The following is a 72,089-nucleotide window of genomic DNA, read 5'->3' as shown; positions in this document are numbered from 1 at the left end:
TCACTACTTGGAAGGACAGGCAGAGGAAAGAAGGTGAAAATTTTGTGCAAAGAGATCTAATGGTTAGAGATTATGGGTAGAAACTGAAGAGAAACAGGACAAAACAATCTGGAGAGGAACATTTTTTTTTTTATAGAAGGTTATTGGTAACTGATGATTAAGTAAATAATAGGTGTAACTGATAACTCTACTTTTAATCTTTGTAGGGCAATCTTACTGTGTAGAATTGGGAAAATTTTGGGAATTGCCAGTTTTACTGATGAAAATTGTATTTGAAAATTGTACTATGAAAATTGTATTTGAGGCTTTGAGAATTTGGAATTAATTTAAAAAATAGATTTTGATTCAGTGAAAATCATAAAGTTTTCAAAATGTCAAAACAGTATATCTCATGAAACATCTAAAATGTGTTGACATTTCCGGTTAGTTTTCAGATACTGTAATTAAAACCAAGGAAATGATTTCACAAAACCACTGAAAGAATCTCATAATCTGTTTTTTAGGCTGTTGCTGAGCAACCGGGATATTCCCACCACCACCCACCTGTGGGTTTGGAGCTCATACCCTCTTGAAAGGAGCCCATGCAAAATACAGATCCCCTTCCTTCTCCTACACCCCCCCAAAAAAATAAAAAGAGGATGCTTCACCCTTAAAGTGTGCTACACGTATATCTCTAATTCTCTTCTGGGTGGTGTAGTCGCAGGCTGAAGAAGGAATTAAATAACATCTCCTCCTGTGGACAAATGACATAACCTGATGGTAAAGATGTGACCACTAAGCAAGTAGTTGGTCTCTGGCAGCTTTGAACAGAGCTAAGTTCCTTTTATTACAAATTCCTTAAAACAAATTCTCCATTTTTTGTTGAATGAACTACATTATCTACTACATTAAAAGCTATTTTAATGGTGAAAGTTTTTACTGACCAATCAAGATCCTTTCCCTATCAAACTGAAAAACTTATTGCTTGTGCAATTTCATAACTGAAGTCTGTAGTTGTTTTTTTTGTTTGTTTGTTTTTTATTTATTGTATTATGTAACTCAATTGTATATCCTGATGCATGACTCATATTTTTAAAGAAATCATCCTCTTCCATTTATTTTCATTGTTTTTTAATGAGAAATATGTGATGAATTACTGTTATCAATTTGATCTATATATAAAGACAAGTTAAAACAATTAAATCAATATTCTTCTATCAAAATGTTTTAAAGCTCTTATTCAGTTGTTATAGTTTTGCCATTCCTAAACAATTATTATAGTTCATACAAAATAATTTAATTAATATATATTTAATCTGTAGTAACTGGAATTTATTTATAAACCTACATGTATATTTCACTGAGAATTAGGGGAAATAGAGAATATTCAGCTCCTTTCATAAGAAACAAGGAAGTAAGAGATGAAGATTGGAGAATGAGCTTTTCTTCAAAATAGAAAATATTTGTGCTCTTGATTTATATGAATGATAGATAGCCCTGTTGTTTTAGCACAGAACTTGGTAGATTTAGTTATGATGTGTTTGTGCTTAATTTTATTTGGTAAGTAGGAATTATATAGAAAAAAAGCTACCTAATTACCAGAAATTTGTTGTGGGTTTTGTTGATTATTTGTTTATTTGTTTGATGTTGTTTGTTTCTTAGCCTGGATTGGATTATCCAGATATGGCTTAGTTGTGATCTCTGGTCTCATTTCTGAAAAAAATTTACAGACATACGGAGCTGTTAAAGTAGTTATAACTGTAACTCAACTTGCCGTCCTTGATTTTATTTGTTCATCTTTTGTTAGTATTCTGTTTTTAATCTATGGACATCTTGTAGTTATCAGATCAAGTTGTGCTTCTATTCCAGGTAATTTGTTAATATTTTTTACTAGGATCAAGCTCTTAGCAAAATATTATTATTAAAACATTTCTAGGTTCTGTCTTCCATTAAAAATTACAGGATGGTAGAGAAAAAAGGAGCACTAAGATATAGAAAAATTAGAGTTTGTTAGAAAGCATAAATGAAAGATGTGTATACTATAATTATATAATGAAGAATATATGCACATATATTCTTTACCTTATGGCTTTCCTCAAACCTAAGTTTTGTCATTGAGCTGTATTTGTGTGATATTTTTAAATATTCTTTCAGCCAGTACACCCCTCCGTAGAGAGTAGCTGCTGATGAGATTTTGTTTTATCATCTCTGTTTTGTTTTGTTTTGTTTTTCCCATTATAAAGACATCAAATGAATCGTTGCTTCATTCTGTAAGGGTGTTTATGGACAAATACTTCCTGGCAAAGCAACTGTGGAAGAAACTTCTTGCCCTGAATGTCTTTTTACAAGTTTAAGAGTCCTAGGTGAGACTCAATAACTCACTCTGAATTCTGCTAACACATTTTAGCAGTGTTTTACCTGGGTTTTCAGTTAATTGTGACATGGCTGAGAGACACAAGTGACCAAAGGGAGGGGGCCACTTTTAAAACCCTTGCTATGCCCCAAGATAATCCCAGAAAATAGTACAAAATGTACAGGCTTTAGGAAGAGAGTCATGTAAACAACTGGAATAAATCCTGAAGCTTCTCATCAGTTCTGCAAGTTCTGCAGCCTTTTGTTTTTGTTTTTGTTTGTAGAAAGGTCCATGAATAATTTTTGTCAGATTTTCAAAACTAGGTGATAGTAGTGCTTAATTGATCTTGGTGCTGAACACCAAGAAGTGTTCCTCCATTATGATCTCAGTAAGAAAGGCACTCAGACACTATAAGGTGTTATTTAAATGCTATTTTATTAGAGCTATCAACATTTATCCTTAGCCAAAATGTTTTCCTTTGGAGTTAACTGCTATGTAACACGTAGCAATGTTAAAGTTTTTTATTCCAAATAGTCTACAGATTTCAAGGTTAGTGTGAAATGTTGCACACTGTTCCCCCATAAAATTAGAAATAATGCTTCCAGTAAAACCACTGGTATATTTTATCTGCACAACAGAAAAACAACAAACCAAACTGTTTAAAGAGTGAATTGAAGGATAAAATTAATGGAGATTAAGAAGGATGCATTTTACAAATGACAAAGCCTGAAAATTTTGCCAGTGGCTTTTGAAGCACAGGTTTAGCATGAACTGTCTAAAATTATTTCAAATAAGAAATCCCTAGCTGCACCTAAAAAAAAGATCTTCAAAAATTATTTGTTATAAAGGGATCTATGTGATATATTTACAAATGAGAACTCTGAATAACTTACACAATTCAGTGGATAATGCAGCAAACGTTATGGCACACATTTACCCTGCTTTGAAGGGAGAGCTGTACTAGGCAGCTCAACAAACGTAACCATCTATTCCTGACTTTACTGTGGAGAACAAAATGAGCAATTTGTTTAGCTGTCTTATGTTTGGAAAAACACATAACATGAAGAACACCAATGATTTTACATTAACTGGGCATTGGGATTTTCTTAGTGAGTCAGGTCCTTTTTAATATAGTGTTTATTTTTGATGGCTTATGTAGTTTTTGCATCTTTCTGTTGGTTTCACAGTGTTTCCCTACGCATTTAGTCAATTCTTCTCTGCATTATTCTAGTTTTATACTGTTGCAATTCTGAAATTCTTTATCACCAGATTGTCACATGTATTGCTTCAGATTCTGTAATTATGTTGCTTAGAAGAGAATGTTACTGAAATTAAAGGGGATTTGTCTACCAATTTTTTCCCTTCTCAGGTTGTGAAAGTTAATTCCTAGTCTAAATCTATATATTTTCAATTCACAAATTTGATTTAATAATAAGTACAGTCCCAGAAGGAGGGAAAGTAAGCATGTATCATGCTACATGTACTACATATTTCCTGTCTGAAACCTCTGGCTTCCCACTTGATTGCATTATAGGAGAATATTGAAGGATGATTTCATTTTCAGCACTACAGAGTCTGGAAGTCAGTGCAATTTGTACTATTCACTAAGAGTGAAAATACTCAAGAGATGTAAGTGAAGACTGAGTTTTGACATTGAACAGATAGAATGAAATTATTGGCAGAAAATATTAAAAGTTCTGTGTTTGCTGCTCTAGTATATAGTGTGTAATCTCTGGTAAGGTACTGACTTTGGTGGAGAATGCAGTGAATTAAGGTGTTTTTTTGTTTTGTTTTGTGTTTGTTTGTTTGTTTGTTTGTTTCTTTGTTTTGGTTGTTTTTGTGTGTGTCTGGCTTTTAAGTAAAAAGTTACAGTTATGTATAGAAATTTCTGCCAAATATTGCTTCATTAAAGAAATGTTCACAGCAGTTTTATGTATTTTTTATGCATTCATAACAAAAGCTAAAATAACTGGTTTTATTTTTAAAAAAAGGGGGGGGGGGGGGGAGGGAAGAGGGGAAAATAAGAGCAAATAAAGGACTAAATCTGTACTGAAGAAAAAATCCCAAAAAGACAGACATTTGTAAAGACCCTTGTAGCAGACCCCAAATGCAACAGTTCTTTGAAGGATTCTGCCTTGATGCTGTGTATGTAAACAATCTACAAGCTTTCTGTCTCTAACTTTAATCACCTCAGAAAAATGGTAATTTATTGTTAAGACTATATAAACTGTACATAGGAAACTTTCTTCTCTCTAGTTTATCTGCTGACTTCTACCCCACAAAAGAATTTTTGGGAATGCAGTTATCAGAAATGAATAATCGTTGAAATCTACTTCCTCCTGTAGCTTCCTATAGGTAACATGCCTAAGATATGGGAAACTGTTGGATACTCCAGAGTTCCTGAACATCTCCAGCAAACAATTGGAGCATATAGGAATCCTGTTAGACATGGACTTGTTCATATATTTCTTGCCTCAGGATAGGAACCAAAGTATCCTAGTGGACTGAAAAGATAAAAAGAAGCTACCCACGACAGTGCAGGATATGGGATCTGACAACTACAAGCATACAGGTTAATGTTTTTAGTATATGTTTATATATGACTCTTTCCACAGACATTACTATCCCATAGAACTAGGCAGTGGAATATCCTTATGGGGAAAAAAATAAAGAAAATAGCATCTGTTATATGATATGATATCAACTGCGATAGACTTGTATTTACAGAATTCTCTTTACAGAGAGGTTTATGCTGCCCATTCCCCAGGCAGTGAGTGCCACTGTCAGATGCATCTTGTCTGGGTGGTGAAGCATAGACAGAAACGTTGTGCACTAAAGGAACTTACAGTGTGATTTAAAAAACACTAAATTAATGAACAGCTGAAGACCCAGCTGTCAAAATTATACTATCCACAGAAGTCTGTCTTGGAAAGGAAGCAGGGTTTATTGCTAAGTGACAGAAAGTCAGTTTTGTTGCTGTAAGCTGTATCCACTTTATTGCTTTCATATTTATTGTAGACTTTGTACCTCTAATTAGCAAAGTGTACCTGTTGTGGATTTGGTTCAAGGTTGGCTGATGACAGCAGCTGGCGAAGTAGATGTCTTGTTATAAGCAGACTGAGCCAATTGTGTAGGATCACACAGTTCAGCAACAGAGTAGTGCTCCATTTTAAAAACTGTCTGCAAATCATTGATATGGTCTTACTGACCCAAGTTTGGATTCCTGAGTGTATCTGAAAATTGTTACAGCTTTTCATCATAGTTCAGGAGCTGGTAAGGTATACCAAAACACAACTGTTCATAGATTAAGACTTATTAAATGTGAAATTTTAATATCATGACATGTTCTGAGAAACTAATACTATGCCAAGAATGCCTTAAAATTACTTTAAAGAGCATGCATTTATTTTAGGCATAAAAGTATTTTCTTGGTTATTTTTCAAAAAAATCGGTATACTTAGATTTGGTCTATTTGCTCATTCAGAATAGTGCAAGGTTTCCTTCTAGTGGTTAAAAGCCATATAAATTGTGTGAAAACAATGCAGTATCTAGTTTCTTTTCTTCTTCTTTTTTTTTTTTTAATTATTATTCTTATTTAATGACTTCATATTAATATTCACATAATGACTTCACATAATATTCACATAATGACTTCAAAGATTCACAGGAATGTCAGTTCTTAAATAAATATTATTAATTTGTAGATTTAATCAAAGTTTCTTAGCAGACTAAATGAACAGAGAAATACTACAGAGCACACTACAGTTGCACAGTTTAATTTTTTTTCCAAAATCCATGTTTTTTTTTCAATGTTGTTGGCTTGAGTTGTCGTAGTGCAACGTAGGATATATATCCATCCATATCAGAAAATCACAGAATCATCGAGGTTGGAAGAGACCTCCAAGATCATCGAGTCCAACCTCTGACCTAACGCTAACAAGTCCCCCACTAAGCCATACAACTAAGCTCTACATCTAAGCGTCTTTTAAAGACACCCAGGGATGGTGACTCAACCACTTCCCTGGGCAGCCTATTCCAATGCCTAGCAGCCCTTTCAGTAAAGTTCTTCCTAATATCTAACCTAAACATCCCCTGGCACAACTTTAGCCCATTCCCCCTTGTCCTGTCACCAGGCATGTGGGAGAACAGACCAACCCCCACCTCGCTACAGCCTCCTTTAAGGTATCTGTAGAGTGCGATAAGGTCGCCCCTAAGCGTTCTCTTTTCCAGGCTGAACAATCCCAGCTCCCTCAGCCGCTCCTCATAAGACTTGTTCTACAGACGCCTCACCAACTTCACTGCCCTTCTCTGGACTCTAGAACCTCGATGTCCTTCTTGTAGCGAGGGGCCCAAAACTGAACACAGTACTCAAGGTGCAGCCTCACCAGAGCCGAGTACAGGGAGACAATCACTTCCCTAGACCTGCTGGCCACACTGTTCCTTATGCAAGCCAGGATGCTGTTGGCCTTCTTGGCCACCTGAGCACACTGCTGGCTCATATTCAGCCGACTAGCTACCGATACTCCCAGGTCCTTCTCTGCCAGGCAGCTTTCTAACAACTCAGACCACTCAGATAGCTTTTCCAACCATCTTCAAATTTCCAGATCTAGAGGAACACTGGCTGCAGCCTAAAAGCCACATGTACATAAGTTCCTCCAAGCCAGCCAATCTTCTTCCCATATCCTGCCAGGAAACATCAATGTAGGCATGTAACCAGATCAAAGCCCAAACCTTCAGCCCAGTCCTTGACCCAAATAGTGAGTGAGGTACCGGATCCTGGCATTTACACATGATAGCTTATACACAGCCAAAGTAAATAGTGTAGTCAGAGGTCATGGGGCTAGATCTTGAAAAGTCCTATATAAAGAAGAGATCTCAGAAAAGCAGATTTAAATAGCATTAATGTCAAGAAAAGGAATTTTGATTGCTATATTTTTTATCTGTCATAACTAGACAGATGAAAATCTATGGTGGCAAGTTTGCCTTTAAGGCCATTTTCTTTTTTCTTTTATTTCTTTTATTTATTTATCTATTTATTTATTTATTTTAATAGGCTCTGTACTCATTTTTCTCACAGAATGACTAACAGACATACGACCCTTGGGCACCTTTTGTAGTTAATTCTTTAGGTCAACTCTAACCACTAAGCCCCTCATCAGGTCATTTTTATTAGTGATAAGGAACAATTGACCTTAAAATACTGAAGCCAGGTAGATGAGCCTATTCCACAAGGTCTCTTGACTCCAGCCTTGTGAAGTAAAATCTGCCAGCTGGGGGATCGTTTGACCTTTGCTATATAGGAAGCCTGAGGACTTGTGGGAGGAATTGCCTCCCCAGGGGAGTTTGAGGCTCAGGTTATCAAGGGTGTTTTTCTATTGTGGTGAAATGGACTTAGTGTTCCACAGTAGGCTGCTTTTTCTTCATGTTTTCTACCATCCCTGTGACTGTTGTTTTAGGGACACTATGAGCTAATTACGTTGGTGGTGCCTTCTCAGTACAGTAAAACCCTGGTGGTACGACATCACTGCGAAGCAGTTTGGAAGCTGGCAGATAAGTGTTCCTGGGTTCTACGGTTGCTTAACGCTGAGGAGTCTGAGTACTTCCCTCACCTTGTCTGTTTTCAGTGAAATTACTTACGTGGATTCTAAGCTCCCTTTCCAGCCCTTAAAAAGAAAATAATAATAATAAAAAGAAAAAACCACCAGCAACAACTCAGAAGTTCAAGTGCTTACAGGTAAGCCTGACTTTGAAAAATGACCTAAAGTATTTGTTAAGATTGAACAAGAGTCTGTTATTCAAAAGGTGACTTAATGTGAACTCAGATTATGCCTTGTGCTAAATAGAAACAGATTTGGATAGATACTGGTGGCAAGATTGTTACTCTCACTGAGTGGATATTGTGAGACTGCTGTTTGCAAAAGAAATGCTGTATTCACAACATGTAAGTCAAAAGCAGTACAAAGAAAGTCTCATCTTCCCTATGGTCTTGTATCTCGTCAGTAGAGAAACTTTTGGAAGAGGTTCACCAACTGAGAGAATTTATCTTCCTCCCCACCTGTACAAACCAGTGTCTGAGGTTTCAGGGGAAAGCATCCTCTTGTGCAAGGCAGATGGCAGAGCGGGTACACAGGCTGTGGTTTTACTAAGTGGACAACTCAGAGGACATCAGAAACAGGTAAAATCGAAATCGATGCTAGAGGCATGAGTACATGAGTTATAAATAAAAAAACAATAGGGGGAAAAGGGAATCTGTGAGAAACTTGCTACTCCAAATTGCAAAGGGCAGTCCTCAGCGTGGGCTGGTCCTCAGACTTTTTTTTTGCCAGGAACACCTTTTGACAGAGCAGTCAGCACTTTCTTTAGATTGGAGGCTGCTGAAATGGTCCCTGGCTTGTGAAGGACCTCTTCCCAGCCTGTCTCTAGAATCAGTTGCTTAGGGCTAAGATCTGAGTTTCCTTTCTGTTACGTGAACCTCCAGAGAGACTCAGCCTCCCTTCTCAGTTGACTTTGGTGCTGCCTAGTCTTAAGATTTTCAGCACTCAGTTGCGTACCCTAGACTCCCATATTTTGAGAGGGATTGCACTCCCTTTACACTATGTGGGAATCCCGTTTTTCTGACTCAAGGGGGAATGGTGTAAGGCACTTATAAATCATTGCAGATTGTGGTTGTCAATTGCTATGTAAATCAAGGCCATGCAAGTACCTTCTACTCTTTCATGTTCCCTCTTGTTTGTTGTTTACTTAATACTCAATATTACATATTCGGTGAAATGTCCTAAGAAAACATCACTTTTTAGTTTTAACAACTTTTGTTTTTTCTTTCTCTAGGTCTGCCAGTAGCTGACAAGCTAGAAAGATGTGCTTTTATCTTTTGTCCTTGTGAAGTTAGAGGCAGTGCCAATTTAAACTGTGAGGCTCTGCACTGGTGCAAGTCTATTTTACTGCTTCAAATTCAGTGATGCAACCTGAATTTACGTTAATTAACTTTCAAGGATTCAACCAAATTAAAGATTTTGGACAATGGCAATTACTTGAAAACATTCCTATGGTTTTATTTTCTTCATTTTATCTTGTTTGCTGTCTCCATCTCATTCAAAGCAGACAGCACTGGTTTGCTTCCCTTTTCTCTAGAAGTTTGCACTAGGAACCATTGTTAGAATCAGAACCATAACACTTTTTCCTCATTTCGTGATGAAAAATGTTGCACTCCAAGTGGAAAATGGAAGAGGAAAACGTTCATGTATATGTAAGCATTGTACTCAAACAGCTGCTTACACTTCTTTTTACACTTTAACAAATGCTTACAGGTTTTAACTTTAAACCTGAGAAGCAATGGGAAGGTTCTTTGTTTCCCTTGGGGGTAGTGTACTCTTCTGTATTTTGCTTCTATACAAACAGTTCAAAATTTTAAAGTCATGTTGTCAGTCATACAACCAAACAACCTTGCACGGCGTTACATGTTCCCCACCAGATAGATCCAGCCCTGAATGCAAGACCAGGCAAGTAAATAATGCCAACGTGTAAAACTAACTTGTAAATACATTACTTTTTGGCACTTTTATGGGGCTTAACTGTACTTCAGTGAGAAGAATGTCTTTTGGTATGAACTGAAATTATACCTCTATGCCTCAACATTTTTTTTTATTTTTTTTTTGTGGGGTGTGGGGCAGGGTCAAAAGCAGTATGAAGAAGGTCTGCCATCTTCCCTACAGGCCTGGGTCTCAGCTGTGGAGAACTTTCTGAACAGCCCCACCAACTTAAAGAGAATTGATTTTCCTCCCCACCTGTACAAACCGGTGTCTCAGCTATCAGGGGTAAGCGTCCTTCTGTGCAAGGAAGGTAATAGAGTGGGTATACACACCGTGCCACCATATGGTTTTACCTATGTGACCATGGAGAGAGAGGACAGGAGAAAAAGGGAAGAAAAATCTGCCAGGACACTAGATGCACAGGTACATGAGTTGAGAGAGAATAGGAAAAAGGCGTTTTCTGCGATACTTGGTGCTCCAACTTGTAGTGGGTGGTGCTCATACCTTGGATCTTGTCCCCCTTCAGTGGTCTCTAGTTAATCTCACAAGATCCAAAAGGAGAGAGTATGAATCAGAATCAAAGAATGAGAATAGGGCCAAGGATATTAGAACCCTTGATCTGCTATCCTCATCAGTGGCTGACTAAATTCCTACTTCTGAGATTAAAGAATTGTTGCAGTGTAGCATCTACGGAATAAGCAGTTTACAGACATGTTAGGTAAGATCTACCGGAGTTTTGGATTCAATTCCTTTTTTGTAAGGAATTCTGTCTGTGTTCCCTAGGTATATGCCTACCTCTCTTGGTACTTCTGAGTTCTAGAATCTTAAAAACAGAAAGGAGGGGAGAAGTGTACCTTACCCCTCTGCAAGCTCCTAGTTATGCTTGGGCCTCAGTCATTACTGGCCTTTTATTTCTAATTGTGTTGCTAGAGGTGCACTTTCAGGTGTAGACTTCATCACATGAAACTGGCGGGAGTTTCAGTAAGCCCCTGGAGTCTATGCTAGAGTTCGTGGTTGCTTAGGTGTATTCTTCCCCCTGGACCCTTGGCAATGAGAGGTTCGCATTTTCGATTTACCTTCCTCAAAGACAATGTAACCCACAGGCAGGGCAAAACAATTTCTCTTGTTTGCCTGTTTTCTTAGTAAGACACTGTCTGGTATCAGTGGGAAACCATGATTTCCTACAAACACCTTCCCTCAGTTTGTCCTGGATGGTTTTGTAGGTTTTTTTGCCAACATCTTTTTAACCTTTTTTTGGCCTGTTTATCTTACTCTGGTAATGAAACTGTATCCTGCTTAGGTAGGATTTAGTCCTTTTTATTAAATTGTCTCTTACACTTTTTATTTTTCTAAGTTTCTGCTGAAGGTCTATTCCCCACTTCAAATTGACTCCTCATCTCAAACACACTGGTTTTTGCTTTGTTTAGGGTCAGCCAAAATCAGTTGTCCTGGCAATCAGTGATGCAGAAATATTCACTGCTGATGGCTCTCAATTACTCTGTCACAGCTTGCTAAGCACAATCTATGCCATGTCAGGCTGCTGTTACTAAGAGTGCCCTCTGAAAGTCACTTTCAAAAGAAGGTTGAGCTAGAAGGTTGAGGCTCTACCACCACACTGCTGAGGTGTGGTTGGCTCTTGGTGTCAGCCAGATGGTTCAGTAATGGTCTTTTCCTTCAACAAGGACAGCTTGTTTGTTGTTTTTAATATCTAATTCCCTTGTATTGAATCTGCACTGTTTTTGATAGCCAACAGTTTTTTTGATTTTGTTGTTGGTTGGGTTTGGTTTGGTGTTTTTATTTTTTCTTGGAAAAAGACTTTTGCTCCATGTATGTTTCTTGCCTCACAGCCAATACACTGCAATGTGCCTCAGGCGGAGGTATGTTTGGGTCTCATGCAAGAATTTGAGTTGATGCTAAGTGCTTAGCCTTTTTTTGTTTTATATCTCTGCAGCTAGCTTCTATTTGTAACTTATAGCTGAGGTATGAACAGGTTGCCTGAGGCTCCAAAGAAGTATTTTGTGTGTTCCCCAGGTGTTTTCTGTTATTAGATTCCTTAAAGCCAGGGACTGCTTTCTAGTCTCTAGGCACAGAAGCATGCTATAACACCTCCATATGGCTAACCTGTCTTACCCTGCAGACCAGGGAGCTGTGTCCAAGCCACTGGCCAGACATGACCCCTGGCCTGCACTGACCTCCAAATCTTGCCCATGCAGTGCAGGTTGGTGTATCCCAAGACTCAATGTCATGCTAGCAGTATGGCACTGTGAATGACTGTACTCCTGGGTTCAAGAAACTGGCTGCTCTTGGCTTGGACTGGCGCACACTTCGTTGGGTTAGAAACTGGCTGGATAGCCGGGCCCAAAGAGTCGTGGTGAATGGAGCCAACTCCAGTTGGAGGCCAGTCACTAGTGGCGTCCCCCAGGGCTCGGTGCTGGGGCCGGTCCTCTTTAATATCTTCATCGATGATCTGGACGAGGGCATCGAGTGCACCCTCAGTAAGTTCGCAGATGACACCAAGTTAGGTGCGTGTGTCGATCTGCTTGAGGGTAGGAAAGCTCTGCAGGAGGATCTGGATAGGCTGCACCGATGGGCTGAGGTCAACTGCATGAAGTTCAACAAGGCCAAGTGCCAGGTCCTGCACCTGGGGCGCAATAACCCCAAGCAGAGCTATAGGATGGGAGAGGAATGGTTGGAGAGCTGCCAGGCAGAGAAGGACCTGGGAGTGATGGTGGATAGTCAGCTGAATATGAGCCAGCAGTGTGCTCAGGTGGCCAAGAAGGCCAACGGCATCCTGGCTTGTATCAGGAACAGTGTGACCAGCAGGGCTAGGGAGGTGATCGTCCCCCTGTACTCAGCTCTGGTGAGGCCGCACCTCGAGTACTGTGTTCAGTTTTGGGCCCCTCGCTACAAGAAGGACATCGAGGTGCTTGAGCGGGTTCAGAGAAGGGCGACGAAGCTGGTGAGGGGCCTGGAGAACAAGTCCTACGAGGAGCGGCTGAGGGAGCTGGGCTTGTTCAGCCTGGAGAAGAGGAGGCTCAGGGGCGACCTTATCGCTCTCTATGGGTACCTCAAGGGAGGCTGTAGCGAGGTGGGGGTTGGCCTGTTCTCCCACGTGCCTGGTGACAGGACGAGGGGGAATGGGCTTAAGTTGAGCCAGGGGAGTTTTAGGTTAGATGTTAGGAAGAACTTCTTCACTGAAAGGGTTGTGAGGCACTGGAACAGGCTGCCCAGGGAAGTGGTGGAGTCACCATCCCTGGAAGTCTTCAAAAGACGTTTAGATGTAGAGCTTAGGGAAATGGTTTAGTGGGGACTGTTAGTGTTAGGTCAGAGGTTGGACTCGATGACCTTGAGGTCTCTTCCAACCTAGAAAATTCTGTGATTCTGTGAAGTTCTAGCTCTGATTAGTTTATTTGTACAGGTGCAACTCTCATGGCAAGAGGTTGACATCAGCTGAGATTTTGGGGATACTAGCTTGCTGGCTTTTATTTTTCAGAAACTTAAGAGAGTATTGTTCAGTCTTCAGTGGAATGTATTATATATAGGTTGTGCATCTTGCTTTTGTTCTAGCACATTGTATTTCAGGGCAACTGGTCTGGATTTAGAGCAGTGGCTACACATAATCACAGCAAATATATATATTTGCTAATTTAATCAGATTCATGTGAGAAGAAATAATACTTCCATTGAATATTGCTGAAATATTTTTAGGATGCATTTAATATTAATAGAATATTAAATAGGCTTATAGAACACAACCAAAAAATAGAAATTAAGTAATGAATTGTAAAGAGCAGCAGGATATGGGGAGGTTATTTTTATCTTACTGCTGTTGTGAGCTTTCATGTTTTGCTGTTGAAGTGCTGAACTCCATTACAGAGGGAAAAACTTGAGGTCATGGCTGCCTCCTATAGCTCCTGTTGCCTTTCAAGTGATGGCCAGATGGTGACTGTAGGTCATGAAATGAACTGAAGCAACAAACTATCAAATAATTTGTCATTAGTTCAAAAATGAACTAAACAGCTGGATCATGGTCATATAAGTATGCTCTGTTAGGGGCTACATAAAGATTTATGTAGCCCTTTAACTTTTGCTGACTTCTTAAGTGCACTTCATACATTGGGTGTGAAGAAAAAAGGCCTGGGTGCTGACCTCTCACATTTAACTCTTGTAGTTCACTTACCTGTAAATATAGTACTTATCCCCCCCCCCCATGGCTGTTCTCATTTGTGGGAATGCCTGGGCTGCTGGAAGTACAGCGCAGTGCCCAGCCTTGCATGATGGAGCGCTTCATAGGTACGGTGCCAGGGAACAGGCTGTGCCTTCTGTAGGTCAGGCTTAATTTAGCTTTTCCTGTACACAGAAAATGTGTTTGAAAGCCTTTAAGTTCACAGTAATTGAGTTGTAAGAAAATTTCCATTATAATTTCTTCTGTCTGTGCAACAGAAACTTGCAGCTGGATGTGTACATGAGTGCTCCAAGTGATGAAGGACCTGAGTTTTGTGAAGTGCTCATTCATAATATAATATTGCCACTCTCAGCAATATGGGTTTATTTGTGTCATGCCTAAGCCCTCCAAAGTTCATGCCCAAAGAAAAAGCATCTAGAGACAGTCCTTTATTACCGTCTTTATGACAGCTTCATACTCTGTTTACCCTCTGACAGAACACGAATGGACCAGCTGAAGACTGTTGGGAGCCAGGACCTGACTCACCCTTTGGAATACAATAAGAAGCAAGTTCACACACTGCAGAAGGAAAAAGTTATACATAGCAAATTCAAAGGAACAGCTAGAGTCACTGGAGAAAGTGTGAAATCAGAAGAAATACAAGTAAGCTGCCTTCTATGGAATAAAGATGCTGTTCTGTTCAATGAATGATTTTATGTGCAGGCATCTTATGGTAATACCTGAATCCTTCCATTTGTCACAGGTGGATGATTATTCATGCTACTTCTGGAAGATGGCTGTGTGTACAGTAAAGATATTTTTGTGATAATAGGACATTGCTTTGGTTTGTGTTTTAAATGTACATCCTGCTGTCTTTATATAAGAGAAAAAAATATGTTGAAGTGCACAATCTATTTTGTGAAGAGGAGAAGAACGAGGTCCCTCTATTCCTTTCACTTCTTTACACTGGCTTTTCCAGCTCTGAGTTGACTCTTAAAATTTTTCTGTTTTCTGCCATAGCGTGCTTTACGTCTTTTTGATATCAAATGCCATAGTGGTGGTGGCAATTACTCTCCATTCTCACCCCAAGCTGGATTTTTTCATTAAAAAATATTTTATATATATTTTTTATATCTGTATTTTAGATATATATATATATAAATCCTGACCTTTGGTTTTGAGGTTCTTTGTTGATACCTCATAGGGTATCTAACAATCTAATCTATGTAATCACGTACCTGATTCATTTATCGTAGTTTCTTCTAAATTCCCTTAGGAGAATTCCATCTGCTTCAATCCTTTATTTCATCTTCCTAAGTGAAAAGTAACCTCTGAATATCTGTGGCTATTGGCCCTAGCAAAAATAGCTATATATAGTATGACTTTAAGTCATTTTCTAGAAGAATCACTGATAAAGAGAAGAAAAAGATGGTGAGCCCTGTGAGACAGTGATTAAGGGGGTGGAGGCCTCTAAAAGCAATAGAAGATTCCTTATAGAATAAAGCAGTAGGCAATGATCATGCTCAGAAATGTCTGGAACAATATTCTGCTGCAAAAAGATATCTAAACCAAAATGAAGGATATCTAAACAAACTGATGCACTTGACAGGAAAAAAAAAAAAAAAAGGTGATTTTCTTGACCAGGAAAGTTTCTAAACATCAAGAAATCCACCCCAAAATGCATCAAATTTCATCACTTCCATGTGTCTGAACTCAGCTGAATATCCCCTGCTGTTTATAAGGACCATTTAACTAATCGTGTGCCCTTGCCATAACATGAAGTTCTGATGAACTGTTATTCTTACCATTAAAACACACTTTATGTCTTTGCATTTTGGGGGGGAATATAGACATTAAATGGTGTTTCTTTGCATCATTAATTTGCATCTCCTGATTTTCCTTCACACAACAAGGACCTCTCACTGTTACTTTTGTAAAAGTTTGTGTTTTTTTCCTAAATATAGGAGTTCACAATTTTTTAAGATTTTTTTTTCAAATGTGTTGTTTTTGTATTGTAAACCTTCAAACAGAACAGCAGACTTCATGGTTCCTTCTGCATGTGTAATGTGGGAATGCTTAGTCCCGAGCAGGCAATGACATGATACACTTTTTTTCTTCTGGTAGATATTAAAGCAGCAGATTTTAGGACTGCAGGAGGAGTTCAGGAGAAATGAGACCTGCTGGTGCGCTACCTATGGCAAGCTAAGAGACCAGGTTGAGAGGCAGACTAGACAGAACATGGCTTTGAGATGAGCACAGAGTTTCAGAACATCAGAGGCTGAAAGCAGAAACAAAATGAGGAGCTGTGAATCTCATGGACAGAAAATCGGAAAGTCTCTGGTACTGGAAGACACTATGTGTTTAAACTGTCTGAATAATTTAGGTATAACTTTTCTTTTGGCCAGGTATGCATGAATACTGTGACTTCATTCCTGCCGTGCTTAGCCTGAAGGGGGAGAAAAATCACGTCTGCATTAAGCCATGTTTAAACACATTATTTGCATGGTCCTCTTCCATTTAGCCTTAGCCATGAGGAGGGTACCTCTACAAGGCAATTCCAGCAGCCTGTCTGTCACTTACATAAGGGCATTAGTTACCTAGATTCCCTCCCTAGTTAGAGGGAACACGTACATTCAGCATCTAACTCAGACAACTAACGTCTCCTAAAATTAATTCTAGTTTTCACATATGTCACTTATCTTTTTATAAAAACATTTTTTTTTAACCAGATGCAGGCTGGTTTCTAGCGATAAATATGGTGGGAACTTCTAGTAAACCTCATTTCAGTTCTTACTTAGTGCAGTAAACTTTCCGGGAAGTGAACACTGTCAGTGGCCTGCCTCACAAAAGCACAAACTCTGTGCTTTTGATTGGACTCTTGATTGGAAGTTACACTGGGCTGGAGCAGGAAAGACAATCAAGGTAGAAAATGTGACTGGTTAGTGTAAATGTCTGTGCTCATCTCCTGAAATCAAAAATATTTAATCATAGTTTAACAGATTCTGTTGTCCTTTCTTGTTAATATCTCATTTGTTTGATATACTTGTAGGGTTACTTGTTACCTTACTATGTACCTACATAACTTCATTTCAGGGATTTAAAAGAAGAGAGAACAATACCATTACCCCCCTTCCTACACAGGAGACAGCAAGTCCTGGGGAAATTAAAAGGTTCAAACTAGAATCCAGGTTTGAGTGGACCATTTCATTTCCCTGTTGTATTCAAGGAAGACAAAATATGTGCCTTTAAAGAGGGATTAAGTTCATCCTACGTGAGTTGAGGTGACTGGAACAGATACTTATCTTCTAAATAGTGCAGTGGTAAGATGAAACCTACTTTTCCACAGAAAGCCTGCATCTAGGAGAAAATCAAATTTAGCCCTTTTAATCCTAGGTGTTTCCCTAATTTGCAAATCTTATTTCTAGTAATGTATCTTTAAAAGATGTTAGACACAGCAATTAATCTGTCCCTTGCTTTATGGAGTGAAGACATTTTGGTCTCTATTTTTATTTGATTTTAATATACTCATTAATGAGATTTTTCACCTAACACTATTAAGTTCCTTTAAAAATCCCATTTCAAGTCATGTTTCACTTTATTTTTAATTTTCTCAATCATGCATGTTAGTATGACTCATCTTTTTTATAGTTTTTGAGAGTCAGAAAAAAAAAATCAGTTGTGCAGAATGAAAAGATTTAAAAATTGAAATAAAAGTAAGGGTAAGAAAAAGATAATTCACTTCTGTTGCAAGCCATATTTCTATATCATTTCTGCTTTGGAGTATTTGATATTGTAGAACTACTGCTCAAACCTCTGAAGATTTTTATTTTATGAGAACAATATTAGGATGCTGTACATAAAGATGCTAGGATGCTACATATAAAGATTGTTGTATCCAATGTGGGGGAGTTTCAGTCCTTAGCAGAACGAGATGTGGAATTTCATTGATTGTGCTTAAATATGTAGGGCTTAGCTATCAATCCTGAGCCATGCTGGTCCTGGCATTTTCATACTGAGAGACTAACACTCTGCATTAGTAAGTTACCTACTGCTCAAGGATAGCTGAGTAATGGCTACTATTGAACATAGATTACATCATTTTTATTAATTAAAACAGAAAACCTGTTGGTTTGAGAGTTATTTGATTGTACTAGCTGTGACTTGAACTTATAACTATATATGTATAACAAATTCTCTGTTAGGTTGCAGAAGCTATTCTGTGGGAGACAGCACCTTTGTCCAAACAAGAACAAAAATCATGGAGAGATAAACACAAGAGCCCCATCACCTCACGTGTGGGGACAAAGGTAGCTTTGCAGAAACACTTGTTCAGAGATGTGAATAGCGAAGTATTTCTACTGCCAGTAGGCATAGTTCCAGAGCTTCAAGTATTTATTTAAGGCAATGTTCTTTGGAATTGAAATTTGAAAGTGTCTGTATATGCATGTTTGGGTTTTCTTGCAATGGTCTTGTGCTGTGATTCAGCATGATTTTGCTTATGGTTTTGCAGTAGCAAAGCAGCAAGACGCAAATCTTGTTTTTCCTTTTCCAGATCTACTTGAATTGCCTGTTGTTCACGGATATGCTTTGAATTCATTGTACCTGCTACTTCAGAGATTGCTTTTACAGAGAACTGCCATACCTTGCCTCGACAAAGCATAACTCCAGTATTTTGCCAGTTAAGTCCTTGACAATGAGGACCAGTGGCATTCTGCCTGATAAAATCAGTGGGAAAATCACTTAGATTTTTCAAGCTGTGACAAGTTAACTCAGTATGTGAAGTGAAATGTTTGTTTTGTGGCTGATATTTATGAGTACTCTTCCATAGACAGCTTACAACATTGCTTAACACATCACAATGTTTAGAGTATACAGATACCTACATATCATGTTTTTCTTTTTCTTGGTTTCATATTTCATGCATTTCATTATGGACATCTTGATTATTACAAGTCTTTCTTTTGTTAAAATTCAGCTGAAATCTGTGCTTTGTTCAAGTGAACACTTTCTCTGACTTCCCTCATATTTATTGGAAACTAATCTTCTGCTTCCATTGGATAGAGCAAAAATTAGCTCAGATTAGCTGATGCACTGCTCTCTCTACCTATTTATGGACAGAAATGAAATTTAAAATGTCAGGTGAGAAAGGAGGCAAATATTCCACTCTAGTGATAATGACAGTGTGTGGCTTGAAAGTCACCAGATAGTGACTTTAGTGAATCCTGTGTGGTGCCAGACATGAAAAGATTCATGAATCATGAGAAGACTTCTGAACTGAGTATGCTTAAGTGGGCAGAATCAGTTGTGTGACATAGTAACTTCAAATATGACACAGACATTGTGTCTGCATTTAAGGCTGGCCCTATTTCTAAATAATATATGCTACTTATAAGTCACAAGTTGGAGAGTTTAACTGTAGGAAAATGTTTTATTTTTTTTTTCTGTACTGATGTTGGATCTTCCCCAGTCTCTTCTACAGCCAGGATCTCTCCATTGCCTAGTACTGCAGTGGGCAGTTATAAACCAGCCAAGTGCTGTAGGATAGACTATCTGCAGTTATGGTGGGCAGTAAAGTCAAAAAGCTTTGGTAGCTTTCCCTAGAAGCTTTCAAAGTATGAAAGCATATTTTAACTGAACATCTCAAGTGCTCTTGCAAAATGAGTTAAATTCTGAAATGTTTATTTTATACAGGGATTCACTGTGGTCTATTGAGTTTGTTTCTCTCCTGTTTGTTTCTTTCCTTTTTGCACACTCAGCCATGTGCAAAAAGAAAATGGGACTTCAAATGGGGAGAATGGGGAAGCTGACGACAGCAGACTCCTAGGCTTGTCATTATCTGAGCTTTCACCATCCAGCTAACATTGGATCCTATCCAACTGGAATCCAGCACGAGCATGAGCTAGACTGGTGGGCATACTGCCCAGACTTCCTGAGTGAGCTCTGAAATTTCTGACAGACACATGTTCTTTTTCTGATCTGATGGCAGAAGACCTTGCAGTGAACTATGTGAATGAAGAATTGAAGGCTCAGGGAAATGGATGGAGTATTAAACGGAAGCCCCAAATCTGTGGCATAGTGATAGATCTGAACATGGTGACTGCTGTCTTTTTAGCAGATGGATATTTTCAGTGAGAGATCCTGTGAATTTGGACAGCTCTAAATTTTGGATATAGTTGAAACAAACACGCTGTTTTTCCTGTGTAGAATTGAGATACTGTGCATAGGAGAAAATCAAAATAGATAGAATCACCCTGACTAACCGAAGTAGAGATATATGCCACAGATGTGTGGCAAGCTTTGTAAGACATTTAAGGAGAGGCTAGCTAGGGATGGTGAGTTTCCTCAGCTGTAACCGAAAAGGCTAAACAACACTTAACATCTGATGTATTTCTGTCAAAGCTAATAGAATTTAAGGATATGTAAAAAAGCGTTTGGGGAGCAAGTCTGAATAATGATTGGTACAGGTTAAAGAACCAGATTTTGGCATGATATTATGGGGAAAAAAAAAAAAAAAAAAAAAAAAAAAAAAACACGTATCTGAGAGAGAAGTATGCCACTTGCTCTACATCTCAGAAAAGGTATATTCTGTTTGCCTATAATTCTTTTACTAATAGTGACTCCCATTTGTACTGTTATGTGATCTAATTGGTGAAGAAATGGCCACTTCAAGCCAAACTTCAGTGAGACAAGAAAAATATCCATTTTAACTGTATGTCATTAATGATTCTTTCAGAATGAGGCTTGAGTGATGTACAGGTTGGCTAAAGTGGTTAACACTTGGAATTCTCTCTGAATTTCTAAATGCATCACATTAAAAACTTGGCAGAAACAAGTTGCCAGTTTCCTGCCAGACATGCAGCTATAGGTGAATCCTAGTGACTTCTAGGAGAAAGCAGTTATTCATTAACTGCTGAGGGGAGAGTTGTACTGAAAGGCATACCAATATCGCTTTTTAGAGGTCCTGTTGGAAAATTTTCAATTAAGGCCTAATGTGCTTACTTCCAATCCTACTAGATGAACTTGCTGTCTAATTTTGCCATGGATTTAGATTACCTTTGAACATGTTATTTCCTTCTCTATGAATATTCTTCCTGAGAACTGACTAATTATGAAGCAGGGAAGTATGACTTCTGAGAACATGTAGACAGTCTTTTGTGGCTTTTGAGTTTTCATTGCTTTATTCATGAGGATTTGTTGATTTCTCACAGTTTTTTGATCTGTTAGTCAAGGTCTGGGAGTGAAAATTCCACATGACACAAATCACGATATTTGGAGGTTATACAAGATAATTCTTTATGAGATTTGACAGTGAGAGAGTTCTGAGACAATTTGGTTTGTATCACAATGATTAAGAATTCAATGTATTAACAACATCTTGAGGGAAAAACTCATTAGAAAATTTAAAGGATTACTGTTGTGCATGGGGATCCAAGAAAACATACTTTTAAAGTTTGTCTTGTGTACAATGACCACGAGTAACAGCATCTCCTGCTCTCTGCTGCCTTCCTGACAGCATAGATGTATAGGACTAGAACAAACCTCAGGAGATCACCTGGTCCTTCCTTTTGCTGACAGAAGGATCAGTGTCACTGACAGTTATTTAATCTGTGTTTCACCAGCTCCCATGAGAATAATCCAAAATGAGCTGGCATCTTCTGCTGTTTAGCTTTTCTTCAAGTTTGAAAATTCATAACTAAACTCCCATTTCCATTGCTGTCACAGCTGATTAATTTTTATTCTGTTTTCAATAGGAATATGAAACAACTGATGTATTTTGTGTATGCTGGAGGGCTGTTTCCTTCCTCAGTCTCTTCAATCTGTTTGTATCATTTACTGGTGATCCATGTATTTAAAAAGAAAAATGGCATTACTTATTTAGATAATTTGATGATTTTGTTTATAAAAAGTGGTGGAGTTGAGATACTCTTTACCAAGAAACTGATCACAACTACTTGTGTCTCTTAAAGTGTAAAGCTGAATTGCAGTGGTTGCTTGAGTTGTGGTGATTGTTATGATTTATGAAATGTTCTCTGAGATTGATATCCAGCTTTATGAAAAAGACCACAGGTAACTCACTAAGCCTGTCCTGATTCCTCTGATGTTATTGCTTTAAAAATCGGTATGCTAGTGTACACCTTAAAAATCTACAGTCTATGCTTTGCATAAAAAAAAAAAAAAAAGAAATCAACAGTTTTTACAATGGTATACATAGCGATGTGGAGTACTCTTACTAACACTGTTCTGAATGGAAACTCCCTCTACAGAACTGGTTGTTGTTTAGACACCTAGTGAACAAAACTCACCATGTTCATGGAAATACCTATTCCTTCTCTCTAGCTTCATCTCACTGCTTCACTTCTGCAGTCCAATAGTTCATCCTACTTCATGAGCTCATTAGTTCTGTAAGCTTAAAAACAATGAGCAAATGCTGTTTGTATAATATTTTTAAGCCAGAGTCTTCATCCCTTGGCTAAGGGACATCATCCATTGCATTGCACCAGTAAATGTTGAGTTCTGAACAAAGAACACCTTTAAGTAGCTCATGAGGCTTTGTATTCTAAAATAGACTTCCTAGGCAACTCTATGTTAAAATCTTGCCATAAAGTATTTTCTATTTACCGCTCTTATAAAGATAGCGTTTTTTTTCAAAGCTCTAATTACTATAGTCTTTCTATAATACACCACAGCAAAGCAGAGGGAAAAACTGTCTGGCTGAAGCTGATGAAAATTTAAACTGCTGTGACCCTGTTGACGCTTTCTGATGAAGGTGAGATGGCTCAAAACTGATCAGGCAGAAGAAAGCAGCTCTTTTTTTTTTGCCTGACTCTACTTACTGAACCAGCTCAGTCCTACTCTTTGGTTCCTGGTGCAGTACAAGGGAGGGGCTGGAAATGTGCAGCTGGGGATAGAGGGAGAGGAGTGGGACTCAAGCAATTGGGCTGAGGCTGGCTTGAGCTGCTGTGAAACTGCACCCTTGGGTTTTCAAGTTCTGTTCAATCTGTACAAGTTTCAGTCTTAATATTTTTAGCAATAAAATGATGGCTTACAAGATCTTTCCTTCTTGCAGTCTGCAATTTCTGAATTATATCTCTTCATCAAAAATAGCTTTGAAGGTCTTTAGTACTGAAGTCATTTGTCTTGAGCTGAAGGCCCAATCATATTTTGACACTGCCTATTCACTTGTAATTACAATTGTGATTATATCTGGAGAATTCACGCATATTCACAGAATCTGTCTGCAAAAACATCTCCAAATTCAGAATGGAAATCATATTCCTTTAGCAATGAGTTCTATTCATTCCTGTATCTTTTAGCATTGTTGTCTGAAAGAGCTGATCAGTGGCCTATCTCCTGCTCAGTGCCATTTTGTGCTTGGAGGAAAAGCTTTGGCCATTTACAATTCTCCAGCTTTCTGTTGTACAGACAGGTCCTCTTTATTTGTTCTTTCCTTGTAAGTATATCCATTAAATTGTAATGTCATTTATTAATATAAATATGGTGAGATCACCATCCACAACAACAAATTTCCTGGATTTTATTGATCCAATAGAGAAAATTTTGCAGCCTTCATGGAAAAATGGACATAGTGACTGTTTCTGAAGAGGGAATTGTCTCTCTGCAGCTTTGCTAGTGCCACATCCCTTGAACAATCATTCATGGAGTTGGGCAAATTAAGCTGATGGCAAATGTATTTTTTCCATGGACTACTTAACACTGACTTTCCCAAGCAGACACTGTCCAATGTGTGAGACATTTCAAATTGAGAGGCCAGATCTTATCTTGAGGTCTCTTCCAACCTAGAAATTCTGTGATTCTGTGATTCCATGATTCTGTGATAGGCTAAGTCATTGATTTAGATAACTACATGTATTTGATCAGTGTTTGCTTCTTCCCGCATATACATTCTAAACCTCAGCCTGCTCCACATTTCTCTGAATGTTTTTGTGTTTCTGACCATCACTTGCCCACTGCTTTAGTTATTCATTGGCTCAGTATTTCAGAGATTCTTCTACTATCTGTTCTGATAGGCATACACAACTTCCCTTGCCATTCCTGGGACTGCTTTCACAATGTGAACATTGTGATCATACTGTCTCTACTGGCAGGAATCTCTATGTTAGGTGCAGGACTTTCAAAGGTCTGACTTGAGAGTGCAACCTCAGTTTTCCTGTTATGCCAACATAATGCTTACTTTGCAGGTCTTGGCTCCTGGCAGTTGTTCTGTCAATCCAGTATCTCTTATCCTGGTCATGCCAGGAATATTTTGTTTCCTCTGTGATCTGATTTAATGTCTCTGAGAAAAACTGGGGAAGTGATGTTGTGTATTTGTGATCTTCCTGGCCAACTGTCTGCTATCACATGTTTGAAACTCTTGACTTCTCTTTTCCCTTCAGTGGCTTACATCTGTCTTAGGGTCCCACGGGGCTTGCGTCAGCCTTGATTGATGGGGAAATATGAGAGCAAGATTAAAAAGGGTGGCCATCTGGAAAGTAAAAATGAACTCACGCAATTTACTGGATCAGCTCAGTCGTAGTATACCAGGGAAGGATACCCTTGTTTGTGATTGGCAGGGTGTTTGACTGAGGGACAGGAGCCTGAAAGCAGCTGTTGGCTTTGCGATGTGCCAAATGGACTATCATTAACTTGCATCACTGTCCAAGTAGAAAGAACTGTGGGAAGCATGTTAAGAGCCCAAGTAAAGAGTTAGGTATAAAACATGCATGTGTATACCCATATACACAAATACACATTTTCCTAAAAGTTTAAAAATTTAATGAGCCACCTGCTGTAGAAGGATTTTAATGCTATGTTTGTATCAACTTAATGCAAATGTATTTAAATCTTTTAGGCAATAAAAAGCTCTGTGCAAAAGGCTGATCCTTTGAGATTTGTAATAAAGGAACATCAAGAAAAGAAACCATCTAACTCCTCCCTTGGCATAAGCACAACACCAACTGGCAGGAAAACACCTCACCAGGGAAGAATGACATGAATCACAGAATTTCTAGGTTGGAAGAGACCTCAAGATCATCGAGTCCAACCTCTGACCTAACGCTAACAGTCCCCACTAAACCCACTAAACGACACCTTTTGCATCAGAAAAAAAAAAGTCAGTGGCAAGGTCTATTTAGGCAGCCTCTATTTTCTGTTCACAGTATTGTTCAGAAGGTGGATTGGGATCATATTTCTCGCAAAGCTGCTGCCTAGTCTTCTTGCCCTGGTATTGCACCAGTTTTGCCAGAAATAATCTTATGGATTGCTCATACATTGAATTATTTGCACACCTTCGGGCCAGAGTGTGGGTAAACAATTTGAAACCTGTCCCCCTTGCCGTCAGAAAATGTTCATGGCACCAGGCCTCAGGGCACTGTAGGACAGGGTGGCTCCTGGGGCCTAGGGGCTGGGAGCAGCAGGGGCTCCCCATGGAGCCTGGCAGGGCAGGGCCCCAGCTGCCTGGGCCCATCCCACCACCTGAGCCAGGGAGCAGGGCTGGCTGGGGATGGGAGTCAGGGTCAGGCCAGAATCCCAAGTGCAGAAGTCCATAGTGATGAGGCAGGTCATGCTAGGAAGTCAGTCTGCTGGTCAGGGTAGGGGTTTGCAATGATGATGTGCATGGCCAGACACAGGCATGCCTGTGATATGGTGTGCTGTGTTGTGACATGGCAACTCAACGAGCACTAAGAACAAGAGACACAGCTAAAATGCGGCTCCTAAGAGGAGGAGGGAGGGAGCCCTGTATGGGGCCTCTTCCAGCTCTTTCACCTAGGCCATAGGTTCACAGAAGCCTGAACCAAGACCAAACATGGGTATTGTATTGGTGATCTGGTTTATACACAAACAGCTAAACTGCTAAAAAGGAGGAGCGCTCTCCGTCTGTGTCACTGATAGCTCCCAAACACAACCATGTTACTTCAGGTTGTATATCCTCCCTCTCCTACAGGGAGGAGAATGGATAATAGGCAATCACCTGGAGCTGGTTCATGTCTGAGTATCTTTAAGGGGCCTGGCTCATCTTCTTATGTCAAAGGTAAGATCTGTGGGAACTTCCTACCTGCTTACAGTCATCTGCAAATGACTTGATCCCCAACCCTTGGCTAGTAGGCAATATGTTGTCACTAAAATTGTCCTGTGACACATAGAAGTAAAAAAAAAATAAAAATAAAAAAAAAATGTACTTGACAAGAGAGAGAGAACAGATTGCACTGTCTGTGATTACATGCTGAATTTCTTGTCCTGGAAGCCCAGAACGTGGAGAATGGAGGTGGTCTGCCCTTCTCTTTGGTCCAGGACAAAGCACCTTCAGAGAGGATGGGGCAAGCAAATGTCATCAGTATAACAAGCAATATGTTGCAAGAATCTGAGAGCTAGCATATTTCAAAAACAAACAAACAAGAAGCCTTCTGTGGTAGGTGTGGAAACATGATTGGCAATTTTCTTATCCTTTCAATAATCCCTTTTACTTTGCTTTTTCTATAGGAAAACCTTTGTCCATTTCAGGTAGCTCATAAGACATGCCCCTCTCAAGTAAGCACAGCAATAACACTTGCAGCTTTGCACTCTGCAGTAACAGTGAAGAAACAAAGGTATAACCCTAAGAAACTGTATACAATTTATTGTCTGTGATCTCAGTTTTCATATTCTGCATGCTAACTCTGATTTAGCTGGCTACAGTACTCTCCTGGCTTTATTTTCTTGCCTCTACCCATGATGAGCAGAGTCTTTAAAATATTGCAATGACTTACAAATAACATAGTAGATTTCTTTATCAAGATATTCCTGCAAGAACACTTGACACTAATAGATTTATGTTGCTAGTTAACATTTTAATTTGGCTCAGGAAGAAGAGACAATCTTAAAAAGACAGAAGAAATGTTAAAATCTCAGAATAAATTGGCTTTTGTGACCACACAGAGAGAAAGTGGTATAACTGCTTATGACAACAAGGTACCTACAAGCAATTCTGCTTTTCTGGATGATGAAGCAAAGGTTTGAGCAACTAACATTTCTAGCTCTTATATGATCAGCAACTGTCATCTTTCTGTTAGCATTGCTAAGAACCATGTAATTTGTTTAGGAAGAGTGGATCTAACTAATACACAGACCTTTCTTTGCAAATCAGTAACTCAGTATTAAAAGAGAATTCTGTTCTTTGCTCAATTGTTCATTCTCTACACTTCCTATAGTGCAGTTTCCCCAGAATACACTCTTATTTCCTGATTTTTCATCTTTCTGTATGCTATCTTTTGCTTTTCTAACTGAAGTTAATTGGAGCTAATGTGCAGCACTTCTAGTTATGACTAAAAGCTGTTATGACTATGAAAACATCACAGATATTGCCTCCAAAATCAATATTATCTAGAAGGTCAATGTTACATCAAGAAAGAAGAAAAAGTGAGGAAGAGGTGAAGGAAAAAATAGAGTATTGTGAGGGAAAGGTGAGATAAATTACGGTGCTTGGAGAGCTGCAATCAATAGGAATCACAGCTTCAAGTAGCTGCAGAGAATTAAGTCTCAAATTAGGAGTCCTTTCTTGAAAGTAGAGCTCAAGTGTAAAGTTCACATTGCAAATGACAGAAAATACATAAAGCTGACAGGCTGGAAACAAGTAACCAAATTCTCTTCTTATCTACCATCTTGATTTGTTCTGTGACCTTCACTGAGGCCTTTTTGTTTCAGCTGCCTCCTTGAAAATGTGCTAGTGGGGTAGTGATGGTGTTTAGTAATTCAAGATTTAAGGCCATTCCTTTCTTTCCTTGAAAGTGAATCTTATGTCAGTGAGCTGTGCCAGCTGGACACCACTTGGAGGAGAAATCTTTTATTACATGCAGCTGGCCACACCTGGAGTAGCTCTAATGCTGAGATGGGCTCTGTGAAAGCTTCTACCAATCACAGTTCCTTCTCAGAGAAGAAGAAAACACAGTATCAGTTGTTTAGATCCTTGAAAGAAAAATAATTATGAAAAGTTCATTCTGACTTTTTTACAACTGGATTTTATTCTTAAAACTGATGGGTGGACTAGACTTGTGCAACTAGAGAGAAGTCAAAATGGGAACTAAAGCATTCACTCTAATTTAAACTAAGTGGAATTTCTTGTAGCATTGCCTTTTGTTGCAAGTATCTATAAGAACATCTTTCTACTGCTCACTAATAATAAATAATTTAAATAACGTTTAAATAAAATTATTTCTAAAAACCTAAAATCTTGCCCTCAGTAGTCATTACAATGCCTGCTTGGGGCAATACTGCATTTCTCTTGACCCAAGGATTTTTATTCCTTTTTGTTTTACAGGGAGGTGTTTTCTTTATGTGAAAAGTCGATGATAACATTGGAACCATACAGCAAAGCTGTAATGCACCTTCTGGTTGTCTTGTTTTTGAAATTCAGCAAATGAACTAAACTGTGAAATTTGACATATGCCGAACAGAAATAGCTACTGTAGTCATTCCAAGAAACCTGATTAACTAGAGGCCATGCTAGGTAGGCCTCTTTGACCAACATATTTGTTTGTACAACACCATACTGATGACATTGCTGCCACCCATTGACAAGTCTTGATCAATTTTGTAGGGGATCTCCGCATGCAGTCACATTTAACTCTAGTACTGGTTGTCAGTACTGGTTGTCTATATGGGCTTGTGTTACTTGGAATAAAATGGTTGTTAATGTATGTCAGCTGTCTGTATTCATACACCAAGTTCAATCATTTTGGTTCACACAATTCAGAACCTGTGTCTCCTGGGTGACTCATGTGGGATGTGTACTAGCGTATGTGAAATTGGTAGAGACAGTAAGTAACTGAGGTGAGGTGAGGAGCAACTTACATGGCTCCACTATTGCCACATGGCTGTATGCCTTGTCTTGCTTAACAGAAATGAAGGTGGTGAGTTGGGGATTTGATCCAAGTGATTGAAATTAGATCCTTTTGTAAAAATATAATGTCTGACTTTGGATTTCTTTTACGCATAAATGAGGCAAAAAATGTACCTGTCCTGCAGAGAGAGCTTCTGAAATATAAAGGCATAGAGTGGGTTCACTGAGTTACTTCAAGCTCCAATTTCATTGGAAGGCAGGGCGGTGTTATCCATTCCCTTTGGCTTCATTTACATTAGATACTCTCTGTTTTTGAAGGTAGAAGAGGGGCTCACTTTCCGCAATGGTACTAAAAAAGAGATCAGTGCTGATAAAAGGATGACCATTATTAGTTTTTTCAACTGAGATGTAAATAAGATCATGCCAGATCAGAGAGTGGTGAGTAGCATTTGTTTTTCTTTAAGGAAAAATAAGCGATTAAGTGCCTTTTTTCAAACAAGTTTGTATCATTTATCTTGATATATCATTTCTGGGAGAAATTGGTGAGGAAGGGAGTTGGGTTCATAGCCCTGAGCAAAAAGGCTGCTCCACCTACAAGGCCAAGAATGGAAAGCGGTAAAGAATGGAAAGAGGTGGAGGTAATAGTCATAAAGGGACAATAGGGGAGTTGGCCAAGCAGATCAAAGGAAACTGAAAGAAGGCAAAGTGCAGGGGCAGCCTTCTGAAGAAAGGACTGTTTTTCATACACAGGGGCACAGGGGGTTCTTCACTCTTGGCATTATGTAAATATAAATAGCTAATAAGTGTGAGATAGAGTGGATATGAGTAAGGCCTTGGCAGGAATGTGAATATTTTAAATTAATAGTGTGTGGAAAGGAGTTAGAGCTCCCATCCATGGGGAGGTGGGAGGATCACTCTCATGTATGCACTGTCTTGCTCTGTGCTACAGAAGAAAGTAGCAATATTTAGACAGAGACAAAAGGAGGGGGGAGAATAAGAGGAAAGAATTGAAAAGCAAAGAGAGCTATTTATATGTATGGTAGATATGGAAAATAACCTTGAAATGACTTTTTCAAGTTGGCTTATTTATAAGCACATTGTTATGGTTGAATCTGCTTATGCAAATATTGTGAGCGCGCTGCAAACAGTTTGCAATTCTTCCAGATTTATTATTATGCAGATGCACAGGCAACTCACACTGCTTATCCAGGTGGCCTGGAGGTGCTGCAGTTCCCTAATAATCAGATAGGTATGCAAAAGCTCATAAATGTGAACTATATGTACAGGAACATTTTTATTATGAAAGTGGTGTATGAGTCCAACTCCAGAAGATTGTTGTTTGTTTTTTTTTTTTCTTAATTTGCTTTGCCTTTGCATTTGGCTTTCAATATGGTCCATCACTTTACTCTCTCTTTCCTCCAACAAAGAAAGATAATAATAAAGTGTAAATGCATCTCTTCTATTTTTTACCATCTGATTATTTGATTTTTAAATTTCTTTAGCAGTATCATTTCTAAATATCTAAATACATTCCAATGTCTAAAGAAAATTGGATCTAGTTCTGTGTAAAGCATTTTGAAAGAATTCTAAACAGATTTTTTACATCTTGTTTTCAACAGAAAAACATTATCCCGATGGCACACAAGAAATCATTTTCCCAGATCACACAGTGAAATGCCTCTATAGTGATGGATCTGAGGAAACTTATTTCCCACATAGGACAGTACTAAAAGTAGAAAAGTAAGTCTCCTGTTAAAGACAAGAACTATGCACTGGGCATGGGTTCAATGATACCGACGTAAAACTGGTTAATTCTGCATGACTGGTAAATTCACAGGTGAAAGGAGAAGGGATTTGGAAGATAACAAGGGTTTTGTTACAATGAGGAACTGAAAATTGTTCACTTCCACCTTGAATCACAGGTGACCTTTATCGTTGGCAAAATGACTGAAATATTCCTCATTTAGTTCCATGTAACTTTACATTTAGTCTGTATATCTGGCCAGGGCTGCAGAGTAACTTGCAAGAAAAATGAGAGCCAGTTGTCTGTGTGAACAGTGTAGGTATTGAAGGACTCGGGATGAGGACTCCTGGGCTCTATTCCTAGATTTTTGGCTCACTTTATGTTCATGGGCAAGATATTTCAAATGTTGTCTCTCTATTCCTTGTTGTAAAATAAAGACAAATAACAGTAGGACAGGCTAACACATGCCTCTTCCATGTTTAGTGAACATACTGTTGTAAAAGGGGTTTCCTGTTTGCAAAATGGCTTGAGATCCCTGCATGAAAAATTCATATAAAATGCAGATCCCGTCATCCATAGGGTGGATAATACCATTAGGTATTATCCTATGTACAAAAGCACCTTTGTATTGAAATCATATTGTGATACTTGATCTGTAATGATACCCCATGTAAACTCTGAAGTGAATTATAACCTGTGGAAGTTTCCACTTTTATTGTGTCATATTAGACAGCAGCTTAGTAACATAGGTTAATAACAGACAATGCCTTCTGATCAATTTACTATTGCTTTCAGGAATGGAGATAAAAGAGTTGTATTCAGTAATGGCCAGAAGGAGATTCACACTGCAGTTCAAGAGGAGGGAGTACCCAGGTGGAACTGTAAAGACCGTGTACTGCAATGGCAGACAGTAAACCAAGTACTCCTCTGGACGGGTTCGAATCAAAGATGAGGAGGGTAATATCATCGCAGATAAGAAGTGATTCCTCCCCTTTAAGGGCTGCATTGTACGTAAGTGATTCAACCCATTTTCTCTGGGGTATTTAATCTTTCTCCTCTAAACACGTTTGTCAGTTTATAAGACTCTTTCCTTACGCCTCTGACGCTTTTCTGTTCCTGTTAATTAAGATTAGAACACGTGCAATAGTGAAAACCACTATTTCTATTGAAATAAACTAAGGATAGTACTCCTAATTGTGTTCTATACAAATTATTATCATATGCCACCAATAAAAATATATAAATAGTTTAACAGATGGAGACTAACTTATCTCTGTGTCCTGGGGTTATGGAGGAAGAGGGAGGATTAAAAGGGCCATGACAATGATCAGGGACTAAAGTACCTGCAATATCAGGAGAGACAAGAGAGCTGGGGCTCTCAGACCTAGAGAAGGCTCAGTGGGTCTTATCAATATGTATACATACCTGATGGGACGGAATAAAGATGGAGATCCTCAGCAATTCTGTGATTAAAAGGCTGAATATCAGGTTATTGTGCCTAGATATAAGGCTTGTGAAAATGTGTGGAATCTGTACAGCTGAAATTTACTTCAGTTCAGTGACTGGTGCTTATTTTGGAAATAACCTTACTTGGATGAAATGTCTCCTGAGCGAGACTTGAAAGAAATGCAGTTATGCTGTCTTTCTACAACATTAAAATAAATGCCCATAGTACCTCTCATCAAAGTGTTTATTTCATAATACTGATCACATTTTCCCTTGATTTCCTCTTAGTTACAGAAGTGACATCAAACAGGGATCACAGCATAAGAACCTCTGCTACAAAGCTTCTTTGGAGTAAAACATTCCAGCATGCATCAAACCTTAGCAGGAGCTGTGTGTTAGGCCAAAACCTGAGCAGTTGAGTGAACAGTAACCCCTCTAGATCTCCCTCCCAACCCAAATTATTGAGTAATGATACGATTTTAATCTAAGAATTCTGCCTAGTACACTTGAAAACAAACTGTAATGTTTATTCCATCCTGGTCATTATTCCAGATGAAACAGATGCTGCTTCTTTCTCCAGAAGTCTTTCCTCAGACCTCCTTTGTGTTGCTTTGTTTTTTAATTAACCTCTCCCACTACTGCCTCTATTCTTCCAGTAGAGTAAAAATATTTCTGGTCAGTGAATCTCTACAGCTTCAAGGCTCTTTGGATTGCATTTAATTCCTAGGGGGATTAATCATTTATCAGATGCTACTTTCAACTGCCTTCCCAGTAGACTGCCTGTCCATCATCTGTCTTGAATTCTTCCAAAGCACTGAAGCATTTCCCCTGTAGAGCTCAGCTCATTACCTGCCCAGTGACTGAGAAGACCAATTATCTCCTCATGCCCTTCAGATTCCTGCAGCAACAAACACACTTTCAAAGCATGCTGGTTTAGCTTCTTCTCATACCTATAGTGCAAAATAATTGCAAGATTATGGAATTGCTCTTTCTTTTCTTCGGTTTTCAGTGGACCAGACTACCAACAAATCACCATTCAAACTACAGATCATCTTTGGAAGAAATAGATTGAATAGAGAAGGCAGTATTGTTAATATTGGTTATAAACATGATGAAGTTTAGGAATTATTATGTTCTAAACATCCATGTAGTTTGATGTCAGCTGGTGTTATAATAAAATTTCAGTTTTTCCTTTGTTCCTTTATAACAAAGGAACAATTTATAAACTTGTGCTTTTTACTACTGCAACGTTCATTTTGTGTTTTGTAAAAGGAAAAATTAAAAAAAAAAAAAATCCAAGAGATCATTCTTCTCTGTGTTTCATTAAGAATTTTAGTTAAGTGCTGCTTTATTCTAACTAAAATAAATCTATGTTTTTGTGTTTTGCTTTTTTTTTTTTTTTTCTCAATCATCATAAAAACAGTCAATGCGATTAATGTATTCAGGTTTTCAGATTGGTTGGGAAAATAGATGTTTCTAAAGGTCAAGTGCTTTTATTCCCAGGAATTTATCCCTTTTGACAAAAGGTCCCTGTTCTTCAGTTAATATTGCTGACATCCTCTTTGTTTCTACAGTAGTACACAAACTTGCCTTGATATTTGCCTACTGTTGTTTGTTTTACACTTGTGTACTTCACAAAAGCCAGCTTACTATGATTTTTGTTCTGGAAGGTGTATAGTGAGCACACTTCTGTGAACCTTCAGGAAGACAGAATATGGTCGGGAAACCACACTTTTCTCCATAGGCTTTCTGTCATTAGATGAAGCATGCTATTGCCACTATTTAGCCTCAATTTTGAGACAAATTTATAATGTACTGTAGATAACTTCTGAACAGTTACTTCCCTGTCAGACAGCTGGGGGCAGCAAAGGTGTACAATGGAAGCACAGTAATTTGACGATCTCAAATGCTTCAGTTCAGCGTTAGTATTTTTCCATGCTCAGTTGATCAGTTTTATTGCAAGCAAAACAAAGCAGACTAACTGCTGTACTCCTCAAGTGGCTAATTCAGAGTCTGTGAGACAGAGATTTGATCCAGTCTTCTAACCAGGATACTTGCAGTTTATATCCTGCCCTCCATTATCAAATTGCTCTTGTACCTTGGGAAGCCTATTTTTTTCTTACTCATGCAGTCTACAAGGCCTTGTTTATCAAGAGTTTATCTGAAAAAAATACTGGAGCAGTATATATATATTTAAACTTACTTTCCATAAGAATTTCTACAGAGTCCTACAGGTCATAAAATGAAAGTTGTTTCATACTGTTGTTTCATACAATGCAAAATTAACCTGTAAAAATGAATGTCAGGAAGCTCACTGGGTTGTTCAAAAATGAGATAGTTTTGTGTCATTCATATCATGTGCACCTTTGTAAACTGAAGGCATGCTGAATGACCCCCCGGTGTAAACTGATCAGCTTTTTCAAATCATAAGGCCCTCTTAGTCAAGAAAAGAAAAGAAGCAAAGATCTGTGATATAATAATAAACAAAGACTGGCATCTCTGAGGATGTTTTGAGAAATGTAATTCTCTGTTTTTATTTGTGGATTACTTTAAAGAATTATTCAGTGCTTTCATTTTCAAAAATAATCTCTGATGGTAATTGCTAAATTACAATTTTTAAATTGTGTATGGTTTTGAGATCTCTCTCTTTCTAAAACAATTTCAGTATATATCTACCTCCTTCAAGTTAAAGATGTTATTTATGGTATGTCTATATAACCTAATGTCATGAAATTAAACAGAAGTTAAATAGCCTACCCCCTTCTTTGTATTCTGCTGTTTTGATAGCAACTGTTTGCTCACTAATTTGTTTATTTCCTTTATGATGCTCTTTACATCTGTCCCATCCCTGGAAGCTTGAAGTGCAGCTTCATTGAAAGGAAAAATAAGGACAAAGTCTCCTACCCGGCGGATAGGCCTCTGGTCTTTATCTGAGAGGAAATAGGGATGTGTGCTTATCTTGCAGTTGCGGAAATCAGGTGTAGGTAACCAGTGGTTGAGCTGGGCAGAACTACATGGGGAATGTACAGCTGGGAGTTTGTTTTTATCTTCATTTTTTGCTTGTGAGGATGTTTTTGGCCTGTTCATCTTTTCCCGCAGCTGGGAAGTCAGTGTTTTCCTTGGATGTGCTCTGACAGTTTTCTTGGTCAGGGAAGCCACCTTATGAATTGATCCTCTTGAAGCCTTCAGGGCAGGTTGTACTGGAGAAGCAGAATTAGATGTAGCCACTTTCTGGCAAGTGAGTAAGCCAGGAGCCTCCTCTGGAGTGCTTGGACCAGCTGTTCTCCAGGGCACCCGCCTTCTGACAGCTTTTGACCCAGCCATTTCATTCTGCCTGAGAGTGTCAATCTCCTTGTAGTTCAGCAGTTCAACAATATCATGAAGAAGTCTTCTTTTCACAGTGTCATCAATGGAACAATCTAAGCACAAGGCTGGGTTGTAGTTGACTTCTAAAAGCCATGGCTTGAATTTGTCATCAATCAGGATGTCAAAGCCAAAGAGCTCAAAGCAATTGGAAGCCACTGGTAAGGGGGTTACAGCAAGCAAGGTGAGAATCACTATGTTATTGATCTTCTGCCACAGAAGCAGGTCATCAACCCCAAAAATTCGAAGGTAAGAACGAAATTTGCTGAATGTCCACTTGCAGCCACAGCCAATCCCTTCTTTATATTTTTTATACGAAGCCCCGTATTTGTTGATGCTGGTGTTCGTTAGGTGGGCATAGACATTGTCCAGAGAACCAAGGTCAAACTTCTCGGTCGCAAATCTTACCAGTCCTTCTTCGTAAGTGTAAATGGTAAGGGGACAAAAACTGGTGACACACACATAGAGGCGAAGATCCAGTTTATACCCTGAAATGAGTAAGGGGTTGCTAATGTACTTCTGCACAATGACTGTACAGTCATAAACCAAGTCTTTAATGTCTTGGAAAATGAGTATGCCCCTTCCACGGGAGAGATCCACAGGCTTGCAAATCCAGTAGCTAGGTCTTCTGCCTACTGACTGTCTCTCCTTGCTGTATTCAGCTATAAATTTGACATAGTCATTGGGCATAATGAATGCCACTGGACTAAATTCATACAGAGCTGATCCATATGCCCCTTTCATACGTTTCAGATGCCTTGCCAAATAGTCTTTTCTGGTGATTCTGACAGCTTCTGGGTAGTGGTTGAGTCTCTGCCACGGTTTGATGCTGTGGTGATCTGTCATACGAAAAGGTGAGTTCCGCCAGTATAAGTTCCAGTCTGTGTCATCTTGCTCCTTTTGATCAAATTCAGTCCAACCACGTTCCAGTAAAACCTCACGGACTATTGCAGGGGCATTCTCATGGAGACGGAACACAAGAGGCTTCAAGATATCTTGTGTATCATAGTCATCTGCCATCACTTCCATCTTACCAGCTGAAAGAAAACAGAATTGTCAGGAAGGAAACAATGCCACAGATTGTGCTAGCAGTCATCAGCCTCACTGTATTCTTAATGCATGTCACTCTGTGTGTTCTTAAAGCATGTCACCCCTGTGTTTCCATGGTCCACTAATGAGAAGTCACAGAATCACAGAATTTCTAGGTTGGAAGAGACCTCAAGATCATCGAGTCCAACCTCTGACCTAACACTAACAGTCCCCACTAAACCATATCCCTAAGTCAGCTGTGTTTAAGCTGAAACATATATTAGAAGGGCAAAAATTCCAGCTGGTAAGAGAGCACAAAGCACTGACTGCTGAAAAGTTGGATGTCTCCACTCTAGTATTTACTCCTTCTTTGAGGTAGCCTACTACAGTAGTAATTGTCCTAAAACTTTTGTAACTCATGGATGTTTTCTTTTTTTTTTTTCAATTGCCTCCAGTCTAATGGCCATAACTTTGCGTAACAAGACTTGTTGTGCACTGCTGCATTGCTGAACCTTCCAGCTAACACATCACATTGCCCTGAACAAGCTTCCCTTTGTAAGGATTACAAAGCCAAATGCAAGCTATCAGGAAGCAGTAGGGAAAACTCCCTTCAAATGCTTCAAACTTCCTTCAAATGCTTCAAACTTCAAATGTTTTTTTGTTTCCTCTTTTGGAATATGCAGAATCTAACTTGCTGATAATCTGCTGCTATTCCTACAGAGAGGTGCTCCCCAGTTCCTGAAGACCTGGTCCTATGAACCTGTAGATTTGAGTGTTGCTGGTTTAATTTCCTGAAACACTACTAAGTTGCTCCCTAAAGATTAGTGTCTGTGTTTGAAGGGGAGGACGTCTTGGATGACAGCAGAGTGTTTGTGTTGAGAACCATTCTGACACAGCATTAACATACTGACCTTTCCCTTCACTCAGAAAGTGCAAGCAACAGAAATACCAAATCAGTGGGACATATCCTAAATAAAGCTCCTTCACATCATATTATCAGGGGTGACATCCTTACTCTCTTTTCAGGTTGAGAATCTTCACCCTGGAGATCTAGACTCCAGAAAGAAAATATCCTCTTACTTCCAAACCACTACAGAAACTAAGGGCACATGTCACACCTGGAAGTATTCAATGCAATATACAGCTGAGTTGGCCACCAATGCTTTCCTGTGGAAAATTTTCAATTTGTCAAAACTGAGAGCTTTTTCCCTCAGAAGAAAAGTAATCTTTGCCAGATATACATATATATATATATATATATATATATATATATATATATAAGTGTATATATATATATATATATATATATATATATATATAAAATCTGAATTTTCTTTCAAGTTGTCAGAATATCTCATTTCCATTTTTTAAAAGATCCAGATTTGAGAGTTCTGGGCAGACCATAGTCAATTTTTAGTGAGAGTTTTCCTTGGGTGAGGTGTTTGTAGAGAACAGGAAAGAAAACATGGTAAGTACTGCAGTGCAGTCACAATGCAATAGAACTTCCATAAAAGATCGCAAAAGAAAAAGTAGTCTTGCTGCATCTCTTACAGTCAGTGCTTTGTTTCAGATCCCACAAAGTTGGGGGTTTGCTGCTAAGGTTGCACACAAACCTTATGCGGTGGCATGGTGGTCCCAGGAAAACTTTGCTATTTTTGCTTCCACTTTCTTTCCTGGGAGATTTCTTTGCTTCCTGCTTATTAAACAGCAGTATGTTACATGCTAAATGTGTGTGTGTGTATATAAATGTAAAACTAAGTAAGTTTTCTACTAGTTGGTTCAAATCATTTGGAAAAGGTTATTAAATTAAGAAAGAAAAAAAAAATGTAACTGAAAGTAGCCGTGCTAAGCATCTGAATGAGTCAGCTTAGTACTGCAGTTAGCTTTGTCTTCTCTGCATTGCTAAGTGTTGCTATTAGCAGTGTTTCACTGAAAGGCACTGTTGTACATGAGTCCAGTGCAAGGTAAACTGCTATCACGGTCTCTGCTAGGTAATTATAAATTAGGCTGTTAGCAGTGTCTGAACAATAAAACCTTCTTTGTTGATTTTTCATGTCAGTTTGTATTAATGGCACATCTTACATACCTCTGGTGTTCAGGGAATAGTTTACTGAAAATTGCCTCACCAAGCCTGGATATAACAAAAGTAAGCCTCAGATTTCCAGATAATTAAGTACAAAGAAAACAAGATATTTTAACCCACAAAGAACATTTATCTGCCTTTAAAAAAATTGTACCTCTTATAAACAGAAGCTCTTGAAGCGATATTATAAAATTAACTCTGAGTTTACGCATCAATCTAAATGAACAAATGCAAATTTCACTCCTGTGCTCTATACAGACCTGTGCCTGGATGAACACACATCTCTTCATTCAGTGGAGTTCTGCCTCTTTTCCCAGAGGGCTCTGTTTTTGGCCCAATCTTTAATAACTTGGAAATCCACCCATGTATTTATAGACATTATTCCACAAAGCAGACATTGCTGCAGCTGCCTGTGGCCACACTGAAGTCTAACACCTACCCAGTGTTACTGCAGAGGGGCACCCAGGAATGGTGATGCTCCCCTCTGAACCAGGGTTCACCGCTGTGACCTCACGGTTCCAGCAGAGGTGTGTGGTGGCCCCGGTGCTGCAGGGCAGCCCAAGTACACATACCTGTGTAAACCGAGGCTTCGTGTTCGCCCTGGCTGCTTACAACGATTTATGTCACCGTTGCTCATCTTTATACCTATGGGAGGCAGATTTTTTGGAAACATGATCCTTAATGGGTAGGCATTAAAACTGTTTGTTTGCGGAGTTAATGTGGAATGTCTCTGCATAACTAAGCTCAGCAGACTGCACAGTATTAAAGGCTGTATTGAAGTCTTTGAACCCTCAGGATCACAGACCATAACATGGGCCTGAGAGCTGCCTGCCTTGGGCTTTCAATTTGGAAACAACCATTATAATTATTCTTACTGGTCACAATTTTTGGTAAATAGATATGTTTCAAGGCCAGAAAGGATACCAGCCCTTCCAGCTTCATCCCGTCCGCCCCTGGCTACACATCTCATCCCTTTACAGACCGCAAGTGCTGGACTGACAAGGTCACGTTCCCTACACCCAGGCACCCTGCTGGCAGAAAATCTGCCAGCGGTGATCCCACCATCGGTGCACGGGGACACGACAGAGGGGCACGCACCACGCCTGGCTACATCGCTACAGCATTTCAACCCGTGGGCTCTGCTGACCGCCCTGGGTGCGGCAGCGCTCCCTGCCAGCCTCGCCTCGCCTCTCCCCGCGGGGCTCCCCGCCCGGAGCTGCTCACCCACCTCACCCCGGGGCCGCTCCCTGCCTCCCGGCCGCTCCATGGCGGCGGGGCACGGGCAGGGGCAGGAAGGGCCGGCGGGCGGCCGCCGCCGTTGCTTGGCAATGGGGAAGGGCGGGCAGCCGCCCCGCCGCCATGTCGGGGTCCTGGCGCAGCCGTGTCCTCCCGACCCGGCTTTTGTCCCGGCGCGACCGGATTACAATTACTGTATCAATATTAATTACTTGAATCTGACTGTCTTAGCTGTCAGGTGGTGCCGTAAGGCATGGGCTGCCCAACACCTGCCTCCTCAGCAGAGGTCTGGGTGTGGCAGCCTCAGGCTGTGAGCTCTCTGGGAAGAATGGCCAGGCTCACTCCATGTCCTCATTGTCCCATTGACCCTCCTCCTACACCTCTAGGGAACCACAGTTCAGACTGAGGGCACCGGGGAGCACTTTCAGGAGATGGCCATCACCAGCCTTCGTCACCCCTTGCCAGCTGTAGAGCTCCTGAAGGTCTCAGCCACATGGCTAGGGAGGGACCCATCCTGGAGCAGGTTCAAACCCCAATGCCTGTGTCCACTGAGTTGGCTACACCTGCTGCCACGAGCCTCACATAGTCAAAGGCAGACAGTTAAAAGCTATTGCTTCATTACAGGCTGAACATGGTTGTGGCTGTGGGAGAGATCAGAGCCTGTGTGGTAGTGCAACATGGGGTAAAGAAGGGTGAATCCACCGGTGCCCTGCTGGGGGCCCAGGCAGTCCCCCTGAGCCAAGAAGGCAGAGGCCTCAACCATCGTTTTGTTTCTGGCGTTTCAGTGTCGAGGTGTTCCTAGATGAACTGAGGTTGGTTTGGAACACTATCCAGCAAAATCCCTGTGGCACGTTTTTTCTGTGATACCATTGCTAAACTTTTACTGCAGACACAGCTGTCTGCTGACCAAAGACAAGTTGACGGACTTGGTGCATTTTGTGGTGTTCAGATAAAAACTATATATATATCCAGCTTATACCATAATGCTATTTACAGCAAGTGTTTACAAAACACAGGGTGAGAACAATACACATCTTTATAAATAGTGGTTCCATGGTCATAGATCATAGATATTATTATATTATACGTGTTCTTTGCAATCAGCTGAGCAACTCCAGGTGCTGTCATCTTCAGACACTGCATGTAGGATTTGCAGGTTTGTTTACAAACCTGTAGTATCAGGTCTAATCCACAAATACAAATACATGAAAACTTCAAGAGTCTTGTTTACATTTATTAAGACTTTATTAATTAAAAAAAAAAAAAATAGAAAATTAGTTGGTCACCTGAAAGGGTGAAGTCAGATAATCTTCCTTTATAAGGCTGAAATGTCAAAAAAAAAAAAAAAAAAAAACCATAAAATAAATCCAAGACATTTGTAGTATAGTGGCTTTGACATCTACGCCTTTATCCTCTTTCCAACAGTACCTGTTGGAACACCCATGGAGACATGGCGGAGATGACCTCGATTACTGTGATGCTGTTGGGTTACATCTTTGTTTCCTGGGTGTGAGGTCCTACGTTTTCCTTTTTTGTAGCAGTAGGTGTCCCAGGGGAGCTCTTAGTTTCCAGGTATTCCACCACTCCATACGTGACCATAGACAACGCAAGCACAGCCAGTAAAATGTATAGTTTGATGTAGACTTGCAATGTGGTGCTGTAACCAAAGGCAATAACAAATCCACACGATTCCCACAGACGGTAATTTGCAAAGGCAGCCTCCGTGTGTTTCTCAAATAAAACACCATAGAGTCCTGAAATCAAGGAGATGAAGCTTGTGAAGGTTAAATTTGAAACAAATATTTTCTGCAACAGGGATAAATAGGCCATGAGAGGGAAAATAAAGAAATGTCAGAAGAAGGAAAATTGAGGCTTTGTCTTGGAACATTTTTTTACTCATATGAAATGTAATAAGAAGTGAAAGAGCAAAAATGACAAAGTAGCAAAAATCAGAGAAAAAGGGGAAAGAAAATGAGAGGAAGGAAGAAAGGATGTGTGTTATTGAAGTGAGGTAGCAGGAAGTTTGTTTTTCAAATGATAGCCAGAAAAGGGACAGTTTGTAGACCAAGTCCTTAAATGCTTTCATATTCCCTGGAAAGCTCCCACTGAGCTTGGTCAGCTGCACACCCACAGCTGGGATTCAGGCAGGGATTTCTGCCTCCAGCTCTGACTGGTCAGGCACCCAGGGAAGAGGAGAGGACTTGTTTTCCTCTGGGTGCTGAGCTAGCATCAGTGGTGATAAAGAATCAAGCATTTCCACTGAGTCAGCTGTGGTGAGCAGGAAGGAATATGATGAACCTTGACTCTTCTCATCCACTTCTGTATCTAAGAACACATATGTTTGGAATATGGACATTCAGCCAAAAGACAAAGAGTACAAAGTTCTCTAGAATTATGGATAGGTTCAACTAACCTTTCAGCTTTGTTACCCTGGGGGAGACATCATCTGCATGTAAAAACTCACTGCTTCCTGATGGCTACAAGATGACATTAACTGATTGTTTCAATTTATATGTGATGGAAAAGTTGGATAAGTGCATTGTAAGAGGTACTTAGTTCATTAAACTGTCTGAATTTATTTGATAATCCTTCATAGTTTTACCTAATAAATGAGCAAGTACAAGTTGTTCATGTAACAAAGACTTTGCGAATATGTCCTGTGTTTTCTTCTGAAGCGGGATTTATGTATACATGGCAAACAGCAGATATATATGGCATACGGCAAACGGCATGGCAAACGGCACATTAGTGGGAAGGGTTTAATATAGGACAGTTTCTAGTGCCATGACATTTCTACATGTAAAGGTTCTGGGTTTCAGCTGGCACCTCTTTTCCCTTCTTATGAAGCCTTCATTTTGGATCAAAGCAATGAGAGAATTGAGTGGGAAGCTATAGTCTGAAGTTCAACTGTGGGAAGTGTCAACTTGGCAGGGAGGTTCTAGTTTCCTGGATGCATATAAGCTATCAGCTAGCAGTTATCAAGGAGCACAAATTTTTTCTTGAACTTAAACATTTGTCTGTATCACAAACACTGCTGAGGGCAGAATGGCATGAGTTGCCTGGCTGAAGCTGGGCTGGCTGAGTGCAGAGGCGACTAGGTCTGAATTCTTGCTGGCAGCCACAAGCCCCCATTTTCATGGAAATATCCATTCTGCTTGCCACTGCCTGCTTACCCACTCCTACAATCTCTTCCCCTTTCTCTGGTACTGTTAGGCATGGATATGTAAGAGGACTGCTGGAAATCATTTGAATCCAGGTTTATAAACTTTCCAGACTGATTCACATCCTTTCTAGAGGCACACATCAGGCTGGAGCTTTATTTTTCTGTGGTCTACCTGATAGCTCTGCGCTGCACAGTTGTTTGTGCCCGCAGTGCAGTTATTGCCAGGAAGGTGATAATAGCAGCTGTGTTCAGTTTAGATAAGAGAGGGCACTACACACTCTGCAACGAAGCAGCTTTCACTGGAAATAAATGAGTACTCACACGTACACAAACATATTAGGAAACCTTTACAAGATGAGGTGACTCATCTATTGTTTGCCTATATATCCTCTAGGGGGAACTCCAGCATTAACTATCCACAGCAGGCCAAAGTAAACCATCTCTCATTACCATAAAATGCCTGAGGTATGCAGCACAACGCCTCTCTATGTATTCAGTGGTTAATCTACTGAGACGGAAGGGGCATTCATGGGATCTTGCCTGAGGAAGCAACACAGATCTTAGTCCCTAATGCTATTTTAGAGGTCTTAGTCTCACCTCATAGCCTTTGGAGTCACAAATTTCTCACATGATGTTAATGCTGTTTGCCCTGTATAAAACTAATGGAGGGGTGAAGAGATTTTGTCCTAAATGGGCATGTCAAACTGCAGATCCTGTTCCGGGTTGCAGCATAATGCAGTCATGTCACTGCACAGTCTGCTGTCATCACTGTGACAGTGCAAACCTTGTGCACTTTTATTACTAGAAGCTGCAGATAAGCAAAAGAAACAGATACTGTACAAACATTAGAACATTTGTGTGTTATTTTTTCCCAGTTAGCAACAAATGTGAAATTATTGTAAGTATCCAGCAGGAATCTGGGAATGTAGATGACCTATCACAGTGCTGTAATAGGGGTCAGACTTGTCTCATCACTGCAGGGCTCACTAGCAATGAAGAGACATCCACCATTTGTGCCTTGTCTGAGGGTTGGGAACTGCAGCCACCTCCCAGCCTTGGTCTCCGACACTGAGGTCCTCTGCACTATCGCTTTTCCTAGTGAGGGCACCAGGTGCCCCTTCTTCAGGCATAAAGACCTTACTGAGGTGTCCTCAAGGGAGTGAAATGTCTGAGGGCAAGGCTTACTGGGAAGGTCCTGTATCACAGTGGAAGATTTAAAATCCTGTTTCTCAAGAGTGTTGGGAAGGAGATAGATGAACAGCCAGGGAGACTGTGGGCAGAAGCAGCAGGAAATGAACGAACAGCTTTTCTTCAGAGAGGGTGGATTATCACTGATGCTCTCCTTTTGTGATCCTGAATAATGAGAGCACTGATTTAAAACTGTGCCAAAGTCAAAGGCACAATGCTGTGGGTTGAGATGAGAGAAGCTGAGAGGGTGTCACTTGATTCATGTACCAGCTCTGCTCCATGGAATATGACCTGGAGCAACTGGAAGGACAAGGAAGAAGTCAGACTGGTCAGTTCTTTGTTTGCTACACACACTGGGAAGGTGATTGCTGTAAGTGTCAGGCAAAGGGCTGTGGTGATTTCCCTCTGGCTCTGTAGGAGGAACATACTGATTTGTCCAGTGAGCAAAATCAAATCATCATCTACTGAAGCAACCAGAGGGAGGGAGGCCCAGACACACGTGCTGATGTGGGCCAAGCGAGCTAGTTCTGTCACATGTGTATTCCTACAGTATCTGCCAAGTATGAATCTGAGGTGGAGGAAAATAATATGAATAAAGAATCAAAATATGGGAGCAGGTGGGAGAGGATTTAACTGTATCTTGCGGACACGGGCTATGGCATTGGCTTAAAAAGACTGCGACTGACAGACATTAGCAGGCTGTACTTCAAGACATCAGAGACTGTGGCTCTTTCTTGCCCCCTCCAGCATTTTGTAGTCTTTCTTCAGTCTCTAGAAGAGCACTTCCTCTAGTTTTGGTGAGGGATGAATTTCAAGGATCCTTATGGAAATCAGTTTGTATCAGTTCAGTATCTAAGCTGTCGGTGTATAATAATTTCACTCAATTTGTGCCAAGGACACAAAGCGGAAGAACACAAAGATTATAAGGACAACTGCTATGCATCAGACAGGAAGTCCAACCATAGCCTTCCAGTAACAGACTCCTAGGGTAAGAAATGAGGAAAGTACAGAGTGATCTTTCCCCTCTGATGGTCTCCTGACTCTGGCAATCAAAGACAAAGGGACTTTCTGGGTTGGAGGTTTCCTCTGGATCACCAGGCTTAGTAACCCCCAAGAGCATTTTCCCCTGAAATGATGTAATTCCAGCCTAAAACCGTTTACGTTTTGGGACTTTTCTAAATCCTTTGTCAATGAATACCACAGTTCAAGTATGTGATGTGTGAATAAAAGCGTTTCCTTAATTTTTTATGAGGGCTGCTATGGGATAACTTAATTTGTTAACACTTATTCTTATTGAGTGAAATACTGAATAAACCATTTTTCTAACCACCTTTTTGATACTATTCATAATCTCACTGGCTGTTTTCCATACTTATCACTTGTCTGGGATGAAGCATTCTAGTTTGTTAGTCTTCCTTCACATGGAAGTGTCTCAAGGCTCTGCTCCTTTTTATTGCCTTCTTGTACCTTATCACATTTGATTATGATTTTTAAATGGAACAAATCAGAACTGCATGAATGATGAGTTTACATGGTTGCATAATATTGCTCTCTGTGGTTTTCTCCCTTGGTTTTTGTCTAATAACTCCTAACAGCCAATTTGCTGCTTCTTTTGTTGCTGATCTTTGAGTTGATCCTTTTTTTCAGTGCTCTCCTTTATTACAACAGACAAAATATATCATTTTTCAGAATTTTCTAATTTTCTGTGAAATACTTGCACAAATATTCCTCCAGAATATTTATTCTAAATATCTGCTATTATCTTCTGCAATGTTCTGCTCTTCATTTTGGAAAAAAAAAAAAAAAAAAAAGTTTATTGAGTATTCTACTTTCTTATTCCTAACTTGTTCTTATTTCTTCAGGTCTCCAAAGAGCTAACATATTTCTTTCAGATGCTGTCTTAAACTCATCATAGTTATTATGCACGTTCTAAACCAGATTGTTTATAAATACAAATGTGAATTTTTATATCTCAGGAGAATTCATTTCATTGTCACCAGGACTTACCATTAGTTTGTGTCTGCCAAATGGCATCAGATATGCCCCAAAGAGCAGGGAATATGAAGAATACAACAAGCTGGTTAGGATGAGGTTTCCACAACAGTAGTGCTATTATGCAGGCAGTGTTTGTAACTGTGGCTGTCAATTTAGAAAGAAAGAAGAGAAATAAAAATGTTAGTATAAACAGGACACATAGTAGTAGATGCACTTTAAAATTCTTCCCCCAGCTAAAGCACAAAGTAATCTTAAAATCTTTCTGGTTCATTGAGATTTGTGCTGACTGGGTTGATATCACATGAAATACAAGACAGTGTAATCCCTTTGCAGTCTTCAGTTAATCATTCTGAGCAGTGTCCTAAACTGAGAGATCCTGGAAGCTGGTGTGGCTTATATCCCAGAGGAGGAGAACTGCCACTCGGCAGCAGAAGGGGCTGCTGAAAGCCCTACAATCCGAATGCGAGGCATGTGGCAAGGGAGAGGAAGCACTGGTCACCTCTCCTTAGGTAGCCCTTAAACACAGATTTTGTTTCAGGGCTAAAGGAGGCAATTAAGGATATCTAGAGTGACTGCTGTCTTTCTGTCTTTCTGTTTAAAAGCAGTATGTAAATGAGTAACTGGCTCTTCTCTGTCACGGGCACACCTTTAGAGTCTGAATACAAAGACTATTAAACAGAACTGAGAGGTTAGAGGTCTTGCATTAGTAATGCTATTTTTTGGGGGGGGATTTTAATTTGCTGGCTTTTTTTACATCTAAAATTAGTTTTACAGAATGCAATGCATGTAGAACAATCACTGAATAGTGACAGTAATATAAAGGACACTAAATTTCTTCTTCCTTGCCCAGGTTTAAAAATTCTGCTGGAGGTCTCTAATAATAGAGGTCTGTGTAATGGAAGTATCACTACACCTCAGCATAGATACGTCCGTGGATACTAGGAGAGAAATTAAACATTTCTTGGTGTTCTTCTGCCTCCATTACTTCCTGTAAGAGCATTCTCTGGAGAGGGAGAAGTTATTAAATATACAAATCTCTTCCCATGGCAATCTGAACATTGCTGTTCCATATACAGGCGGTCAAGTTATTTTAGCCTGACACATTAGCATATGACCCTTTACTTTATTTTTCACCCTTTAGAACAAGCAGTGAAAAGGACACTAGGCCAGCCTTTTAAATTTTTCCTAAAATTCCTAGATTGGTTATTGACAGTTCTTGGCTCACCACCCCCTGAGACTCAAACCAGCAGTGTATCCTACTAGATTCTCACTGCCTTTCACTCCGTAAAGGTGAGGAAGTTTCACCCCAATGGAGAAGTCCTTCTCAGGTACAGTGTAGACCTCAGTATCTGCATTGTAAGATTATTTATCACTGTTTGCATTAGAGCTATAAAGCATCAAAGCTGTAGGACGCTTTCTGAGTAGACAAAAGCAGGGTTAACTACACCAGCAAAGTGGTGTAAGGCAGTGACTTGAACACAGTGGTTGTCTGTGCTGCCTCTCTTCTCATGAGTTAAGTTTGCCCCCCAATTGACTTTGGTTTTAATTGAGAGCTGACAGGGAGCTCTCCTTTTGTAGTGCACACAAAAGGGGGAGCACTGGATTTGATATATTACATGAGGTGATCAGTCCTTCAAGTGACCTTTACATACCTAATGCAAAAAGGAGTTTTCTACCCGTGAACTGAGAGATCTTTCCAAAGAGCAGAGAGCAGAGGGAATTCACAGCTGAAAAGCAGATCATCACGTAACCAACATAGTGTATCCCCAGGGCACAGGTCACATATGTCTGCAAGAGAAGAGACGGTGGTGACACATTGGCTTCAGGGAAAATACGCAGCTAAGGTTCAAGGGTCTTAGCCTGTGTATTTAGTAAATAGCCAGCACAGACAAGGTCAAAGGAGCACAGCTACGGAGTTTGCTGACAGGTCTCTGGAGTACTGACATAGCTGGCCTTCAGCAGTGATATTCCTAACCCAGTTCCCAGTCAGACCTATGCTATGCAAACAGAGCAGTAACAAGCTGGGGAAAACATTGGGGCACTGCTCACTGTGCAAATAAAACTCCTGGCAGTGGCACTAGCTTTCTGCCCTTCCCTTTGTAGCTCAAGATCTGAAGATCAACAATTGGTACTATGGTTATCACTGAGCACCTCCCAGGAAATGAAGAGGACCTCACCTGCAAGAGCATGCAGCCACTGGATGTGGCCATGGAGTGCCCCTCTCAATTCTTTCAAACACAGCAGCAGGTGCACTCTTCCATCTACTTATATGCAAGGTTTGAAAGCTTAGATTTCAAATAAGCAGCTCAGGAAGTTTGCCCCCTTTCTTTGGAGGCTTTGTCAACAAATATGTGGAGAGCACACCTGCTACATGTCCAGGTTTGGAGAGGAATTGGAGGAGCAGAGGAGGTTTTGATCACTTCAGTGTCAGGGTTTGGACCTGCTGTGCTAGCAACTGGTGAGGGCTTTCAGCCAGCAATGTTGAGGGCTTGCCCTCTTACTGTAAAGGTTCTTAAAATAAAATATGTGGTATGTGTGCTGACTTGCATTTACAGAAACTCTACGGAAACCAGAAGGAAGGAAGATACAAAAGCTTTGCAGACTTCTGGCTTTTCTCCCAGTTTGTTATTTACAACAAGCCGAAGAGTTTGAACATGTAGCTCTCTGCTGTGTCCTCCACTGATGAATTAAGCTCTCCCCTGTGCTCTTTTTAAGGCTGTTCCAAGGGACATGCTTACCGCTGGCCTATTGTGTTTGAAGATGTCACTCAGAGTTCATTCAAGTAGAAGTAAGGAGTAATTTAGCTAGCCACAAATCACCATTGAGAACATCTTCATTTAACAAGTAAATATAGATCAGATGTAACAGTAAGTCACAAAGGCACAAAAAAAACAATCAGACAGAAATAGATTTGCATTGTCATCCACACCTTTGTGTAGTCACCAGCAAGAAATCCCTGTTCAAACCCACTGTACATTGTCAGAGGGATTAGAAGGCATTGTCTTTTATCTTTAAGGTGCTGGAAAGTTGCTAGGAACGTAGACCAAAAGGATGGTGTCTTTTGTATTTCTTTCTCAGTCTCTGCTTGGTCAGATTTGATCTGGTCCAGAAATATAACAATCAGCAACACAGCTAGCACACCACTAGCTGCAAAAACAAAACAAAAAGTTCATGAAAAAAATGAGGAATGCTGGAAGGATGGGAAATCGCTTGTTGCTGTTATTGTTCTGACTTAGTGCTTAGCTCTCTATGGGATGTTTTGGCAGATTAATCTGATTCCGCTTCAGTGTAAAGGCCATTTCTGTGTAAACAAGGAGGCCTGATCTACATTTGCATCTTCAGCATACAGCTGTGCACTTTGCAAATCCCCTCTGCTTAGCTGTGACTCGCCTGTTGTGACAGCCGCCAGGCCAGCTGCACGGCCACCGAGGGTGATGGCTCACCCTTCCAGGGCAGGCCAAGGGTCACAGGGCTGGGGAGCTGGCCAGAAAGAGCTCCCTTTGGATCTATCAAAAAGCTTTAAATCAACACAAGTGAGGAATATTCACTTTCAGTGCCAAGGAACTCATGGTTGGGGGCAGATCTTCCTTCAACTACATGGAAAGAAAAATAAAGCACTAGGAGCAGAACCGCTGCTTTGGATCCCAGTACATGTAGCCCTTTTATTTGGTCATCTATTTGGTCAGCACTGAGCAGAGCTTTGAGTAAAAAATATGTGCTGTTTTAAAGTTGACAGTGAACCACTGTGGGTGACTTGAAAAAGACACAAGTTACAGCTTTGAACCTATCATTTCCTAGCAGAAGCAGCATATAAAAGAATTCATAGCATAGTTAATTAAAAAATGATTGTGTGTGTATCAGTCTACATTTGTTGCTTGTGGAGTGAATCAATATGATTTTGTTCATGTTATCAGGAAGATAATTGTAGCTAATAATGTTCATGTTATCAGGAAGATAATTGTAGCTAATAATATACACGAAGCCACAGACTGACAACTGATTGCTTTATGACAGATACAAGGCATGACTGTGTTTCCTCTCTTACTGATGTAGCCTAGAAATCCATCCATACAAACAAGTGGAGTTAGAGAATAAGAGGAGAACCAAGCCCCTCTTCTCATCCATGTGGCTTGTTTAATGTCCTCCTATATGACTATATTTGTGCTACTTTCTGATGACTTTTACTGTCCAAATACATTAGCAGATTTATATTAAATTGCCTCAATTTCTAATTGTTTATTATTTCTCACCAATATCTTCTAGAATGAAAATATATTCTCCAGCGTACTGTTTCTTCACTGTGGCTGGACTGCAAACCATTAAGAGGTGTATATTCTGCCAGGGTGTTCATTAGTGTCTATAGGCTGATTGCAAGACTTAAATGGATGAGAGCAGGATGTGCACATTTACAGAACAAATATTCTAACAAATATGTCAAATGAACCAAGAGTGATTACAGGAGATAAGTAACTGCATGGCTTAATAATGATTGGTATGAACATAAATAGAAACATGCACAAAATAAACAACAGGAGACTTATCCATTATTGGCTCCACCCAACCTGGCAAAACATGTATTCAGCAACCAAATAGGGGAGATGTTTTAAAAATGTCTGTAAATGAAATATCTAGCTATATGGCTTCCCCTGAGGTAGGAAAAGACATATCTTTTATTAAAAGCTTAAAAGAAAAATGAAACCCCACTGACGCAGGGTCAGTAGACAGCAGGGTTGCATTCATTTTGCATGAGCAAAGCCTAAGGGAGTGCTGTATACGTTAGTCGTCAAATTTAAATTTGAACTTGCAAGCCAAACCTGCCTTTAACAGAAAGGCATCAGCTCCAGCACACTCTGTAAGGGAAACTGGGGAATACTCTTTGCATTTTCTCACCAATAAGGAATGGAGGTTTGGGAAGAGAGAGGGCTTGTTGTGATGGACTCGTCTGGTGAGTGCTGGCTCTGGGTTGCATACACTCTGTATGAGCATATGACAAATTCTATCCATCTGTCCCAGAATAGTGAGCATATATGTGTGCAGAGACTGCGAAGATATTTTAACAGAGGTACGCTGACATATTGCCTTGCTAGATACTTCCCCGTTATCTAGAGATGAACCTGTTCTGAGCCAGATGCATTTTGAACTTTCTTCGTTGCTACAAGATGTCACTGAATGAATCCTTATATATCTATTTTTGTCATTCCAGTTTTTGATTGCATCAACCTTCTCTGTCTCTGATTTCTTTCTATCCTTATGCAAGGAAGGTCTATTGGAGCTGTCATTACTAAACGAGAGACATGCCAATTCGCCTAGCGCTGCTTTTTATCTTCGCCTTTCGCACAAATGTATTATAAATTCAAGCATCACAGCTGAGAATTGACTGAAGCTGTAAAATCTCAGCAGGGATCCAAAAACCTCCCCTCTAAATGACTGCATGTTCTGGGAGCCATGGTACAGATCCACCTCTAATTACAGTACAGTCCTATGGGGAACAGCATACTGGGCTTCAGCTTTACTCCAGGTGAAAAGTGCCTTGCTCCTTTAGGCAAAAATGATGTGGCACTGGCACACAGCATGTGAAACTCTTCAGGAAGGAGTTGTTTACAGCTCTAACATATCGTACTTCTTTTTAGCAAATTGGATTGAAGGAAGAATTTGGAAACTTAATCTGCAAAATGATGCTTGGATTCACAAATAGTGAGTTCCTCATCAGTGATATTCATTAAAGATTGTGTGGATTACTTACCAGTGTAGATCCCTAGCAGGGTGTATTTTAAGGACTCAGAGGGTCCTGCTGATGCAGTGGTGTTAGTGGCCTCGCTCATGCAATCATGTGCTCCGCAGCACGCTAGGCTTTCTTCTGAGATTTCCACTATTTCAGTAAGAATCAAAAGAAAGGCAGGACAGAGAAGACATGAGATGAGTGCACACTGGATATAAGGACATAATAAGAAGGGAATCCAGCACTTGGTGATTAGTCATGGTTTCAAATCCTCCCCAATTAGAGGCATTTAACTTCAGAACCCAAGCTTAACACACAAAAATTTGGTTTAATGGAAACAGTTGCTCAAAACAGAGCATTGAATTGGCAGTTACATGGAGATGTGGACTAAAGCCAGAGGCTTAAGTCTGAATCCCATCTCAGATTGCAGCATTTAAAGTTCCAGTATGTATCAGTACCTCTTAATCATAATGCACCACCGGAAAGGTCCCTCAGTTCACAATAGCATCGAACGGCTGGACCTCAGCTCTTACAGCCAGAACACACTGTCCCTCTACAGGTAATTTCTGCATACGTTATAGCAATGGAAACCACCTTGAGACATCTTCCTGCTTTATTAATTCAAATTATGATCACCCGTTCATGCAATCTTCCAAGAATCCGGATTTTCTTGGCTTTGTTACGGGCTTTATTACTATTTGAGAACATACTTGAAACCAGACCAGCTTGGCAGAGTTTGGAGTAAGACCTTTGCTTTGTTTAATCACTTCAGCCTTGTGCTGGGCACGTGCCAAAGCGGCACACGTGTGCACACTCACACACCCCATGTGTCCCCGTCACACTGTGCCCACTTCCTCCAGGACCCTGTCTGTAAAGGCAAAATACTGACACCAAGCATCATCCCAAATAAGCTGTGCAGTGGGAATTGATGATCAAAACCCCATAATTTCAGTACTTTTGTTGCAGAATTTGTCACTGGCCCAAGCATAATAAAGGGCAATATGGTGTACCTTGGCTGGTTCCTTAAACAGGGCCTGATGTGTAATTTTTCAGTTGAGTTACTGAGTAACTACTTTTAGTGTGCTTTTCCCCATTGCTTCCAATCAGTGCTGCTGCGATGCGAAGCAGCTGTTCACCAGTTTCATAAACAGCTTTAGATTCAATACCAGATTAAGCTTAATAACATAAAGAAAATAATTACTTTATTATTGCCAATGGCTACTTCTGCGTGGTTTTGGACAAACAGATCCTCAGACAAGTTATGATATGGAAAAAGTGACTCGCAGTAGTAAATCATAGAAGAGCATAAACCAAGTTTTTTATCTGTTCATCTATCATCTGAAGATGCACATGTAATTAGGGGTATAGAAGGTGCCAGGCAGGATATGCTCTGTTCTTTTGGAAATAAGGCTATAATATCGATGAATGAGAGACAATGACTCTTGCAGCTTACATTGATGTAGCATTGCATCACAAAGCAGCTTGCCTTGCTGAGTCTAGATGCAGTGATGCAGGCAATATGTCAATGCATTCTGATTCTGCAGGTGCCTACTGTATCTTTCTTACTGCTCCATGAAATTTTAAGCACATGTGAAGTGGGCAGTATAGGTATGTGCCTTTGCTACACTGTTAGAGGAGAGGCAAAGAACTGAGTGCCTGGAGACCCTTACCCCAGCCAGCAGTTCCCTCTAGGTTAAAGCCTAGTCCTGCTGACAAGGCATGGTTGGGAAGTATAACTTGTAGCATGTCTGCTTGTCACTGAGATGTGCTGGTCATTGCACACCTCTCAGGAGCACAGCCTTCCCTGAAATCCCATGTAGCTGACAAAAAGTAAGTAAAAGTTAAGAGTTTCTTTGGACTTTAAGGAACATCCCCGCATGTAAAACTAGGAGGGGATTTACAAGACAGACCGCGTTTTAATCCTCTTATTAACATCATTTAATGTGACGTGTACTGTGAGACAACAAAGAGTAAAATGTTTTGCAGACCCCACAGCTGCACCAAATCCTCTGGCCTGCAAATGAAATCAGAGCATATGGTCCCTCCTGAGATATCGTGTGGCTCAGTAATCAGGTCAGCAAGGCTCTGTTCAAAGTGATAAAGTCCTTCAGCATTCTGCTTTGATGGTGTTTGGGTTTAAAGGAAGCCTGATTCTCCACAGGTGTCACAACTACCTTGCCATATAGCCAAGGATTCAAAGATTAAATCCTGATGCCAACTCCCTGACACTTAACCTAATCCCTATGTGAATCCCCCCAGAGGACGTACAGTTTAACTGAGCCAGGGAAGAGAGGTAACTTCTTGCTTTTCGTAGTAGCAGTGAATATGGAAAGCTTCTTCCATGTCCATCCTGTTCTGACTTTGACAGAATAGGGAAAGCCTGGGAGACTGCAATAATTATAATATACCATAGCACTTTGAATCTCTAAGGTGGTGTCCGAGTATTAATTTATCTTCACAACTGCCCATTTAAAGCTTATGCCAATTACAAGCCTGGGAAATGAGGGCAGTGCTGTTGAGTGATTTCTTCAAGCTACATCAACATCTGCTGCCTGAACCTGAAACATGCTGGAGGAGCCCTGGCATGCAAACTCCTGCCAATAGCTACTTCTGTTTCTTCTTGACATTTCTGAAAAGCACTAATTTTCAGTAAGCACCAACATCAGCTTGACTAACCGTGAATGTTTAGCAGCAAATTAATTCAATACTACAAGCTTTGCGAAAAGGCAGCTCCAGTGCCTTTTGTTTTAATCCACTTTAAATAGAAGTTAGATCCGAAAGACTGTCACTGCCAGCAGCCGATCTGTGCTTTACAAGACAGGGGTGGAATTCAAAAGGAACTCAATAGACATCTATTTTTGATCTAGTTGTCTGAACTCTGTTTATAGCTGATGAAGAGCTGATAGAAAATAAGCGATTTCAGAGAGCAATTTAGCCAATCTACTTCAGACATCTGCCTTCAGATGAGATAATTCGTATCTGAAGCGTTTGTTTTCACTGCCTAGGATGAGAATTGAGGGTCAGTAGCTCAACTACAGAACTCTACCTTTTAGCTATCTAAAAGTAGCTGATGGATATAGTAGAAAGAAGTGCCAACATTTTAAAATATTTTACCTTTGTTGGAAGCCTGGCTAAATATCAGGGATGAGATAAGATTTCCCCAGATTCCAGAAGACTGAAATATCAGAAAGAAGACCCCAAAGTATTGGTTGATAATGTCTTTCCCATTTTTTCCTGCTTTCTCAGCGTATGAATTGCCAGCAATGGTGAGGTAAGTGCATTTGGCAGACCAGAGTGGTGCTCCTCCTAAGCCCAGGATCACAGAGGTAGGGATTAGTGTGTACCTGCCAAAGAACACTTTATTTAGTGTGGTTATCATCCATTAGCACCCAAATCATTTGCCCAAAGTTCCAGAGGCAAAAATAGACACCAAAGAAATAGATTTATCCTGTGTGTGATTCAACAAATCTCCCCCTGTACTCAGCTCTGGTGAGGCCGCACCTCGAGTACTGTATTCAGTTTTGGGCCCCTCGCTACAAGAAGGACATCGAGGTGCTTGAGCGGGTGCAGAGAAGGGCGACGAAGCTGGTGAGGGGCCTGGAGAACAAGTCCTATGAGGAGCGGCTGAGGGAGCTGGGCTTGTTCAGCCTGGAGAAGAGGAGGCTCAGGGGCGACCTTATCGCTCTTTATAGGTACTTCAAGGGAGGCTGTAGCGAGGTGGGGGTTGGCCTGTTCTCCCACGTGCCTGGTGACAGGACGAGGGGGAATGGGCTTAAGTTGCACCAGGGGAGTTTTAGGTTAGATGTTAGGAAGAACTTCTTCACTGAAAGGGTTGTGAGGCACTGGAACAGGCTGCCCAGGGAAGTGGTGGAGTCACCATCCCTGGAGGTCTTTAAAAGACGTTTAGATGTAGAGCTTAGGGAAATGGTTTAGTGGGGACTGTTAGCGTTAGGTCAGAGGTTGGACTCGATGACCTTGAAGTCTCTTCCAACCTAGAAAATTCTGTGATTCTGTGATGATGTGAAACCAAGAAAGGGTCAGCTTTCTGAATCTTAGGATCTGAACACTCCGAGCTGTGTCCAGGGACTAGGTCTAGGCTAGGCTGGCTAGGTATGTGTGTGCCCTATCCCGTTGTAATTGGGAATTATATTGCACTTGCCCCTCAGATGATGGATTGCAACATCTTTTCTTTGCAGATTTCCATCCCCTGTCACCAGAGAGCAGAAACAAATTGCTCATCCACCTCCGAGAGGGCGAGGCAGGAACATGCATCCTCATGTGGTCCTCTGCTCACAGAGACACTGACTAGAAAACAGCTTTCCCTTCGATACTTCCAAAAATAGTTCAAACAGTCATTTGGATTTTCAATTAACTTTTTTTTTTTTTTTTTTTCCTTTCGAAGGGAAATCTCTGCTACATATATGAGCTAGAGAAGCAGCATCAGGTGGATACATGGATACATTCATTCTGGCTTTTTGCGGCTTCTCACTTCTGCTCCAGCTGCCACTGGATTTATTTATCCCTACTCCTTGCAGACAATACCTTTGGCATTTAATTTTTAAATCCACAACTTGGAGCTAGGGTAGGGGTTGAGAAGAAAGAGAGTTTTGCCCTAACTGTTATCTAGTCCAGAGACAATAGAGAGGGTTCAAGTACTTAAATTAAGCACTCATACCAGCTAGCATAGAAGTTCCCCAAGGAGAAGGCAATGTAGCAGCACATAGAGCCTGCGATGGTCCACTTGCAGCCCAGCTTCTTGATGAGGATTGGAGGCAGAAACATGGATGAGATGATAAGAGCAGCATAGAGTACACTTAAGGAAGCAACGCCCAGGCCTTCCTCTGAGTTGAGACTGCTCTGTGAGGACAAAAACAGTGGGTGAGACAGATTTTACAGCAGGTGTATGCTGCTATGGTGTACAGAGGGTGGCTTCAGGCAGAAATAGTAATATCCAGCCCTAGCTTCCCCAGTCTCCAACTCCTTTCCCCAGAGCATTTTGCTTGTGCATTGATGCTTATTTTCTCACAGTGATAGCCCTTTTATGAATATACAGTACTGAACCACATGAGGATTGCTCAGATCCAAAGCGTTGGTCAGTACAATCTTGGATTATTTAACGTAAATTGTTTGAGTTTCTTGTTGAAAGCAACCTAAATGAAGGATAATCTCTTTTTGTTTTTGTCCTTCTCTCTTTGCCCCAAGCAAGAATATCCTTAGCTCTGTATTGCAAGGGCTGACTTGGCAACAGTGAAAGATTCTTTACTTCGAACTGCAGGTCCGATACTGTCTAAATTCTTCAGCCATCAGGACAGGGAGGTGAGGAGGAGATTTCCTCTGTTGAGCAGTGTCAGTGTGTTTGGGGACTGGAATAGTTGCTTTGTCAACAGGCAAAGCGACTCCCTGATCACAGAGCTTTCATTTTGAACACATCAAGTATCTGCTTTTGTCAGCTACGACTTCCAAAAATTAGGAGCCAGGCTTTCAAAATCATATGGTTAGCTTAGTTGTTAAGAGGGTTTGTTTTTATTTTGGGGAGGGAGAAATATTGAAATAAATGGTGCTTGATTTCAGTACCTCTCCCACAGGCTACAATAAAATAAAGTAACCTTCTTTTGATTGTGTCTCAACAAGTTGTCTTTAACTTCCAAGATAAAAAGTAGGGGGAAGAGAGCTACTTTGTAAGTCAGCACCACTCCGTGCTGCAGGTGAGGGAACATCCATGTCGCAGCACTTCACCTGAACACACATGGCTTCAGATGGTGGGGCTGACTTGTGATGTCTTGGATTTACCATTGCCCCTCTCATTAGTCTGCCTGGCTCGTAACATCTCCATCCGTTTTGGGACTGTTTTTGCAGATCTTCCCCGAGCTCGGAATTTGAGTCTTAGCAAATATAAACTGATCTCGGAGAGAAGAGGCAGGTGTGCAGAGCTAGGGGGGACCTCTCCTGAAATGAGCTGTGCTTCTTGTTACTGAAAACTGTATTATATTACACAAAAAAAGAAGCCTGAATAAACATATCAAACTCCACCTTTAAAGCATAGAGATTCCTACACTGGTTGGAAAATCCTTCAAGAACCCAATTGCTCAGGGATATCTTTTAAGATCCTGCCTAACCTTGGTCATGGATGGCTTATATCTGTTTGTTTATCATTAGACCAGCAGTCTGGAAAACTTCTTGCATTTATCTAACCTGAAGTATTCATAGAAAGCAATGGTATCCCCTCCACCGTTTTATTTTTCTTTACTATGCTAAACAAGCCAGCTCTGAGGTATGCTATGCTGAGTGTTCAAGACATTTACAAACTCCTGTACTATGTTTTAGGATGTTAATGTCAGTACAAGCTGTGGCTGCCTTTGATATATATTTTTTTATTACAGTGTTACATCATGAAACTATATTATTTTATGTTCACTTTATTTTATAAGGTGGGCATATATTTTTATTATTAACATTGCTGTATTATAATAATATTGAAATTATAGCAATTTAGAAGTATTCAGAAGAAACCCTTTCCAGAAAAGGAATTTGTTTTTAATTTTTCAATATCTTCTGTGAAATATCTCAGAGAAATTTAGTTTTCATTCAAACAGCTTATATGGATCAAACAAAGTACTCTGATGCAACTATTCAATCTATTTGAGAAGTATTAAAATCATCTATTTAGCAGATGTTATGGAACTGGGTGAGGGATACTAACCTGTGCCAAGCTGATATCCTACCCTATGTAATTTAGGAAAAAAAATAAGTGCATACCTTCCTTGCAGAAGCCATGGAAGCCATGGACTGAGGGATTTCACACCACCAGCTGAGCTGATGCACTTCCAGGCCAGCTGTCCTGCCAGCTTGTGGGAGATGCTCCACTTACCTGCAGACTCTGGAGCCCTCCATAAGCAGTGAAAAGAAGTAAAAATCCAAAAGAAATGACCAAAACGTTCTTAAGATTCCTTTCCATGTTGATTCAAGCAAGACAAGGGTCTCCCAGATCACAGAATTGATCCAATTATTCCAGGGGATGCTTTGAGATGGAGGAAAACAGATTATGTTTTGTTGGAAAAGATCACTTCTCACTGCATTTGTGAAGGAAAGAGTTGTTAATTATTTGAGGATCGGCCAATGAACTTTACTTTTTCCGATACTGAAAACTCTTCATGGAGCTGTTACTCATTCACCTGTTGTGCTTGTGAGGCAATAAGGAGTGTTCCCAAGGGACATCTATCAGGTTTTATTAGATTCCTGTTTGATACTCAGGTATATAAGTCATTTGTAATACTCAGACTGATTTTAATATTGCAGCCATACATGATATATATATCTCTCCCTTATCACTAGCATGGGAGAAAAAAAAATTGCAAGCAGTTAAATGCCTGTCTGGCATAATGATACACCAATCCATAAAGGGCAAAGATTAAAAGATCATACAGAAACCTATATTAGACCTATTGCTTAACTAAGGTTACAAAAGAGTACTAGGAAATGAGATTGTTTGTGTTAAAGTCTCATCTGCATACAGCAGCTCCATAGCTGTGCAGTGTATCAAAACACATTGCTAGCTGCCTGGCAAATGGCAGCTCCTTCATCTACAGGGGAACCACATCAAATGGCTTTGACGTTTTAAGTTTACCAAGTTGTAGTAATGAAAATCTTTTTTTCTCATCTTTCCCATCAATAAGAAGAAACATGGACCTAGCAAATAAATTAAAAAGCCATTTACTTTGCCCATCTCTGGCACCTGGAAAAAAGTATCAGTTTGGAAACGCATTTTACCTTCCCAGTGCTGCCTGGCTCAAGGGGCAAGAAGTCCCCCCATCTTCTGCTGTGTCCTGCTGTGTTTGCCCCTGTTTTTCCCTATTCTCCCTGTTTTCTATTTGTTAGTGACACACTGGATATTCTGGCCATTTTTTGGATACTCCCTTTCTGAACACAACAGGTTCCCCTGCCCCTAAGCCAGGCAGGGTGAGTAGACCCCCTCCAAATGCTTCCTGCAGCCTTAGCAGGGGAGGGATTTGAACCAAGAAGCAAAATGGTATCCAAGACCCATGCCATACCATGAACATGTTCAAGTGGAGGTTGTAGGACCTGGGTCCACAGTGTCTAGTGAGAATACACAGTTTAACTGGCTTGGTCTAAATCCCACTAGATGGCACAATTTTGCTTCCCAGAGGGACACTCGAGGGTGAGGGGAGGAAGTTGTAATGCATTAATTCATTTAATACATTAAAGAGGTCACAGCTAGTTTCTCCTTTGGAGAAAATTCCAGTATTTGCCTTTTCATTTTCTTCTTTTGTCTTATAATCTTCTGGAATGAAATAATGCAGAAAACATAATCTTTTAATTCCCTTTTGTTAATGGTACTTCTACATTGCAAGTCTAGAAAGTGAAATACTGGCTTTTTATTTTACAGACGGCCATCCATGCTCAGCATGCAAACAGTTTCAATTCGATCACAATGTGAGTCCAATGTGAGTTTTGCAGTGGTTTTAATCCTCTACAAAGCTTATAAACCAAACTGGTGCTACTTTGGCCTCCTGGTTTCCATCTTTTTAGGTTTATGGACCCCAGCATTCTCCCAGACCAGATCCCTGCATAATAAATTTACACCCGATGATAACATGTTTTTTTGTTTCTTTTTTGGATACCTTAGAAATACTATGCAAAATTCTAGGGAGCTGAGGTCACATTCCCTGAAAAAGTGAATGAGCAAATGCACAAACAACAGTTGTCCTAAGCTAAAGCATAGTTATCACCTGCTCCTGCAGATACAAGAACCAAGGATAGTGCAAAGTACACTCAGTTCTAAAAGCCTTTATTTTCACTGCTCTTTCTTGACATTAGCAATAATGACAGCACAGCTTTAAAAAAAATAAAAAAATAACTTGACACTATTTTTAAAATGCAATGTGGATAGATTATTTGATCAGCATTTCTGTTCTGGAGGAATTCTGAACTCCTGAGCTTATGGGGGATGGTGGGTTTGGGTTTTATTTTTTCCCCTTTCAACTGATCAAAGACGTTTATTCCTGTTCCATCTCCCTTGCCCAGAGCTTTGGGTTAGCCAGCTGCCTGCTCCTGAGCCTCTCCCTAGGAATGCAGTCTCTACCACAGAAATCTGATAAGGCTGAGGAGCTCTTCTTAGGTACCAGGCAGCAGTGTCTCCAGCAGGCCTGCTGTGCATCACCCTTGACACCTCTTTCATTCTTTCTGTCAGTCTAACCAAGATTAAGTGAGCCTCGGGAGCTGTGTGCTGCACTTTGGGTTTAGCTTTCGCATGGCAGACTGCAGTCACCAAACTGAAACGTCCCACAGAGCACGATCACAAACACAGAGATAGAAGAGGCTAGTTAAATTCATGGCTCTGTCCCACAGCCCATTGTGTTTATTTTCCTGTGTTTATTTTCTCAGTGTAGATGAGGGCAGGCTTTGCTTAAAAGATCATATCAGCAGAAGGTAATCTTTATGTTGGTTTTGTCTTTTTTGTAATTTATAAATATTTTCATTTTTACCTTCATAATTATTTTTTCATTTCCCTATTTCATCTTTCCTGGTTAGATATATCGTTGAAGCAATTAATTTAATTACAACAACAACCCCAAACCCAGAATACTCACCGTAGGAATCTCTGTCTTTGGAGGTTGTTGATTGATTAGCTCCTAGTCCCTTGAGTCTACCTGTGGAAAGGATGAATATTTTTTATGCTGCCTGGACAATGGTTTGGCCACCCCTGCAACATCTTGCAAATGTTGCAAGAGCTGCTCTCAGCTGGACATAATTGGCACTGGTCTCCAAGGAGCTGGTGCCGAGGACAAGTACTTGCCCGTGGCTGTCTCCAAACACAAGGGTGGGGAGAGGGGTGAGGGGAGACAGCCTGCATATTCCCTCCTGGAGAAAGGAAGCTGATTCCTGCCTTTTTTCCATGGTGAAGGCATTGCAGATGTGTTGGAGGGGAACACTAGGACAGAGCCTGTTGTCTCGAGCTGTAGCATTACAGCAAAGCCCTTAGTATATTGGCTTGTGCTGGGTGGCACAGCCAGCAGAATGCATGGTCTTACTTGGCAGGTTGCAGAGAGCTACCTGGATAACATTCCCAGCAGGCTGAACCCATGCTGCTGCTGTTTAATCCAGTCTGGTAGACACAAGAGCTTCTCTACCTAGAAACTTCTGTGGGGCAGTCAGGTCCTTCCTTTGACTAAGCTACCGCCATCCCAAACACTCACCTGAGGCTGTCAGGCAGAGGACAGTCTTCGTGGACTGTAGCAGTGTGAGTGTCTTGATGAAAGAAATTACTCCTCCAGAGAGTGGGGTACCTGTGAATCATAAGGCCGACGCATGGGGCAACGTAAAGTGATCCAGGTAGGAGAAATCTTTCACAGTTTGCAGCTGGTGTAGGAGAACATTGCTGATTCCTAGGAGATGCCCATGCAAGTCTAATTGCAGCAACCAGTCCTTTTTCCAAAACCCTGCTCTCCCAGGAAATGAGCCTGTCCTGAAATGCCTGCGGTCTTCCCACCCACCAGACCAATGTCCCAAGTTCTCCATTCAGATGAAAAGGGGCTGATTAAAATTCAGGGCTGCTTGGCCCAGGCTGCCTGCACAGTGTTTCCTTTTTTTGCTGTGAAAGGCTAGCCATGTTGCTCTGTTCTCCCCTCCTCCTTCACCTCCTTTGGTGTCCTGCTGATTTTGGAGCTGAGACAGGACCGGCTGCACATGAGGTGCATGCCTTGTGAAGCCCAGCCATTTCTGGCCCAGGAGTCTTGGTTTTAGGTGTTTACGTCCCCGAGGGTTAAGATCACTCTCTGTGTTTGTGTGGCTCTACCATGAGGGTGAGTGCTGGCTGGGAGCTAGAAGGGGTGAGGTGGTCGGAGGCCTTTGAAAACACAGGCTGTTAAATGCTGGGAGAGACTCACAGCTCAGAGGTGAGATTCGTAATACTGAGCTGAGCAAATCAAGGCATAAGAGCTGTTTTCTCCCAGAGGTAGGACTGAAAGGGGCTGCCAGTCAGTGAACTCATTTTGCCCGCCACATCAGAGGAATATGATTTTTGTGGCACCAAAGGTGCCAGCAGTATGAGTTGCTCCTGTGCTCCCCCAAAGGCCCAAACATCCCCCAGCCTCCTCCAAGATTTCAGCTATCATGTCCAAATTTCCTGCATTTTCCTTCTTTCCCTTCAGATCCTTTTCCACCATACAATGTATCCACAGATAGTGTCCTTTTACCTGTTCTCCCAAGCCCCTGCTGCATGCATGGCTGCATAGGCATCAGCGTACCTGTTCTGTCTGAATCCTACCTGGTGATGTCCTCTGTCTTTCTCTGGAGACAGCAAACTGTCTGTCTCAATCTTCCCTTCTGTCCTTGATGTATCCTGTCCTCCTTTAGTGCTTTGGTGTTCCCTGGCCATCTCCCCACCTTAATGTTTCTGCTTTTCCCTCCTTACCTCACCTCCTGAGTGCCATCAGACTTTCTGCTTCTTAAGGGAGTCACCTGAAAATTACTGGTTGTTACACTCATTTTAGACTTTAAGGTCACTCTCCCTCCTCCCTCAAAACTGTTCTCAATAACTCACTAGGACCCTTTGCAATTTGAATATCGCTTCATCAAGGAAGAGGAGGAGATAAGTCTTGTCTACAGCACTGGGAGCTAACTCATGATAAAATAGGGAGGAGAAACAGAAAAAGAGCAGAGAGGGTGCAGGCCATAGGCTTCAATGCTGTTAAACATTTCTGTCAGTAGGACTCTTCAGGAGCCCTTCCTCATGGGACACTTGTCTGCACTGTTGAATCCAGCTGCCAAAATCACCAGTATTGTCTCTGTAGTATAGGCAGGAGTCAGTTTGGGATAGGATGATGTGATGACAGCCCAGGCTCACCGATCCATTTTTATAAGCTGGAGAAACAGTTTCTTTAAGTTTTCAAACATAGATGTTACCAGCCTCCTGAGATTTTCATCCCCCTTGGCTAGAGCTTTGACTGCATGAACAAGTCTATGAGGGTGTTCACAAATACCAGTCCTAGCCCAGGGAGAGATTCAAGCATTCTGAAGTTGAGCTCCTGCCCTGTGCAGCAGCCAATATCTCTGCAGAGGACAGCCAGGGAGGGAAATCAGCCTCTCCAGGCTAGCATTTGCCAGTGTTTCTCCACTACAACCGTCTAGTGCTCATTCTCATATATATAAAGGTGCTCTCATCTGATTCAGACTGCCACATTTTACCTTCTTAGAAGTGTTGCCCGAGCACTGACAACATACGTGTGCCTTGTCCTGCATTTTGAATGTTTTGGAATAGCCAGGGTAAACCTGTTCCTAATCCTAAACCAGTGGCCGTGACTCAGTTGGTAGGACTTAACACCCTGCTAAGATAAACATGCCACTGTTGTGATCTGTGCTTTTATAATGAAAGGGTAGGGAGGCAGATCCCACATATGAACAATAGACCTTTGTATGGCAGCGGCTCTAAAGTCTTAAGAGCCATTTACCGGAAAGTGCTCGACTGCACATTAGCTGTTCATAGGAGCATGCATCAGAAATTCCCTGCACACACCCATGGAGCAGGCTGGGAGGACAGGACACTGTCAGCAGCCCAGACCATTTGCCAAGCATGTACTTTCGGCTTTCCTTTTGGTTCACGTGGCCGCTCATACTGTTAATGTTACTAACTACCATGTTATTAGAAGTCCATTAATGGCTGGCAAAAGTAAAAATAATAATAATAATAAAGTACCACCTATTTACAACCCACTTGCCACCAATGTAAATACTTTTGTCACATAAAAGCATAAGTAGCATGGGTCTCTTCCTCTAGCAGTCTGGCTGCCACTCACCTGTGCTTTCTGTAACTGGATGTAGTATGACCACACACGAGAGCAGGAGCTACCAAGCTGCAGAAGTGCAGGCAGGGGCTCCTGAGAGTGAAACATTAAAAAAAAAAAAAAAAAAAAGGCTGTTCTGTACAGTCTGATGTAGAGTTAGGCATTAGAGAAAGGGATTGTTATAGGCAAATAATCGCATCTGATAGAATTAATCAGAATCAGAAGGTGATTTTGTGTGTTGTTTTTTTTTTTCCTGCAGTAAATTTTGATGATACAACTTCTTCCCTTTCCCAGTAGATATTGCCATAGGGTGTACCTGTCCTTTTCTGTGACACAAAACACAGAGAAGGTCCATAACCTTCCCCTGGGGTGACAGTCTCTCCCAGCCCTCAGCAGCAGGGTCCTTCCCTTGCACCATTATTAGCAAATTATGCAGCCATCCAGCATGGCTTGTTCTCTACCAGCCATCCCTGACCCTTTTCTTCCCCTCTGCAGTCTTGCTTTCTCCCACACATGTTCCTCTAACCACAGGCTTATTAGTCTGCAGCTCCTTGTGTTCAATCAAATCAAATTACCTTTTCAAAGAGCTTCCTGCGTACATTCAAATTATGAAGCTATGATAGACTTCTCAGACTTCTCTGGAAACAGGTACTGGAGTCCAGCTGGGAATATCTTGATGGTTGATCCTCTGAACAAGCTTCACATCTCCTGTGTCTTTTATGGAGATCAGGAAGCCTTCTGTGTCTCTCTAACCTTCTATAGACCTTCCCAGAAACAGCCCCATAAGGGTTATAAAACTCCTATCCCATGCTTTCCTGGAAATTTCTCTTCATTTTGTCAGCCACTGATGTGAGACTTCAACTAAGAAGCAAAAAGTATATTTAGGAAGAGAGGACACATACAACTCCACCTCTTTCTTATCATCTGAAATGAGTAGTTACTATTCCACTTGCATTCTTGATTGCATATTCATTTCTTAAGAACTGTTAATATTCCACTGAAGTTCTCCTGCCTCCAGAGAAGTGCAGAGATTGCTCATCATGATCACTCTGTCTGCTTCAAAGAAGCTGTTCAATGACTGTGGATGGAGGGAATTAGCAGTTGCTCCCCACACAATATGGAGAGTGCTTAATGGGGACCTGAAGGTGAAAAGTGTCAGCCTACTACCACCAGTTCCTTAATCATATAGCAGTACCACAGGAATGGTCACTGCATACAGATAGTTTCAGCCTGGATTGTATCTCTGGAAAACCATGCTTGTTGTTTTTTTCCTATTAGGAGTCACTAGCAGAGTCTGCTCCAGGACCCACAGCAATGCTGACCTTGGTGTCAGTACTTTCAGTCCTTCGTGTGCCTGTGGATGGATACCCTTGGATTTCCTACATGAGAGAGTTAAAGCTTGGTGATGTCAGTCTAAGCAGCAGGCTAAAGACTTCCGAGCATTGTAGGACAAGTCAGGAGAAATGTGTTGGAAAAACTGTCAGAGCAGCAGGCAGGAAATCTAGAAGCAAAATCTAGTTGCTAACAGGCTACTAACTTCAATAGACTCTCTGTGAGAAAAGGTATTTCTTTGCTTTTTGCTGGATTCCCTAAAACCAACAAGCAGGCCACAGTGGACTAAATAAGTCTAGGTACTTTACAAAGATATCTCAATATACTTAAATCTCAGTAATTATAAAAATAATGCTAAACATGGATTCCTCCCTAACAGCCCTCTGGAGGTATGGTAGTTTTAATTATTCATCATTAAATACTGAATTAATTGAGTTTTTTTTCTTAAACATCCTCTTCCAGAGGTAGCTTTTTAAGTGACTGAGAGTGTTTTTCTTAGACCAATAGAAAGAAATCCAGAGTATACTACAGAAAATGTTGGTGTCTTTTCATTGTGAGATTTCTGCTCTGCAAGGCAGGAGAAGAAAATTAAGGAGTAAAGCCACATCACATGGAGAAGGAGTGCCAGGGAGTTCACTGGAGCAGTTAGGGACCAGAAGACAAACTGGTGACCTGTTCTCCTGATTACCAGACCCTTATATAATCCAACTCTCCACATCTTCCTTTAATGATCAGAGGCAGAAGGCAGACATGCACAGCTCTCTGTCTGTTAAAGGAGCATAACACACATGACGAGGTTTTCAATGACCACATAAAACCCATGCTACAAAAACCTGTAATGAACAGTAATTAATTTTGACTTTCAGCACAAATGATTCTGGCTTTGTGTGTAAATACACCCACTCCCCTCTGGCCTATCTTTTTCACTGGCCAAATCTGGCCGTGACTCAGGACTGCTGTCCCCTGAGGTACTTACTGCGAGATGCAAGGTGGGGCTGCAGCCCTCCTGGAAACCGCAGCTGTTTCTTATACACTGAACTGAAGACTACTGGCTTTTATCTTCCCCAGCACTGTACAAACTGACTGAATGCTGTTAATAACACAAGTTAAGCCCTTTTTGTATATATGGGTCTGCAGAAAGCGGCAGCCAAAGCAGCACCAGGCTTCCTGGTGCTCACCTAGGAGGGTTAGACATCCCAGCTGGACTGTCTCTGGCTGTCCTGCTGGTATCAAGGGTGTTGCAGCACTAAGAACCAGCTTCTAGGACCAGAAGGTGAGGTCAGTTTAGATAAGTGATTTACAAGAAGGCTCCTAAGGCCCTGTAAAGGGCTCAGCTTTTACCTGGAGATTCCCAAAGGAGGCATGAAGTGCTAAAACTCTCTTCTTGCAGGCAATTTATGCTGATTGTGCAGAATGGTGCTGGAAGGATCAGGAAGCTCCTGCACTTGATGCCAAGGGGTTGCACTGAGCAGGCTGCCACAGGGAAAACTGTGGAGCTGGGATCTTGCTACTGAATCTCTGTGTGAATGTGCTTGGTGTGGCTAGCAGAGTTTTGTGCATTTGGAGAGCAGGGAACTGGCAGTACCAGATTTGTCACGTAGCAGTATTTGCGTTTCCCCATGATGGCTTAGATATACATGAGTTTAGACAGCCATTGAGAAATTTCATAACTTAAAGATATATAAATTACAAAGTATCCTCTATCAGTGGGACTAGAAGCTGAGAATATATTTGTTTACACAAAAACCTCAGGATTGTGCAAGTGTTAAGAATAGTGGCTGCGTGGGGGCAGAGGGCAAAGATCTGTAGAAGAGATACTTACAGCTCCCTTAAGCTGAGCCTGTGTTGGGCCTTGAGACTGTTTTAAACTATGGCCTAATTTGCACAGGCTTTTTCCCGAGTGGGACTTTGATATGAATCTAGTTATTCATGGTAGCTTTTGAGGAAATCAGGGCTATAATGAGACTGTTTGGTATGTAATGGTGCAGGCTGTAGCTTAGCTGTCAGCTGTGCAGAGTCCCTTTGTAGAGACAAAAACACAGGCAGGAAGGCTTATCTATTTTTTGTCCTTCTAATTTTTCATGGAGAACCACGAGAGAACATTGACTTCAGGGGCTGAAAGCATTCAGGGCTTGGTTCTGCAATGAGTGGAGATTAAGCCTGTGTTTTGGGTTACAAATATCCTTTTATACTTTATGTGTCAAGGTCCTGATATGGGATTTTAATTAATTGTACTTTTAAATTTTCTGCCATTCTATTTAAGCTAAGGGTGCAGGTGCAGAATTCCAATGGACTTCAACTTTTGCTAAGACAGAGTTCCTTGGCAGCATGTGGAGTAACTTAAACCTCAGAAAAACAGATAAAATATTGCAGCCTAAGTAGTTTGCTGAAATTACAATTTGAAATGGGTAAAAGTCCTTTCATTTCAGCATTTAAACAGAAGTACATCTCTCCTAAAGATGTAATCTATGAAGCATGTCAAAGGTTTTTGACATTTGAAATTATAGCTCTTGTACTGAAGAGAGGCTGTCAATTTGTAGCTTTGTATTTTTTCTCCCTGTAAATGTGAGTAATTTCTCTTAGCCCTCAGTACATCACCAGTATATTGTTGTTTGTGGAACTGCTTGGATTTAGTAGATGAGAATCAATAAATGAACCATTTACTGGCTGTGAAATTGACTTTTATAATTGAGAGACTGCTGAAAATGTATGTATACGTGAGGAAAGCAAAAATCAAGCTACATTATATTGTATGTTTATGGCAGGATTGAAAAAAAAGTTGATCCTTTTGGACAAAAGCCCCAAAGTCACATAAAATTTTGTTGGAAGGGATCACTGGGTGTCAGCTGCTCCAACCTTCCACCCCAAGAAGTGCTGTCACCAGCACTAAGTCAGATCAGCTATGAATTTGTTTGGATCAAGTCCTGAAAAACTTTCAAAGATTTCCAAAGACAACACAACCTTTCTGGTAACCTGTTCCTGTGCTGGTTAAAGCATAATTAATTAAAAGCCCATATCAGGGCCTTGACTTGTAAAGAGTAAAAGAATGCTTGCAACACTATCCTCCCAGTAGGAAAATGTTTTCCTTTCTGTAATGCAAAAGTAATTATTCACATTTCCTACTTGTCAATTTACAGTTTTATGCTAATATTCTTCCTCTTAGGAGGAAAAAAGTCCCACCCGCACAAACTTCAGAGTAATAGGGGAAAGCTCCTTTTCAATGTCACATATCAGGCACCGCAGCTACTCAACTCAATTAATCAGCTAGGGACCCTAAATGCTTTGCTAATGGAGAAACAGTGGCACTTTTAGGTGGAGATCCAGAGCAACCATGCTGCTTACAGCTGCCCAAAATGCTATTTCATCACTAAAGGTGGTATAATTGTCTATGAAGTCAGCTGGAACTTTACTTAAGGTAAAGTCAAGTCAGGATGTTTTCTGCTCATTGTGTGCAACAGCTTGGAGTATTTTTGAAATGAGCTAAAAAGCATGATAGGATGCCTGGAACAATGTAACCTGGGCTGAAGTTAATGTTCCCATAACAGGGACACTGCAATATTTAGCTCCTGTGAAATAGTGCTGGGTAGTGGGAGTTTCCTGTGGATGGTTCTGTTGATGAATCCTACTCCTAATGCAGGCAGCCCTGTTGCTGAGGCTATTCCCAGAAACACACATACATGAACAACATGTTCAGCTGCTAGATGCATATAAAGAAAACTTGCTGTTTCTCATGCTTCTTGGGTACCTTACGTAGCCTTTAACAGCAAGTAGTAGACTGGCTTCATAGAGAAAGGAGTGGATGGTCTACAGAATCCATTTTGAAATTTATGACAAGTAGGTGGTAATGTAAACACTTTTTAGAAATGATTGTAGGGCAAAATTAGGCTTATAGTCACAAATCTTGCCTTAGCCTTCATTTTAAGTTTATACTTTGAGTCTGTTTTCAGGTAATGGGCTGGTGCATATCACTGGGTTTAAGTAGCTCATTATTTGGAGGACTGGGAATACAGATTTAGATCTAGGTTTAGGATATTTGTTATGATAAAAGCCTATTGTCAGTTTGTCATGGGTTTTATATACATTTCCTGTCAAGTGCATCTGTCTTTTTTTCTTGCTCCAAATGCTATGGGATTTTATGAACTTCCTTTAAGAATTCAGAAACACCTCTTAACTTGCTGCTCAGGTTCGATGCTCTCTTTCTGTATGGTTGAACAATTTCCATTTGATCAATTCTCAGGTATTGAACTTACTTGACCTCCTGCCTCAGTTACTTCCCTGGACTTGCTCAGCATACTAATTTTTCTCAGTGATTCTTCCGTATTTATTCGGAGGTTGAGATTCTCTCCTATGTCATGGCTAATCTTTCTTTTATCCTGCTTATCGTATCATCTTCCCCCTCTAGTCTGTGAACCATGAGTTGATAAAGAGAGAAACTGAACATAGCAGTTATAGGTGACCTGCCAACTTGTACCTGGAAACCTGTTCCTCCAGCATCTGACTCCGTTTAACTAAGCCTGGGCATGGTGAATTATCAAAGGGAGTTCTGCCTCTGACTTTCTGCTTTTCCTTAAGAACATTCTATGAAAACCTACTTAGTATCATGAAGAATATAAAATGACAAACAAAGCTGTCTTCCAAAGGCTCAAAGGCTTGCCCTTAGAAACGTGTTAGCAGAGGCCTCATGAAAATGGAAGCCAGACATCATGTTAAATACTGCGAAGTCAGTGTGAACATCCATATGGGTCAAAGCAGCTTCAAAAGGATAAGGGGGGGTTAAAGCATAGGTACTGTCATGGCATTCTGTTTGTATGTACTTTCTACTTTTAGCAACACAGCAAAATCCTTTATAAACTGAACTTGTCCAATCAAGTGATCTAATTTCTATCTTAGGTAAGCTATTGAGTTTAAAAAACAATGCTGTAATCTGATGATTTGGTAACATGAAATACTGCTTTGTTCATGTGTGGCCGCTAAAATTGCACTGTGTTTAGAAATGAGACAATCAGAGAACATTTTTTGATTCTGTTGCTCCCAAGGCAGAAGGTGTTTTTTTAACTAACAAACAAACAAACAAAAACAACAACAAAAAAAACAACTACCTTTTATATTGGAAAGAGGAATGGAAATGCACAAGTCTTAGGACAAATCATTAAATGCATGGGTGGAAAGAGCTGTCTTAGTAGAACAAAATATCTGAAATAATGGTTATTAGAAAATCACTTAGTGATTTTGACTGCATATTGGAGCATGCAATGTACTAACAGTACTATGTGTCATGATACATCAGTGCTGAATTAGGAATAGAGAAGTTCTTAATGTTGGTTTAAAAAACAAAACAAAACAAAAACAACAACAAAAAAACACACTTCATCCAGAAAAACAGGATTTAATTTTTGTTTATTTAAGCATAATTTATCTCTTTTGATCGGGAAGACCAAATTTCTGTAAACTCTGACCAGGTCTACTTAGCATTGTGCACTGAGGTGAACCTCAGAAAAGCAATCTTGTCTGCCTTGAAAGCATACTCAGGCTCCCTGTAATCCATCCTTTGACAGGAAACATGTTGAAGTATGTCCCTCTTCCTCCTTGGCATACAACAGGTATTCTCTTGTCCCCTCGTTTTCTGCAACATGTAGTCTTTCAGATGTTACCATGTATGGGCACCACATAGCCGCCTTCCAGGAGAACTGCAGGGAATTGCTGCAGAGGAATAGAGAACTTCAACACTCAAAGGAGTGTTTAATGCCCAGTGCTAAAGGACATAATTTATTGTATGACTACTTCTGCTTATCCTTGTTTTCCCATAAAATAGTGAGTGAATGCTCATAGATAATTGCACCTATCCGTACTCAAGATCTACTTTATTCAAATTTCCTAGTCAAGCAGACACCTAGAATTACTTTATAAGCAAATAAAATACAAATGATCTCTTCATCCCACATATAAATATATTAAAGCCTTCTGGGAAATATACACTGTGATATTTCTCTTATGCTTACTTAGATGCCCTCAGTGTGAATTTTTACTAATTACCTAGAAAGTCCACGTGCACAAACCTGCACAATGTATTGGCATGTTTTTGATATGGAGTCCAGTATATCTAATGAGTTTGAATTAAGTGGGTTTAACATCAATCACCAAACACACAGAGCT

The 72,089-nt window shown here is 40.5% G+C and overlaps 3 protein-coding genes across 3 annotated transcripts; 1 reads left to right on the top strand and 2 right to left on the bottom strand.

Moving 5' to 3' along the window:
- Window positions 1-14,530: 14,530 nt before the first annotated feature.
- On the top strand, window positions 14,531-31,565 carry LOC311207997 (centrosomal P4.1-associated protein-like; the record flags this gene model as incomplete). The annotated part of the gene is given in 8 exon segments (XM_084284415.1): window positions 14,531-14,689; window positions 29,157-29,240; window positions 29,244-29,276; window positions 30,003-30,087; window positions 30,458-30,578; window positions 31,378-31,428; window positions 31,430-31,493; window positions 31,497-31,565. Coding segments are annotated over 8 exon segments (666 nt in total).
- Window positions 31,566-34,761: 3,196 nt separating this feature from the next.
- Window positions 34,762-36,420, bottom strand: TTLL2 (tubulin tyrosine ligase like 2; the record flags this gene model as incomplete). Its single annotated transcript, XM_084284161.1, has 1 exon — window positions 34,762-36,420. One exon carries the CDS (start codon window positions 36,418-36,420, stop codon window positions 34,762-34,764), a length of 1,659 nt encoding a protein of 552 aa, XP_084140287.1.
- Window positions 36,421-41,227: 4,807 nt separating this feature from the next.
- UNC93A (unc-93 homolog A) lies at window positions 41,228-58,759 on the bottom strand (the record flags this gene model as incomplete). Its single annotated transcript, XM_084285300.1, has 8 exons — window positions 41,228-41,493; window positions 46,098-46,229; window positions 47,738-47,873; window positions 49,015-49,232; window positions 51,829-51,954; window positions 54,919-55,148; window positions 56,480-56,661; window positions 58,673-58,759. The coding sequence occupies 8 exons, from the start codon at window positions 58,757-58,759 to the stop codon at window positions 41,228-41,230; spliced, it is 1,377 nt and encodes a 458-aa protein (XP_084141426.1).
- Between the last annotated feature and the right edge of the window lie 13,330 nt (window positions 58,760-72,089).

The sequence above is a fragment of the Netta rufina genome (genome assembly GCF_964035555.1).
Source record: "Netta rufina genome assembly, chromosome: 3".
Taxonomy (NCBI): domain Eukaryota; kingdom Metazoa; phylum Chordata; class Aves; order Anseriformes; family Anatidae; genus Netta; species Netta rufina.
The sequence above is the reverse complement of the archived record's forward strand: the minus strand, read 5'-3'. Positions and strand labels throughout refer to the sequence as shown.